This window comes from Pinus tabuliformis, chromosome 6 (genome assembly GCF_031772625.1).
Source record: "Pinus tabuliformis cultivar Carrire ecotype Pingquan chromosome 6, CPIR1, whole genome shotgun sequence".
NCBI classification, from domain to species: Eukaryota; Viridiplantae; Streptophyta; class Pinopsida; order Pinales; family Pinaceae; genus Pinus; species Pinus tabuliformis.
Window position 1 is genome coordinate 1605160902 of NC_142292.1, and position 72089 is coordinate 1605232990.

Consider the following 72089-nt stretch of genomic DNA (forward strand, 5'->3'; position numbering starts at 1 on the left):
TGTTTCTAACTTATTTTATAATGATTTTAGAATCACCAAAGAATTGAAGATATCAACACCAATATTTATCACTTTATACAAACCTTGTACTAATGTTTCATATTCTGCAATATTATTAGTACATTCAAATTCTAGCCTACATGTTAGCATTGTTTTTTCACCAGTAGGGCTTATTAATATACATCCAACTCCTGCACCTTCACTAGATTTAGAACCATCAAAATAAAGCGTCCAAAATAAAGATTCATGTTTATTTACAACAATATCTACAACATTAATACATCGAGTCAAATCTGTTTGTGAATAATTTTCAATTTGAGAAGAAACAAAGTTTGCTAAAAAAGGAGATTCTTGAGTTGTAAAACTTCCAAAGAAAGATTATGAAGAATAATTTCCAATTATGTTATTCATAAAAACTACATTCATTCTCTTCATCCAAATCAATAACCGAGTGTTTCATATTATTTTCTTTGTCTACCTGAATCTAATTTGGTTTTCCATTATAAGGAAGCCAGATATGCAACCAATCTGTGGCGAAATAACAATGCAATTTCTTAGAACAATCCCTTATTAAGATGGGACCATAGAATTCAAGAATATCAACAATCAATATATCAATAATCTGACAAACACTTCAATTTGAAGACAATCTTATTAAAACATAATTTAATTCTCCTAAGACCTTGAATTTGGTTCTATCTAATTGCACAATTTTCTCAACATTTTTTCAGGTGTTATGTTCAGTTTGAGACAAACTAAATATGGCATTATATTTGAAGAAGAACTTGAGTCTATAAGGAAATTGTGAACATTTTTATTGAAAATCTCAAAGGTCAATAAGAAAGGAGGGGTATGAGAATTGGACCAATCTCAAATTAGAATTACATTTGAGGCATCAATCTTGTTAGGAGTACCATCTGGAGGATGTCCTTTTCTTAGTGAGGCTTTTGTGATTGGTAAAGGAGATGTAAGGACAAAATTTAATTCTTTGAACAAAAACTTTTGCTGCTTAAGTTTACTTACCTCATACATGGAAATATTGGCTTTCACTTTTTTCATATATTCCACAATATTATACTCTATATCATTATCAGAAACAATAAGATTTTTTGATATGGAAGGAGAATTGGAAGGCGATGGAATGGATTCAATAGATTTGGGAGGAGAATTCTTTGTGGTGTTTTTATCCTTATTGACAGAAGTGACTGGTCTTTGTTTTACACTTGAAGAAGGTGAATCATTGGGTTTTTTGCTTCTAGTCTCTACAGGTAAGGCTTCTTCTTCTTCCTCTTTTTCTGATGTTGTGAGGATGAATTCACATAATCCATGTGCTTCAACTAGCTCTTCTTCTTCTTGGAATTCATCAAAAGATAATGTTGTTCCTTCCTCTTCCTCCTCTTGATTAGATTCAACATTTGATATGATATTAGGAGGTTGAGGGTTTGTTGTCTGGGATCTTCTAAAATATCAGAAAGGTCTTTTAGAAGACTCAACTACCTAATTTTTGATATCTACCATGTCATTTGATATAGATTTAAGGAATTTTTGTAATCCTTCAAGATCAAAAGGATATTTAGGAGTTTTCTTCTTTGGTTCCTCTTTAAAATTCACTTTATTATATTTCCTCTCTTCTTGAGTATTTTTCTTATCTAAGGAAAGATTCCTTTTTTTACAGTTATTGACCCTTTGATATTATCAACTAAAGTGGCTCTATTAGCCCTGACTACAATAATTGCAATATTAGAAGGAAGAGCAGAAATATACCACTCAATTTGAACATCAACACCAAGTTTAGAGGTATTTGGAATTTTATTTAATAATTTATTAAACTTGGAATTGAAATCATTGATTTTCTCATTGAGGTTGGCTTTAAGATTGGATAGATCATTGATTAGAGTAGCAGTTGTGCGATCATCACCAAAATTGGTCAAAATTTGTTCTTCAAATATATCCCAACTAGTGATAGATACTGGTGGTAATGAAAAGTACCACGAACCTGCAGATCCTTCAAAGGTGTATGGGAATAATCTCACTACACAATCTTCTTCTACTACTCCATTAATATTAGTGACAAGCATAAGATTATGGAGATGTTCTTAAGAAAGAAGTCCATCGTCAAGATTGAACTTTGGTAACCATCTTTCAAGATGCTTAGGTAGAGGATGGATATGTGCTGCCATCTGAATAGCTCCCAGACTAGTCCATGGTCTAGCTGTTGGTGGGTTTTTTTGCCTATCTGCCATTATGGGAATTTGAAAAGAAAAAATTGTAGTGGTAGAAGAGGCTGACTATAGAACTGCTTGAACTAGCACATGTTGATTGGGAATGAGTGATAGGAATGAATGGATCGGTTGGATGAGAAGAAGATAATGAAGTGGGATGAAACAAAGGTGTTTTTGGTGGAGATGAAGATAAGATATTACTAATAAATGATTGAAATTTATAATTTTGGGTTCTTCTTCAGTGGAAAGGTAAGGGAAACTCAAATGGAGTTATCCCAAATTTCTCACTTTGAGAACGATTCAAAATACATGAAGTGGGAAAATATGAGATACGCTACCTTCAGATATCTCAAAATGTTGAGTCTTTTCTTGGGAAATAGAGATTCCCTCTAATTTCTCAATTAAAGTTTGAACTTCAGATAACTCTTGTAAAGGAGGGTGATTTGTTGTCTTAGGACATGTACTTGGAGATTTGGTTACAACTTTGAATGAGATCTGGAAGCTGGGGGAGATTTTGAGAACATTTGACTCTTCAGAAGAACTTTTGATTTGGGATTAGACCTTATTCCCATTCATAGTCAGGGGCCCTCCTTCTAGAGCCAAAAATCTTGAAGTCTAGAACTTGACTACCTCAACATCAGGGAACATCACTTGGTCAGGAGCTTAAAGCAACTCTATTTTCGTTGAAATTGGTGTGTCCGACTGGATATAAAGGGACCGATTTACCATTTTAAGGAGATTTAATATAGTAACATAATGAAATATGACAAAATGATTTTATAGCTAATGGTAAAATTACCAAATAAACTTATTATGCTTATTTCCCGTCATAGTACCTCTTTACATGTGATCCAAAGAAAGATTTCACAAAGTAACTGACGATATAGACCATTCAATAATTCAATGAAAATAAAGTATATATGATAAATTAACTTAATTAAATAGTTAATTACTTTACTTAATTAAAACTCAATCACATAAAAAGATCTCATTATCTCATACATAATCACAAATCATCTAATCCTGCACATCAATAGTGATAATGACTGATTTTTTTCGAAGCATTTATGTAATGAAATAACGCATAAAATATTCACTATCTAATTCAATAATACATAATGATATCACAAAGATAATAGTACCCAATCCATTAGTGCTCTTCTTATGAAAAAGATATCTTTCAGGATCAGCATCTCAATTATATAACTTTGGATCAATCAATAGTGCAAGTTCAAAGTTGTCTTCTCAAAATCCTGGACCCCTTCTAAATGCATGAAAAGGGTTTAAATAACCTATTAATATTACAAAAATAGTAAACTTAAAATAAAATTCTTCAAAAAGATTTAACAAACTAAGCTAGGATAAAGGACAACTAAATTTGTGATCTTTTGCAACAAGAACTCATGACAGTGCTCTAGATTGATTCTTCATCTACTCTTTGAGATTGTATATGTCTATGAGTGGATTTAGTGGGGGGGTGTATCAGCTTCATGTGCATTGTCCCGTAAACACTGCATCATTAAGTGCTGGAAGAAATTTTACTATTGCATTTGAGAGGCACCTCAACACAAGCCACTAACTATGAGGCTTCACTAGAAAATGCCAATAACTTTCAAGGTTCACTTGTGATAAACTCTAAATGTCTTGAACCTTATTTTTTGATGTTTCTTGCCAATATTATTTTAGATCTTTGACATCTGGCAAGGTGTCCTTTGGGAATTCGCGAATTAGATTGGCTTGCAATAAGATATTTGTGATGTATTTGAGGAAATTTGAGACAATATTTCTAGCTGTGATGTTATGAAACCAGCTTAAGAAAAGATAGAAAAGATAGATCAACGCCTTAGAATTCAGCCTCTTCAAGGGGCAACCTCCTTTACATTACATAAATGAACAATTTTTGGATGATACAAATGACAAAACCTCCTTTCTATATATAGGAGTCTAAGGAGTCACAATATAATCCAGCCGACCTAACAATAATAATATAAAGCCACAAAAATAACAATAGAGGGATTCTATGGGGCACAATAATAACAATATGGGGGCAATATGGGCACAACAATATTAATAAGGGGTATAACTACAATAGTAATGGGGTAATCACTAGTATTATAGGGACCAAACATGCCCCTCTCCTTCAAAAAAGTGTTGTCCTCAACGCTTGAGTAGTTCTGGATACTTCTGCATAAAATTATCATCCTCCAATGTGGAATCTTCAGCAGATAAGTTCTTCCACTTGATAAGATACTCTGAAATTGATCGATTTCGTAGTTGTCGAGTTCTTGTTTCTGTGACTGCTTCCGGTTCCAATATAATTTTTCCTTCCTCTTCAAGTTCTGGAAATATTGTTTGAACTGGGAGCTTGTCACCTATAACCTTCTTTAAACATGAAACATGGAAAATTGGGTGCAATCAAGAAGTTGCAGGAAGCTCTAATTTGTATGCCATAGTACCAATCTTTTGCAACACCTTGTACGGACCATAATACTTTGGTGATAATTTATTATTCTTCTTAGCTTGCTTGAGGGACATTTGCTTATATGGTTGTAGCCGTAGGAATACCCAATCACCTACATCAAAACTTCTTTCACTGCGATGTTGATCTGCCTGTTGTTTCATTCTATTCTGTGCCAACACGAGGTTATCCTTTAAGAGTTGGAGGAGTTGTTTTTGATGTTCGATGTGATGTTACACTGCCTGAACCTTAGAATTTTCTCTTAAATATGATGTGACGGATGGTGGTTGATACCCATAAAGTTCCATAAATGGGGTCATTTTTGTTGCTGTATGGAAGGAAGTGTTATACCACCATTCAGCCAGAGGCAACCATTTGACCCATTGTGTCTGTTTATCAGATACAAAGCAACGAATATATCCTTCCAAACATTTGTTTACTATCTCAGTTTGCCCATCAGATTGAGGATGATAAGATGAGCTATGAGCTAACTGAGTACCAAGACAAGAAAATAATTCTGTCCAAAAATTTCCAGTGAAAATGGGATCTATGTCACTTACAATAATCTTTGGGTTTCCATGTAGCTTTTGAATTGTTTCCATAAATGTAGTAGAAACTGTACTGGCTTTAAATGGATGTGATAATGCACAAAAGTGTGCATACTTGATAAGTTTGTCAACTATTGCCATGATGACACTCTTTCCCTCAGACTTGGGTAAACCTGTGATAAAATCCATTGAAACCTCCTCCCAACGTTGGCTTGGAATGGATAAAGGTTGTAATAGACCCGGTGTCTTAATTGTTTCAACTTTATTTTGTTGGCAAACCAAACATTCCGCCTCAAAATTTTGAATATCTGATTTAAGGCCATCCTAAAAAAATTCCTTCTTAACCCTGTGGTAAGTTTTTAAAAATCCAGAGTGCCCTCCTAAGGGAGAAGTGTGCAATTCCATAACAATCTTTTGTTTTAGCTGGGAATTCTTACATATGTATAAGCGATCTTTGTACCATAATGAATCATTTTGCCAGCTAAATGTATCAGACGTACTGGAATCTTGTTGTAACTTTCGAATAAGTGCCCACACTTCTTCGTCATTCTTCCATTCCTCCCTTGCTTTGTTTATCCAATCTAGTTGGATAATAGAAATGGCGCACAACAATGCTTCCACATCCTCATCCTTTCTTGAGAGTGCATCTGCCACCACATTTTGCTTCCCTTTTTTGTAGATTATTTCAAAGTCATAACCCAACATCTTTGTGACCCACTTTTGTTGCTCTTCAAAGGATAATCTTTGTTCAAAAAGTATTTAAGGCTATCATGATCCGTTTTTACCTTGAAGTGTCTTCCCATTAGGTAGGGTCGCCATTTCTTAAGTGCATGGAGTATTGCCAACATTTCCTTCTCATAAATAGCTTTGCTTAAAAACTTTCCCTTGATTGGACGACTTTTAAAAGCAATGGGTCTTTCATCTTGCATTAGAACAACACCAATTCCATTTCCTAAAGCATCACATTCCACAATAAAGGTTTTTGTGAAGTCCGATGTAGCTAAGACCGGTGCTTGGCACATTGCCTCTTTAAGATTTTCAAAGCCCTTTGTTGCTTCCAGAGTCCATGAAAATGCATCTTTCTTCAATAATGTTGTTAGAGGTGCTGCTATTCTCCCATAATTCTTAACAAACTTGTGATAATACCCTGTCAACCCGAGAAATCCTCGCAGATGATTTATGGATGTGGGGATTTTCCATTCCTTAATGGCTTTAATTTTTCTAGGGTCTACCTTAACTCCTTCATGAGATACAACATGACCCAAATATTCCACCTCCTGGACTCCAAAGAAACATTTGGATCTTTTTGCATATAATTGTTTCTCCTCCAATAGTTGTAGCACCCTGTCAACATGTTCAACATGATCCTTCCAAGACTTGTTGTAGATTAGTATATCATCAAAAAATACTAACACAAATTTTCTAAGGAATGGTTTGAAAATTGAATTCATCAAACCTTGAAATGTTGAAGGTGCATTGGTAAGGCCAAAAGGCATGACCAAAAATTCATAATGACCCTCATGAGTTCTAAATGCTGTTTTCGGAATGTCTTCAGTATTCATTCTAATTTGATGATATCCTGAACGAAGATCAAACTTGGTGAAGTAAATTGATCCATGCAATTCATCCAGTAATTCATCAATGACAGGAATGGGGAACTTATCTTTAATAGTGAGCTTGTTGAGCTCCCTATAATCTGGACACATGCACCATGATCCATCCTTCTTGTGCACCAATACTCTTGGAGCAGAGAAAGAACTTTGACTTGGTTGAATTATACCAGCCTCTAGCATTTCTGAAACCATACGTTCAATTTCACTCTTTTGGACATAGGGATATCTGTACGGCCTGATATTTGGAGGAACACTTCCTGGAATCAGATGAATAGCATGATCATGATCACGCATAGGTGGGAGACCTTTGGGAGTCTCAAATACCTTGGAATGCTTGTCCAGGACTTTTTGGAGATCTTGATAAATAGATGATTCCGATGTGGAAACATCTAGCGAGCATAATTGTGCAATTACACCTCTTTGCTCCTTTTTTAGAAGCTTTGTCATACCATTAGAGCTAATTATCTTTCCTCGTTTCCCTAAAATACCCCTTAATTCAACTTCCTTTCCTTCCGTAGAAAATTTGATGAAAAGTTCTTGAAAATTAAAAGCTATTGTACCCAAGGATTGTAGCCATTGGACTCCTAGTACAACATCAACACCTCCCATTGGAATGGAAAGCATTGGGCTAGTCAATACATATTCTCCCATGGATAGCTTGATATTATGGCACTTTCCAGAGCAATTTATTGTTCCTCCATTTGCAATCATCACTTGACACTCTGGTGCTGGATATAAGAAGCAATTCAATTCTTTTGCTACCTTACAATGAATAAAATTGTGGGTGCTTCCTGAATCAATCAACACTATTACCTTTTTCTTCTTGATTTGTCCTTCTATCTTGATGGTTTGAGGAGTGGTAATTCCCGCCAATGCATTACAAGATATGGTCGGATTTATTTTTTCTTCATCTAGGCTTTGTTCCTGGAGTATATCCTCTTCTTTTGACCTTTCTTGCTCCTTTTCTTCTTCCTCTTCACAATCTATGTAGAATAATTTCTTCTCAGCACACTTATGACCTTTAGTGTATTTTCTATCACAACTGTAACGAAGCCCTTTTGCTCTTTTTTCTTCCAATTGTTGTGGTGTCAACCTTATAGGTTGTGGAAGACTAGGGGCAACAACACTTCCGTCTTTATAGTTGTGAGTGGTATGCTTCCTGGTTGCCATAATTTTGCTTTCCATTTTTCTTGCTAACCTGAATGCCTTCTCTAATGAATTAGGTTCCCAAAGGCGAACATCATGTTGGATATTATCCTTTAAAGACCCTATGAACACATCAATCCTATGCTCCTCTGGAATATCTTTTACCCTTATGTTCAATTTTTGGAACTCCTCAATGTGCTCCATTATTGAACCCTTTTGTTTGAGACTTATCAATTGGCTAAAAAAAGCGTTGCTTTTTGTATCCTCATAATGTGCTACCAATTCTTCCGTAAAAATTGCCCAAGTGATAAATTTTTTACGAGAGCAAAGCCATTGATACCATACAAACTGATTTGGTTCCAAATATAAAGTTTCCATACGTACCTTTTATGTGTTTTGCACATTATTGAGATCGAAGAATTGCTCCATCTGTAATATCCATGTGGCGGGATCCTTGGCATCAAACTTCCTCATATCGATTTTTGGAATATGGTGAGTCTTCGATCCAACATTAGCGTCTATGGAATCATGATTAACATTTCTTTTGTTCTCATCATGAGTTTCCTTTACTACCTTTTCACCATTAGTAAGTATTTCTTGTAGAAAATTTGTCAAATCTGTCTTCAAATCTGCCATGCCTGTCTTCAAATTTGTGTTCAAATCTATCTTCAAATTGTCCATCTTAGCTTCCATGCCATTCATCTTAGTTTCCATGCCATTTATCTTAGCTTCTGTTAACTTTTGTGAGCATGACATTTGTTGCACTTGTTCTTGTAATTTTGATATATCATGTAGCATTTCTTCCTCTTCTTCATGAGTCATGCTAGAGCTTTCAGGTTCCTTACTAGGTGTTTGCATTTTCTTTCCTCAGGGCATCAGTTACCGATAATAATGCTCTACTATGCCCTTTGAATTCCTTCAAAATAAATTTTCAAACCAAGCTTAAGCAAAAATTAAAAAAAATCTACACACCTTTTTTCACTTTGTAGGAGCTCGATATTGCCTCTGATGTATCTCTGTACTTTCCAATCATCTAGTTCTGAATTTGTGATCTGTAGTATCTCTCTGTGTCCTCTTTCCAATTCCACAAGTCTGACCCAAATTGGATTCTCCAAGGAAGAGTTATGTGAAATCTCCCATAGTGACTTGATTATATACTAGTTCAGTAGAGAAAAATTGTACGACGTGCCATACCTTCTTACAAAATTTCAATCCGATCCCCAGAGAGAAAGTTATGATGATTTTCCCTAGGTCACCTATTTGGAATGTAATTCATGAGTCTGCAAAAAGACCAACTTCCTCAGATCATATCTCCGTAAATATAGCGCAAAAAGCTCTGAAATTCAGACCCGAGGTTTAGAGCTATTTCTTCTAAAATGGGTTTTTTTTGAAACTTCTGAAACGTTGAAGAAAAAAGGTTGTAGCGAAAATGCCACGATGACCAGTCTGGAGCAGTGAAACCCTAGAATCCAAAGCTCTGATACCAAATGTTATGAATCCAGCTCAAGAAAAGATAGAAAAGATAGATCAACGCCTTAGAATTTAGCCTCTTTGAGGGGGAAACCTCCTTTACATTACATAAATGAACAATTCTTGGATGATACAAATGACAAAACCTCCTTTCTATATATAGGAGTCTAAGGAGTCATAATATAATCCAGCCGACCTAACAATAATAATATAATGCCACAAAAATAACAATAGAGGGATTTTATGGGGCACAATAATAACAATATGGGAGAAATACGGGCACAACAATATTAATAAGGGGTATAATTGCAATAGTAATGGGGTAATCACTAGTATTATAGGGACCCAACATCTCATAATAACCATTTCTACCTGTTTCATTTTGATGTCCTAGTCACTAAACATGATATCCTTACGTTATTATTCAATTCATCTTCCCTAAGCACTATCTTGCCAATCTATATACTCATAGATTTTCTCGTTGATATCTTCATAAAATGTCCTCAAATCGGATAGTTGATTTACTAAAGGATCACTAGTATTTGACAAGTCATGAATTAAGGCTAATTTATGACAGAAAATGGCATTCTTCTTTGTTAAAAGTATGTCTAGTTCTGATGCTTCCTTGCAAACTTTATTTATATATGGATTTTCTCTCAATTGGTTTATCATTTGTTTCAACTGCAGTATCTGTTCATCCTTTTCCTTCACTTCAGATTCAATTTGTATTTTTAAATCATTAAAGTTTTTCTGCAACTCGGTAAGATTTCCTTGCCATTGTTGCTCAATCAATTTCTTTTCTATTTGGAAAGTTTGTTCCAATTAAGGAATATTTTGATCCTAATAGTTTATTTGAAATTGTATTTCTGCAACTTTGTCAATTGTAGCACTAGCATAAGCTCCTGAGGTGATCTGTTCAATTCCTCATCAGGGGTTGTTTGAGTTCCTTTCCAAATAACTTGAAAAGGAATCTCATTGTAACTAGCGCTTGCGATTGTTATAGATTTATTTTCTTCCTTGACCTTTTCATTATTGATTTATGCTTTGGACTATAAAACACGTCCTATCTCGGCAGTAGGAAAGGTAGGAATTATCTCCATATCGTCGGCAAGAGTTGATTGATTGAAAATCTCAACATTGATATTATTCTTAGGAGTTTTAGGAATACTATCCCCTTGGGAAGCCTCATAAGTAAACAAGGTTGTCCCTATAGTCTATGGAACCTACTTTGTCTCTCTATTGACTGTAACTTGCTCTGCTTGTGTATCAGTCAAGACTCCTTTAACCCAAGCTTCTTATGTTTTCAAAACACAGTTGAAGTCCTTCCATACTTCATCCAATTTGTTCTCCTCTTTAATTTCACTTGTTTTCTCAACAACTATAGTAGTTGTTTCAGAGACTTGGGAAATAATTGGAGCTTTTGAGGAGGAATCTAATGCATTTGAAGTTTTTGAATTCTATCGAAATTTCTTTAACAGGGATTCTGGAAAATGAGATATTCTTCTCTAATGATATTGATTGAATCTAATCAATTTGATAGGACTTAGACAATCTCCTGATAATTTCTCTACCATATAATATTATGGAACCATCTCAAACAAATCCTCAAATTTGTCAGGCTTGTTTGAAATTGGCTTAAGCTTAGCATATTTGGTAACATATTTGGCTACATCTTGCGGGTCATATGGTATGTTTAATATGGTTGGAAAATTAAAGGATTTTAATTGTTCAATTTCAATTGAGGAATTCCTGAAATTTTCTAAGGCATAGGTACCACAGGAGATGGGAAAACATGGCCAAGCAAATTTCTTGGCATCTTTAAGTAATTTAGTTAAGCCTTTACCAACTATTTGATAATCAAATTCCTTGGTCAACAACTTATCTGGGAAAAAAGGCTACAAAAAACCTGAATGTAGGTAAATGACTCTTCCCCAAACACTTTCCTATAGGCTTTAGGTATTTATTGGCTTCTATAGTAAGTCTAGGGGATTTTTTCCAAAGACTTCTTGGTGGATAGGGAGCATGATCTCATGGAAAATTTTGTAGATGTGAGCATGGTCTTTGGATTCCCAACGAATATCAAGATAAATAGATATAGGGCTCGGAAATTGGTCTGTCCATTTCCGTCTAAGAGATGGAAAATCATAACAAAAACAAATTGTGTCCATGTCATAGGCACTCATAAAGAAAGGAGGGGTCATTCTCTCAAGAACATTATGATTTTGTCTATAATTTTGGATTTGGGTGGTCAAATTGTTGGATAATATAGTTGCCCAATTCATGATATAGCCATCAACAGAGCCTTCTATCAATGTCACCCATTATTCAGATAATTTCTACGTATTTGGATAACCATAGAGGCGACATAATATAACATCAATATGAGAGAAAGGGACAACAATGGAGGCTAATGAATACATACCCCTATCCTCTTGCTTGTGTCTTTTTTAGTCCCTTCTCCATTCTCTGATGAGGCCCGCAAGGTTCAAATTCTCTTGCATCAATTTTTAGATGAATTGTGTATCATACCTCTTTTGAGGTAGAGGTAGATGATACCTTTTCCATAAATCCTCAGCTTTAAAAGACCCAATAAATTTCTTCTTCAGAGTTATAAATGTTCTGTCTGTAATGTCCTGGTCGATAACCCATCTCACCATATATGTATATGGTAGAATTTTAGGGCAAGCAACAATTCTATGAAATAATGAATTGGCCACATCATTCCACGTGGCATCATTACTTGGAGAATCATCATCAACAACAGTCTATTTCATAATTTCCCTTGGATTTTCTCCTCGAATAGTTTGTATATTACCTCCTAGGAGGTGGAACCTACATCCAAAGTGCATTTCGTATATGTAAACAATGGAGACATCTCAGACACGTCTCTAGGTGGAAAGACTAGTTCTTGTTGTATTACGGACTTCCTCCTTGCCTTGATTATTCTTGACATGTCATTTAACTGCTCTTTATTAGAATTTACCAATAAAGAAACAAACCAAGATAAGAAACAAGAGCTTCGAAGGATGAAAATGGTCATATCAATTTAATGTGAGTTCTATGCAAATCTTTTCACATTAACTATAAATTATTACAAATCAACAAAAACCTCGAAACTAGAACTACGTGGAGTGGTCATTCAATTTCCAAACATTTATTCACGTGATACTAAAACTTATCATTATATCGGAAAATCTTTTCTCGGCATGTGATATCGGATGACATTACATAGCTAAGCGATATTTGATTTATGAAAAGTATATAGGTGCGTGATCAATATTAGTGAAATATTGGAGGTTAATAGAATGTGATATCGACATCCATCAATTCACAGAATGCAATATCGGCTCTTGATAGATTGTGATATCAACTCGACATTTCATATTTTGCAATTTCCACTTGTCGACTTTTCGGCTTTTCGCAATCAGCTCATCGATTCCATAATTGACATTTCACGTTTCAGCTTATCAACTTTTCGCATTTCGGCTTATATCGATTTCGCAATTGGTTTTTCGCAATTCACAATTGGATTTTTGCATTTCTCATTTCGCATTCCCTTTGAAATTACCAACATCATGCGAACCTTTTAGTAGGACCAACTCTTTTGTAGTTTTTTCATTTATTTGTTTTGGTTTCGGGATTCATTTAGAGATATGATTCATCTTCTAAAAATTAGAAAAGGATTGCTATAAAAGGTTTTATGACCTTATTCATAGACTTTCTTGTTTTATTCAAAAATCAAAGAGTAAAAATAAAACTTATCCTATTTTATCTAAACAAAGAACGATTGTATCCTAAACATTTTAAAGGGTCCCCATTATTCTTTCTCCTAAGTCGAAAGATAATGGGGGGGTTGTTGAGTACCACAACAAGTTCCTACGGAATTGAGTATCAAGCCTTCGAAGGGTGTTATCCATAAGTATACTTTCAGTCCTCATTCGAGAGCTGCTCAAAATTACAACGTAGTTGAAGATTTGGCTCAGTTCCCTTCGGCTATATCAACTTTTGAGGTGTTGCAAAATTTCCCCACCGAAAAGAAGGCCTTATTATTAGACATCAAATGTGTGGAGCCATCAGATTCCAACCTAGTGATTTTCCAGGTCATTGTCGCTGGTAAGAACATTCATCATTCTATTGTAGATGAGGTAGCCTCAACCTGCATAATGTCATTGTCTTACTGGAAGGTGATCGGTTCACCCCAACTGAGTCAATTGACCACCACATTAAAAGCCTTTTATGGAAGGAAATACAAACCTTATGGGATTCTGAACTCCCTCTAAGTGGAATTAGGGGGAAAATCCATCTCCGTTGATGTAGAAGTTGTTGATGGACCTTTGGATTATAATATTCTACTGGGATGTACATGAGTTTATGCTATGGCTGCTATTATATCAACTTATTTCTGCATGATTGCCTTTCCTCATAAAGGAAGGATCATGGCCATATACCAACTCAACTTTTTCGCCTCCAATTCCAATGTTACTGGAAGTGACCCTCTTGTAGGGGAAGCCCTACATTCCTATCAACATGTTGGAGTTTGTTTATTGAAGGATTCATCACTTATGGGAATTTTTTCGCTCCCTCCCCCTCTTCCTAGCTCCATTTTGATTGCTTATATCAACATGATATCATCATCTATGATCCTAGTCAATCTATGGATTGTCCTTGATGAAACTATAATCAAAAGTTTTGGCGATCGGATACTGATTAGCCTCGTTGAGCAATATTACGAAGCCAGATTTTGGCTTGTGCGACCCATACTTTTTCTTTGATTAATTGGGTAGATCAATCACTGGATTATGGCATGCCCTCCAATCCTTTCTCGTGTACATTCTCTACCAACGAAAGAATCATGGAGATCATGATGTCAGACGATGCACTGTTGGACGAACATCACCATCGTTACTCTTTCTCAGATACCATTGAAGATAATCTCAGTGGTGTGTACCTACCTAATTTTTTCAAACCCTTTACGGATTATGTTTCCATTCATGAGATCGAATATAAAAATAACATTTCAAATATCGAAGAAGCCATTCCTCTCGATATTTTGATTAACCAGGAATAACTAAAAATTTATACATTAGAGCCCTTTTTCAGGAGTTTAAAGACGTATTTTCCTGGACATATGAGGAAATTCTAGGTATCGACCAAAAATATTGTAGTGCATGAAATCAAGACGTATCTTGATGTCAAACCCATCCATCAACACCCTCATCCAGTCCATCCCAAGAAGGTTGCTAGCATAAAAGATAAAATCGGAAAGTTTCTTGGGGTTGGTTTCATATACCCCATTCCTTTAATTGATTGGGTATCAAACATTGTCTTTGTCATGAAGAAACAGGGCATGATCTGAGTATGTGTCAATTATCAGGATGTAAATCAAGCTTGTCCAAAGGACAACTACCAAACGTCATTTATTGACCAGATTGTTGATGACTATGCTAGATGTGAGATTTAGTCATTTATGGATGAATTATTAGGCTATAATCAAATCAACGTTCTCATGACAGACAAACCTAAAATCACATATATTTTTCCCTGGGTAATTTTTCTTATAAAAAGCTCCCTTTCGGTTTAAATAATGTAGGGGGCCACACTTCAACATGAGATGGACTATGCTTTCCATGATATCAATCACATCGTGCAACCCTATTTGGACGATCTCCTTGCTCACTCTAAGCATCGGGATGATCACCCCACGCATTTACGAGCCATCTTCCTCTGTTGTAAACATTATAACATTTAACTCAACCCGCACAAATGTGTATTCTATTTCGGTTCTGGTTGAATCCTTGGTTTCTTAGTTTTGAAATAAGGAATTCATATTGATCCTTCAAAATTCCAGGCAATTATTGACTTGCCTACGCCTTCCACTGTTATTCAGTTACAAAGACTTTAAGGGAAAGCCAATTTCCTGAGGAGGTTCATCCCTAACTACGTTGAACTGACCAAAGGATTTAGTCGCTTACTGAAGAAAGGGATTCCTTTCTGTTGGGATGACGTTGCATAGAAAGCATTTGATGCCTTGAAAGGTGTTTTCATTCAGGCATATCTTTTATATCCTCCCGACTATCAACGCGATTATTTCCTATACCTTGCTTTCGCCATCTCTACTATAGCTATGGTGTTGGTCCAAGAAGATGATATGGCGACTGAACATCCCATTAATTATCTGAGTTAGAACCTCAATGAGATTGAGATCCGATGTACTCATGTGGAAAATTTAGGTTTGGCAGCCATACAAGTTGTCGAGAGATTTCACCATTACATCTTGCTTTGCAAAACTACAGTCATTTCAGATTGAAACCCTATGACATACATATTGTCATGTCAATTTTCTTTTGGGGGGAGGGGGTGAAATACTCTAAGTGGATCACTATTCTCCAAGAGTTCGACCTAGAATTCATCAAATCCAAGTCAAAGAAATCCTTAGTTTTTGTCGAGCTAATGTGTGATCTCCCTTCCCTTGATGCTGAATCTACATCTAAATATTCCATCCCGAGTCATTTTTCTTGATCTCATCATTTGACCCATGGTATGGATATTTTCTCATTTATCTCCAAACCCGGACTTTCCATTATAATACATCTCCCTAAGAGAAATAATGTATCCGGTACCAATCCCAAAACTATGTGATTATTGGAGACACCCCTTACCATCATGGTATAGATACAATATTATAAAAACGCCTCACTCTTGAGGAGGCCGAAAAAGAATTAAATGAGTACCACTAAGGGAATCGAGTGGAAATTTATTTGGTTACACTACTGCATAAAAAATATTACGTGTCGGTTACTTTTGGCCCACCATTATCGAGATCGTATCCTTGTAATCTAGAAATGCCATGCATCCCAGATCTATGATCGAAAATTCTGTGTTGTGTCTACTCCTTTGCATCCCACTATTGTCATTGGTCCCTTTGTGAAATGGGGCATCGATTTTACGACATATAGCACTCACTCAGCCAGTGGGCATGGCTACATTATTGTTGTTGTTGTCTACTTTATTAAGTGGGCCGAAGCGATGCCTACATTTAATAATACCAACAAAATGGTTGCATACTTTTTATTCAACCACGTGATTGCTAGGTTTAGTGTTCTACAAGCAATAGTAATGAATCATGGGAAGCACTTTTAGAATCATATGATGACTGAAAATGCTGCCAAATTGGGACTTTCACTTGAAAATCCCACTCCCTATTATCCTCAGGTTAACAAACAAGTTGAGGTAATTAACAAAGTTCTTAAGGTTGCACTTCAACCTATGATAGGGGTCTGCAAATCAGACTAGCTCTTGCTTCTATTTTCTTCCTTGTGAGAATATCGAACCTTAGTTAGGAACATTATTACATTCACACCTTTCTAGTTGGTGTATGGTCTGGAAGCAATCCTCCCCATCGAATGTGAAATTTTGTCATTGAAACTAGCTATTGAACTTCTTCCAGCTACTTCTGTAGAGGAGGAGCATGTTTTACATCTAACTCGTTTGGGTGAAACTTGAAATGATGGCATGTTAGCCAATGAAGCCCATAAAATATGCATAAAAGCACAATATGACAAAAGTGCCAAACCTAGAATATTCTCGAAAGGAGATCTAGCTCTCTTATATGACTAGGAGGCCAACAAGTTGGGTCAAGGAATGTTATAGCCTATGTGGTTAGACCCATACATTGTCAAGCGATTCCTTGCAAAAGGGGCTTATAAGTTAGTATATCTCAATGGATTTCCATTGGTGCAACCTAAAAATGGGTTGTACCTAAAAAAATACTATGCTTAATCCCATGCATGGTACACTGTGTAAATCCTATCTGTAGGTGTGTTGAGTGTGTTTGCAATGTATTTTTCAGAGTTTCCCATGGTTTATGTTGATTTTGTTTGATTTTGGATTGCATATATAAACCTCTCTCGAACTGTATATTGGTTATGTCGATGGTGCTAGCCATAGTACTCAGAACCTATCCTCTATTACATGGGCTATCTTTGCTCGAAATGGAGAGCTAGTGAGTATGCAAGGGATTTTCATTGGTTGCTTGACTAACAACATTGTTGTGTATAGCACAGTTGTTGAGCTACTTTCTGATGTTATTTCACATGGTATCCGTTGCGTAGTCATCATTCTTGACTCACAACTCATTTTACTATAACTCATGAACATCTATTTAGTGAGAAATCTTGCCATTCTTTGGATGGTTTTGAGAGTGAGTCTTTTGGAAAGACATTTCGATTTCATATGATATGAACATATTTATACAATCAGAACACATTAGCAGTATGCCCTTGCTAATTTTGTTTTAGATCGACATTTGCAAATAATGAAAATAACTTTCAATTCACATCACATCATATTGAAATCAGAATAAGAACTAGGAAACACTGAAAACTTTATATATATATATATATATATATATATATATATATATATATATATATATATATATATATATATATATAGTTAGATAGATAGATAGATAGATAGATAGATATGTCTATTAAGTTTATTTTTACAAAATGTGTGCCCCGAGACACATATGGCTACATCATCCATATGAAAACTACATGAAAAACATCTAAGTAGACAAATCAATGGTGCTCATGATAAAATGACACCATACGATCTATCTTGCACAGTAATCAAACAGTATAACCAGGCACTTCGATTATGTGTCACTAAAGTCACAATGGAAGTTTATTGACCACAGTCTCATCAATCCCATGTGCAATCCTTCCATGCGGCACTCCACCTCTAGTATGATATCTGATACATCTGGATCTCGTAGTGCATCCCATCCTACCGCAATGACCTATACTGGTCCCACTACTTCCTTCCATGGTTGTTGCTTTATGCGACAAGAGGTATGTAGAACCCAATGGTCGAATATGTCCAATGTTTGCATGAGAACATCAAATAGTTTAGTCTCGGGAACATAAAAAACAAAAAAAAATACAAAAATTTCAAAGACTTAAGGGTCAAAGTATCTTACCTAAAGCATCCCATTTCTCTCCCTCAGGGAACTCAAGCTCGAGATCATCATAGAAATCCATCTCTGCATAAGGATAATCATCAATGATGGTGAACTACCTGTATAGACACCCAAAGAAGGTTGGTGAAATGTTGATCATTGATGGTCATGCATGTCGGCTCATATGTTCTATCCATCTCCTCATCCATGGGGTCCTTAGATCGATGGGATCAGGTAAAATATATTGAGGCTGTAGTAGTGGAACCTATTCTAGAAAAAAATAGTAATATTGCACCAAAAACCAAAGTTCTTCAAATTCCCCTCCTTTTCTTTAGTAAGTTATTCCTTTAAATTGACCAAGACACCCTCACTCCAGTTAAATATTGCTGACTCTAAACATTCTATCCCATACTGTATGTAATATTTTCTCGCTACAACTTGTGTTGAGCTACCTACCAATATTTCAATAATGAACAAGATAATTCTCAGAGGTAATTGGGTTACATCCTTTATGCTAATATTCCCATCCCTAGTAGGAAGGGCTCGAGGCCTGCAATAGGTAGTGATATAGTCTTTCACCATCCGACCACCACTTCTTCCAGCTAGAAGAGAGATGGGGGCACCTTGTTGGGTGTGCATTATGTTAGCGCTTGAAATTCGCTTGAAATTTCACCTCAGGCTGAGAAAGGTAAACTTCAAGGCAACATCAAACCACTTAGCCTCGTAGCTAGCCCTACGGGGCAGGAGAGGGCTCTCTCCGGTCTATCTCAGTAAATATCTTCAATGGGCGAGATGACTAATAGGAAAACACTGATTTTAGGCTAGTAAACTGATCAAGAAGTTTAAATTTGGGATTTTTAAAGTTTTGGTGGAAAATTGGGGAATGGCAATTTCGGGTGCGGGGATTGGACACAGTTTTCGCAGGGAGTTCTTTGGGGCGAGGTAGGAAATAGTATTGATGCCTTTGATAGAGATGGATGGATGAGAATAACTGGTGAGGAGTTAAGGAGAGCAAGCAATAACCTTGAATTCCCCTTAAACAGTTGAAAACATTGATATTAAGCAAACTTAAAAGCAGAGCATGACAGTCATGAATTCTACTTTAACACTTCATTTGCCTAATTTTCAGAAGGAAAAGTAAGGAAATGATTCACATAACACACTTACAAGTATAAAGAGAAACACACCATCAATACATGTTACCACAAGAATCCCAAAAAGGACTGCAAAACCCTGGTCTTCTTTTGCCAAAAATTGCAGATATACAGTGAATAATACAATAAGAGCTTCTCCCTCAAGAGTCCAACCATGAAAATGAGCAAGAGAGTACATAATATAGATCATATAACATCTTTCCCTGCCTCTAAGGGTCTAGCTCATTATCCTAGGAGCTGTTTCAACCAATTCTAAACTAAGCACTGAAAACTAGGCAGTCAAAACAACTTGCCTCTATAAGCTAGGAAACCAGTTCATTCATTTAATTTTCACTTATCTCATGAATGAATCTTCTAGAAGAGATACATAAGTGTAAAAGTGTCATAAAATTACATCATTTACAAGAAAGAGGATAAAAATCAACTCCAAAAAGTCAAACATAGTCAAAACTACGTTTTGCTGAGCTGTAGGCTGAAATCCTGAGCAATTTGCCTGATGGGTCGCGCGCCATTCCTGAACAGGTCGCGCGTCTTTGAGAGCACTTATGGGGCACTTCCAGGTGTCCAAATTGAGAAAGAGTAAGCTGGTTGGAAAGGTCTGGATGTCTACTTTCCAACCCAAGTGGAATTTCTGTATTTGGTGGTCATTTACCCCTCCAAAATTTCAATCTCCCAAGACTGCTTTCTATGTGTCAAAAATGTGGCAGAAAGTCATTTTTTGCTTGTTTTTTTGACTTTTTGGAGGCCCAAAACTTCATAAAATCTCTTGGCAATGGGTGAGAATGTGTAATTTTTCATGAAAAATCCAGAAATGCTGAGTTTTTTTGGAACGGAGTAGCCAAATGAAAGGGTCACGCGGGGGGTGAGACCCGTTGAGGGGACAAAACCTGTTTTTTGCCTGAAAAAACCAAAATGACCCAAAATGCTCAAAATTTCTTGGAATTTGCGCTGGGGCTGAGCTATTTAGTGCCATGCTCCTTCAAGAAAGCCTTGGCCAAGATGTGGAGGGCGTCAGACCTTTTTCTTCATTTTTGTGCTTTGGCCAACCGCCTTTGGAGCACTTTCATCTTCGCCTTGCACACGTGCATCCGTGCCCAATAATGATTCTTCATGTTCCTGAGCAAGTTCTTATCTTGGTTGGCCTTAGCCAGCAACCTCTCCAAATGAGCATTGACCCGGAGAAGCATAGCCTCTCGCTCAAAAATCTGTTGTTTCAACTGTTCGAGATGTTGTTTCAAGGGGACAAATAGCACAAGGGAAATGTTAGGGAAGGGAGACTTTGAAGGGAAATTGGGAAAAACATATGAAATAGGGAGTAAAGGGAAGGAATCATGATATATACCCCATCACATATTTATGATTTGCAAAGGTTTTATGAGAGGTAGGGTTTAGGTTTAGTTTCTTGATTTTTAGGGATAGGGGTAAGGTTTAGGGCTTTTGGTATTTTTTGGTAGGGAGAATGAGTAAAATGATGAGGGAGGTGGGAATAGGATGTAGGGAAAAAGCGGGGGTGAAAAGGATAACCTTGAAAACAACAAGACAAACCCTAGCTCAACCAACACTTTGACCTTCTTGAGCAAATATGCATTGGATTCATTATTTCAAAATAATGGCTTTAAACAACATTCTCATGCTTTTCAAGCTTTGGCAAACAATGTATTTTCATAAGGAGAGGCCTACCTGCAACCTTGAAGCAATCCGGGGTTATTTAGCAGCTTACTAGTGAAATTTGGCGGAGGAATTCCCAACAGGTCGCACGCACTTCCCAACGGGTCGCGCGCCTTCAACGGGTCGCGCCCGTGTAAAGTTTACACTGCTGGAGGTGCCCTGACGGGTCGCGCGCCTTCAACGGGTTGCGCACCGGTCTTGACAGGTCGCACACTTTTGCAGGAGTATTTTAGAGGTCTTCTCGGTGTTAGAATCGGGCGCAGGATAGCTCATTGGAAAGGTCTTTGAGTCTACTTTCCAACCCAACTGGAATTTTTCAATTTGGAGTTCATTTGACCTGTCAAAAATCAAATCTCCCAAGACTGATCAAAAAGTGCCAAATGAGGCTGCCTCAAGGAAGAGTGCTGTCACAGTCAACTTTTGAATGCCTTCCTCAACCCAAAATTGAGCTCATGATAGCTCATTGGAAATTTATTTGTGTCTAATTATCCTTTTACCCATCAAGCAAATCATTTGGCCAATCAAGCTAGGAGAAAACCTGATTTTTCCAAGGTCACTTCAGAGGTGTCTTTGATTCTCCTGAGGCAACGATATTCTTGACATTTCTCTCAAACCATGACACATGTGCAAAAAGTGAAAAAGGGTTTTCTTCCTTGGAATGTTTTAGACAGAAACCTCTCTCAGTGTCCCAAAATTCATCTTTTATTTCTCTAAAACATCTTTTGAGTGAAACTTATCCCGATGTGTGGAACAGGGGATTTTGCCGAAATGAAGCAGAATGAAGGGGATAAGAGGCTTCTAAATTGTTGGGGAAATTTTTGGAAGTAGGGCGGGATGTTAGGAAGTAGGGGAAAGTGGAATCTCAGATATTGAGCGAGGGGAAGGGGTCCAAAAGGGAAAAACACAGGCCAAACCTAGAAAATTGTCAGGTTGTAGCTAGAAACTAGGGTTTGTGCGAAAATGAGGAATTTGGGGGATCTAAGGGATGGGAAGCATTTGATAGGGTATTTTAAGGATAGGGGAAGGTGTATGAACATCTGGATACAAGTTTTGCTGATGACTTGACCGTCCAAGAGAAATTAGCTTTCAAAACCCTAGGAGAGGGAAATGACCTTGCCAAGGCACAACTGAAGCATGAACAAGGTGTAACATGACCCAATGGAACCTAATATGATGATGAAAACCCTCTGAATGATGATACAATCAGCTGAATGATGACATGGACTGACATTTGGGCAACTTTAGAAGGAGTGAAAGCAAACCCTAGACCTAATGCCTAGTGACCAAATTTTGCTTGAAAACTCTTTGAAATGACAAAATTTGACCTTGACACTTCAAAATCACTTTGTAAGAGCACATTTGATCACTGGAGGAAGGCTGGGAAGACTGACACTAACACATTATATTCTTTCCATGACTAGTCCCATGTGCAAGGGCATCACGGGGGTGCGGCAACTCCCTTTGTTTGTTGCGCCGAGCGTAGCAAGGGGGCGGAAGTCCCCCCTGTCAGGGGTTTTGAGGGGGGTGGTAGCCCCTCTCTACGGGTTTTGAGGCAATGTCTCGAGGAATTTTTTTTGGAGCCTATATTAGGTTGGAAAACCTACTTATGGTTTTTTGCGTGGTTTTCACACATGGTTTTAGGCATGATGGTATTCTACCCATGGTATTTTGTAGATCAGGTCAAGAGAATTACGTTTATGTTCTAATCCAGGGTTAATGGATTTGGGATTAGGGATTCTTTGACATGTATATATATGCATTGTAACATTGAAAGGAATATAATGAAAAATCAATCTGTTAGTCCCAATTTTTGGATCTAGGGGAAATATCTATGTATGTAAGTTTTATGTTTTATGCTCTCGCCATTGTTTATTTTCTGTTTTTTAGAATTCATATGCCGGTAATTTTTTTACGGGGTTAAAACCTTCACACCTTGCTTCGATAATCCTATTAGATGCCTACCTATATCTCAAGTATATTCTCCCCAAACTTGAATGTCCCATGAAAAGACAAGGTATTTTAACAACAACATTTGTTGCCTCATACCAAGAAGCCATAATAATTTCAATAACCCATAATTTTTAAATGACTGGATGGTAGCAGGGTCATTTGTCGCATTTAAATATTGTTCCTCATGTTCTCTTTCTCACCAAATGAATTCCATTTTGTGCTAATGGGTACCTGAAACATCAACAAGCGATCCATTAGACTCTTTCTCATGAAAAAAAATTGACAAGATTTGAGCCAAAACTTAGAAACAACTTAGGAAAATGCACCCAACACACCCCAACAGTGTTTATTAGAGTGTTTCACCTCTACTTGTAGTGTTTCCCTACCTAGGTGCAACACAATTTTTGACATGGGGGGTGCGTTGGTCCAAGGGAATTTTTTATAAAACCTGGGGGCCTCAAAACCTTAAAATTTTTGCATGTATTCACAAAAATGGGCCATAGAAAGATAGAGAAAGGTATTAGTTCCTCCCTGGAAGCGAAGACACTTGAATTGGTTCCCTTGATTGGCCAAAATCAACTGCAGAAGATCGATGGAAAAATAACTCCAAATACTCACCATCGAAGGTAAAATGTGAAATTGTAAAAATGTCAAGTCATTTTGAATATTGATGGTCTTTTTCCTCATTATTTTGTTCATTTGTAGTGATTTTACCTAGATATGCTTCATTTTTACTATGAAAGAGGTATGTTTAATCCTCCTTGTGGTGTTTTGAGCTTGTTTTGAACACAACTGTTAGCAGGTTTTCATTATGTTTGAATATGTTACTTTGACCATAGATTACACTTTTATCTCTTTTTCGGGCTCTTGAAACCTACGAAAAAGTAACCCCCCTAGATTCCTATTTCAACTATTTTTAGACTCCCAAAATATGAAAATATTACCAAGCACTTGTCTTTTCGAACTTGTAAAACTAAATGAAAAGAAATCTACTCAATATAAGTTTAACCCTTTTCTGGACTGAGATAAACTAGCTACGAAAAAGGAATACCTTCGTCAAACATGGCTAAGAGGTTCTCTTGGGTATTTTTTTCTACCTTTTCGTACCTAAGGGACTACTTACAAAAAGGGACATCTAGAGTTTTCTTTTCCCCTTTTTTTCAAACTCTCTAAACATGAAATATATTTTGAGTCTTACCTTCACTGGACTCGTTAAAACATCAAATAGTGATGGAATTGTTGAACATGATGAGGTTGAACCACTCCTTCTCAGGGTTCATTAAATATACTTGGAGGTATTCATCTGAAGGATGAACTTACAGATCAAGCATATGTTATTCTCCTCAAGATTGTTAAAAAGAAAGAGGTATTGACCAGTATGGTTGGGGAAATTGGGGAAACAAGGGATTGCATTTTGCTAATGGCAGTGATTCACTCTTGAACATGAAACTCTTCCACTTCATCTTTGTGGCTGTTGGATTGGGTAATCTTCTTGTCTTTTGGTTATCATCCATTTTTAGAGCCTCCATTTTAGTTTTGGTTCAATGTTTCCAGCTTCATTTAGTGTCGTTGGTGTGTTCAAGAGAAGTCATTCAATTGATCTCTTCTATAATACTCTTTAGCCTTCATTTCATGTATGCCTTTCCCGATCCAGTTCCATGTTAGGATCATTCTGATAATTTTGTCTCAATCATGATACTTGTTTCATGTCATTGATGGGGGATACATGAAGGCCCTCCTACGATGGGTCACTTCCTGTCGACATCTACACATCATCCAAGAATTTTACTTAGAAACACACCTTTGGTACCTTGGTGCTTGCATACATTAATGGAAAGTTTCCTTGCTCTTGGAGATAAGTTTACATCAATGGCCTTTGATTGAAATATTCTGTGTGGTGTTCGATATCAACTCATTTATTCACACCATATGGATTGTACTATAGTACCTTGAGAGCCATTAACATCATTGGTGGTTTCTCTCATGTCTGTTAACGAATTACATGATTGTCCAGTAACCAAATGGTGTTTACCATGTTCAACTCCAGCTCATCAATTCACATGGTTGGACTCGTACATTGGTTGGTTGTGTGAATGAGATAGAAGACCCAAAATCTAGTTTCATCCATCTGAGCTGCAATTTAAGGAGTTATACAAAGATAAAAATGTATGATGGCCATGATCATATAGACAATCATCCCGTCATGGGTCCATAAGTTACATTTGTTGATGCATGATTTGATCACTGTACATGTTCTATTAGCTTATGAGTTGAGTATGGGTATGGGTCGTTTGAGGGCGCCCGCGTGAACTCCTTCGTGCGGGTCGTTCGGGCGAGGGCGCGCCCGGGCGGACGAGCCCGTATCAAAAATGCTAAGTTGTGACCCGAGGTTGGCTTTGTGCACGCTCGTGCACAAAGCCAACCTCGGGTCACAACTTAGCATTTTTGATACGGGCTCGTCCGCCCGGGCGCGCCCTCGCCCGAACGACCCGCCCGAACGAGTTCACGCGGGCGCCCTCAAACGACCCGCCCGAACGACCGAAACGAAGCGACAAGGGAGAGCCGGGCTGGTGGTTTCTCTCATGTCTGTTAACGAATTACATGATTGTCCAGTAACCAAATGGTGTTTACCATGTTCAACTCCAACTCATCGATTCACATGGTTGGACTCGTACATTGGTTGGTTGTGTGAATGAGATAGAAGACCCAAAATCTAGTTTCATCCATCTGAGCTGCAATTTAAGGAGTTATACAAAGATAAAAATGTACGATGGCCATGATCATATAGACAATCATCCCGTCATGGGTCCATAAGTTACATTTGTTAATGCATGCTTTGATCACTGTACATGTTCTATTAGCTTATGAGTTGAGTATGGGTATACCTCACAACAAACAAAGATGTCATGTTGTAAATGTATTGTAATTGATGAAGCTCGCCAATTGTCCTTGATCCTGACTTGTCACAAGGTAAAGAACTTCAGTCATTAGTCATCACCTCTAACTTTGCACTTTAGGGGATCAATCAACATCCTATTCCCCCTTGTCACCATCTTGAACAAATCCCTAAGCATGTTCCCTTCATCCCACACAATTTTAGCCTTAAACTGCATCATCTGAGGCAGTTTAAGAACCAATGCTCCCTGTAAGCCTACTAGAGTGTGTTGACATATAGGTTGCTCCAATGTCACTTGTGTTGGTCACTAATAGGTTGCTCCCCTTTGCACCTGTGTTGGTTCTTCAAATCTAGGAGAATGATCAAGATTCCAAAAGCTTCCCCTTCTAGGAGTTTCCAGAATCTGTTACAACTACTTACCTTGGATAAAACATTCATATCTTATCCTTCCCTACTTTGGAGTTTTCACCACTTATTCTTTGATCCTATACCTCCATCAAAGGTGGATATCTTACCCTAGATTGGTAATTGGATAAGAACTCCCAAATTACCCTATTTCTCTATATATTAGCGGCCTTTTATGTGGTTGGGGGTTGGATTTTGGAGAGTGATTTCTTATGCTAATGTAGTGAGTGGCCATCATTCCATGCATTGAGGGTGATTGAAGGTGCATATTGTGACAGGGAAAGGACAAGTCAACAACTTGAAGGAGATCTTCTACAAGATCAACTATTACTTATGGTTGTGATCTCTGTTCATTTATAGTTTTGCAAAGAATTCATTGTTTTCCTATATGTGATGTTGTTATTTCACTTATTTCAATACCATGTTGATCTATTGAATGAAGTACTTAGATGATACTGCATAGATCCCATAGTTTTTTGGTTTGTGTTATCTGACTGTGCAGGTTCTAATTTTTGAAATCAGAGCTAGAATTGGAGATTCTAAGATAAATAAGTGGCGAAGTGTGCGAAGGATTCCAGGCAGGCTTCACTCCATCATCTAGTTACTTTAAGAAAAATCATTGTGTTCATTATCTCTCTGTTGTTCTAGGTTAACCACTACCTTAGGGGAGATTCTTTTCATTAGGGGAGTTTTGAGGTCTAAAATGGGCCTCCTAAGGAATTATAAAATAATAGTGAAAATAATAAAATAAGATTAGATTACATCATCAAATTTTAGAGGGAAAAAGGGAAAAACTGTTTTTCAACTTGTATTTTTAACTTATCTCCCTATGGGTTTACTCAAAGATCGAGCGGAAACACTCGTTGGATGCAAAATTTGATTCCTCATCCAAGAAGTACCCATGTTACATACTTTCGATGCGCCCTACCACATGAAAAATGAGAAATACATTAAAAACATGATTGTAATAATGTTTTTTAATGTATTTGTCATTTTTCATGTAGCAGGGTCCATTGAAAGTATGTAACATGGGTACTCCTTGGATGAGGAATTAAAATTTTTAAGTACTCCTTCCCAAATTTGAGAAAAACATTATGGAGATAAGTTGAAAATATGAGTTGAAAATGTAGTTTTATTATTTTTTAATATTTTTAATTTTTTACTCCAAAAATGGTGAATCATCCCCCATTGTTGAAATCATCATCTTGAATCTTATTAGTTGTTATAAAGTTTATTTTGGTTGTACATTTTTTTTAGGAGGTCCATTTTAGACCTCAAAATTCCCCTAATGGCCTGCAATCGTAAATCCCGTATAACACTGATGACTATTGCATAAGCTTCTTTCTTTCAGTTCTCCCCATGTTAATGAAATTTTCAAAACTCGTTGAGCTGGTTCTCTGAAAATACCAAATACAAAGTTAGAGTGATTCTTTACAAGGCGATAATGTAAATATTAGGTAATACAATGCAATAACTTTTATTCACTACCAACTAGTGAACTTACACATGCATAGTTTAAATGCATCAAAATAAAAAATACAATAAATTAAACATTAGGGTGTGTTTATCGATTTGCGAAGTTGTTTAAATGTCCTTGTGAAACTCACAGGTGTCAATCGTCGGTAGGATGGTTTTGACGACCTATAATCTAACATGGTTTCTACATCACCTCAGAAATAAAATCAATGAAGAAATGAATTGAATGCTTTAAGAAATCACCAAGGTAAGGTTTCCAAGCCGATGTGGAAAGAAAAGGCACATAGGCATTTTTGTGGGCCAATTGGGAGAGGCATGCAGTAAAGCGAAATAACACATATGAGCCTAAATCACCCTAGAAATAAAATCTAGAGAATAATCAAAGGAAATCTTGTTGAAACCTCCAAATACATTCTTTTGGAGTTACCTAGAATGGTAAGGTAAATGAGCAACATTACATGTAAGCATTTACAGAGAGAATATTCACATAAAAGAGGGCCAACTAGTTCACATCGCCCCAACAATAAAATCTTGGATGAAACAAGAGGCTCTTCTATCGAAGTCATTTAGGAAATTGCTTCAGGGTGATGTGCTATGTGGGTTATGCATGCAATCATTTGGTTTATATTGTATATGTGTTAAGTTCTAGCCACGATGTTTATTAAATAAAACCAAACTTTATAAAAATATGGAAAATGCTTGAGACTTACTCATTCTGATTTTTTTTGGGTTTTTTTTAGTTATATTTTATTTATTTATTTTAAAGGTGGTTGTTTTTAAAAATGAAAAGGGTCCCCCATTTTTTATTATGATTTTAATAAAAAATGGGGGATGATTATTTTACCACAATAAGACCTTGAGTGCATAAATGTATCTTCCTTTCTTTTCTTCATTTCCTATCGTCATAGAGCTTGAACATTGGTCTAGACTTGCCATTAAATGGTTTTTGGTTGTTGAAGATTTCATCTATTATTTTGGTACTATCGTCAATGTTTTCTTTATATCCTTATTTTGTGGTTCCTTCCTCAAGGATGTTGTCTCAACTTCTAGATTCTTGGTTATTCTCTCCTTCTCTTCATGTTGTCTCTTGAATGTTTCTACCATCACTCTCGCTTCTTCTAATTGTACTTTTAGATTTATGGTAGTCTACTTGATCTCTTTAGAGTTCCCACTAGGACCTTGTAAACATTCTTTTAGTTTCTTTACCTCTTCCTTAAGCATGGTATTTTTCTTCCTCGTTATTCTAATATCACTTAAGGCACTAATCAATTTTTCCTTAAGATCTATGTGAAATTTCTAGCTACATAGAAGGTGATATTAACCCAGTTAGCTCATGGAAAATTAATTATTCTATTGGAAGTAATGAATAACAATATGAACAAGACCATTAAAAAAATAAAATTGTAGTGAAATATATGAGAAACCAATCACACAATTGACACAAATATTTTTGGACAAACATCCCTGTAAACACCCCAATGTGGGGAAATCAATCTTCATATTAAGGGTTTTATTATTATCTTTAACTAATGTATTATTGAGAAATTACATAAACTACTTTGGTGAAAATGTGATAAATTGACCTTCACCAATGTTGAAGAAATCAAACTAGGAAAACCCCACAACTTCCATTCTACAAATTGCACTACCTCTTCAGAAATTCAAACAACTGTCGGGAAAGGGTCATGTGTGGTCGATTTTGTTATCTTTGTAAAGTCTCCACATTTAGAGGAAGTGGAGCACAAAGGTTGTAGGAGTTAAAGGGGATTTAGGAAGGTCAAAGCCCCTTAGCTTGTTAAAATTTAAGATGTTTTGTGACCTACCCATGGTTCGTGAACCATGGTATTGTAAAGAAATATGCTATAAAAATGAGTCATAGTGAATCATAGGAAGTAGTTAATAATTGATGATCTATGTATGGGAAAGTAACCTAAGTCAGAAGAGTCTATTTTCTGTACTTAGGCGAAGGTGAAGGATCCTACAATTGTGTACGTGGAGACCTTGGTAAGTCCATAGCTGAGTGTGCGGGCCCTGCTGTGTGCATAGGGAAGAAAGAGTCTGTAACAGAAGGATTGAACATAATAAAGACTATTTTGGAGAAATACCTGTGTATCTGTGCCTTTATGATTACTTATGAATTTTTTGTGTATTTGCTCTATTTTCTGCAATTATCTTAAGAAACACTTAATTGATGTGTGAAAGTAGTAGATCTGTTTATTTACTTGATGTTATGAATGTTTAAAGTAGTCAGCACAAAGTTAGGTTTTGTTTCTTTAAGTTACTGCAATTTCCACATTTCAAGGGTTAGGGTTCGCGAAGGTTGGAATAGAACCCTATCAATCACAGAAACCCATCAAACAGACCTTTGGATGCAGAAACCTAGTTCTGTCACCCCCCAATACTGTCTCGGGTGAGACTGCAGGCTGCGCTACATAGGTTGTTGCCGAAAGGGCCTACAGTGTAGGGTTTTGTTAGTTGGCACAGCTAACTTTGAACCTGGGTCTAGACCCCATCAAGCAAACAAATGGTTCCATTGCTGGGACTGGGATATATATAAGGAATGTGTGATGTCGAATAAATGGCTTCCAACTAAGGAGATTGACAAGTGGATAGATCAGAAGCTGCATGAATTTTCGGCCCAGGAAAACAGAAATCCATAGCTATCAAAGGAAGAGTGGCTAAGTAGATACCTAGACACAGACGAAATTGAAATTTCTTCAGCTCCTTTTTGTGTGAATACACGAGTGGTTGTCTAAATCGGTGGACAATCAAGGTACGTGTAAGTTGGATAATCCTATTGTGTGGACTCCAAAAATGATGAAGCACCTGGAAGCTTCAGAAAACAAGGTCACAAGGGCTGTTAATTACTGGATTGATAGTATTCTAGGAGGATTCATTGCTGAGTTCGTGATCGATACATCTCTCAGCTATAGTGAAGCTCAACTCCAGTTTTTCAAAGGACCTAGAGGTAAGTATTTGAAGTCCTTGAAGACTTGGATTAAAATGTTATTGTGTGAAAAATGGGTTACGCCATTAAATTAATGTTTTGGACTATGAAGTGGAAAACCATTGAGAAGTCTAGATTTAGGTGTTGAATACAGTCCTCCATTGGGAGCGTCTGATAGTGATGAAGAAAGTAGTATTCTAAAAGCACTGCTTGCAATGCAGTCTGTAAGTCAGAGTATCATAGGAATACCACATCCACTCCACCTCGCCTCCACCTCTCCCTCACACATTTACACCTCCTCCACTACCTCCACCTCCACTGTTTAACATGGTGAACACAATGAAGATGCTCGTAGTTAAGGGTTTGGGGACTGAAGAGCATGAAAATTTTTGGTTTGTAGCAGATGTTGTCTAGAAGTCACAACAGATCATAGACGATGACCTAAAGAAGGTGCAACTAGTTACAACACTATAAGATAGAGTGACGAGCTGGTGTATTAAGTGTTTTTTGACTCATCCAACTGCAACTTTGAAGGAAACACATGAAGCACTAAAAAACGAATTTAATTAGCCTAAGTTGCAAGCCCATTCAGTAATAGAGGTCAAGGAGATCCAGTAGAAAGTGAATGAGTTTGCATGGGACTTTGATTAGAGGTTGAAGTGTCTGCTCTAATAAGCTAATATGCAGATCACAAATGATCAACATAGGGATTGGTATATTTATTCACTATTACCTCATCTGATATTTCCGCTATCACAACAAAAAATTAGGATGAAAGCTGAGGCATTAGAGATTGATATGAGGTTGCAAATCTCGCCCATTCATGATACAAATATGGGGTTGCAATAGATTCAGTTGCAATTGGCTAGCTTGCATATGGAATTACAGAGCCTCAAAAAGGGAAAGTAATTCCAGAATGAGGTTTAGGCAGAAGTTTGGTGCTTGAAGTGTAAAGGCCATGGTCACGATAAGGATCATTGCCCGATATATCAAAATTATCTCATTGGGGGAGGTCCTGTCCCCCTGAAGCTAGAAAATACCACGGGACCAAGCACATGAATAGTACCATGGTGCATTATTTGTTAGGTTATAGGGAAACTTGTGACAAATAGTTGTCATCTACTACAGAAGTTTGTACAAAATCCCCTTGTTTTGAAATTTTTGAAAATTTGTAGGTCATGATGAGCACCATTGTCGAAGTTATGAATTAATAATGGACATAACCCCTATGTATAGAATGCAGAAAAAGGCTCGTCCTCAACAATACGCAACTATAGCACGTGGAATATTCCAAGGACGAGAAAGAGGAGGAGGACGAGATGGAAGGGGTCATGGCTATATCATTGGTTACAATTGTGGAGAACTGGGTCACTTTGCATGAGATTGTTAGAATCCAACACACCCTTCTTGTCAATATTGTCGATAGTTTGACCATGTCATAGAAGATTTCTTGGTGCTTATCCTGAAGATGCAAGCAAAGAAAAACCAGACTAAATATCCTATGTAGAACATTCAGATGATGAGATTAGAGCCTTGTAAAGATGGACCCAGTGTCAATATTTTTATGTGAATCGGTATAGCTACTGCAAAGGATATGGGGAAATGACTAGAAGTAGATGAAGGAGGGCCGCGAGTCTACTGATAAACATGTTGGGTTCAATTTAGGTAGAGAAAAGGAGAATTTTATGGAGGAAAATAAGAGCTTCATGAGAGCTTCTACATCAGGAACCCAAGGTACACACATGGAGAAGTCTAAAGGACTCAGTGTTGTGCAAGAGACAAACCCCTCATTGTTAGCACCGTTTTTAAAAACCTGCATGAAGCTCTAAAGTGACAATGAGGTAGTAGAAGGGTTGTAGGAACTGATAGATAACTGTACTGCAAAGAATAAATCCCTGTCTGAACAACACATAGTACACAAGGTGGGAAAAAGTAAGAAGAGAATGAGTCATGAGATGAGGCTAACTATGCAAATCAGAGAATTTAGGATGGAGTAGGTAATCCTTGATTTGGTGTTTGATGCGAATGTTCTACCACAAAAAACATGGGAGAGAATGGGGAAGCCCGCATTGTAATGGTCCCTGATATAGCTAAAAAGGGTGAATCAGCAAAAGATTATTCCTCTGGGGTGCTTACACGGGGTGATAGTGGATATTGAAGGGGTGTGTGCCATAACTAATTTTGAAGTGATTGAAATAATGGATGATAGTAACCCATACCTAGCCCTGCTTGGCATTGATTGGGCATTTGATATTGACATGGTCATAAACCCTCAACAAGTGTAGCATGACATTCAAAAATAAGGAACTAAGGTTTATTTCTCCATTGGAACCGACTAAGGGAGTGCGATATACTGAACCAGTCTGAGATTATGAGGAAGAGGACAAAATTAATCAAATTTACAAGCTCATTATGTGGGATGAGGATTGGATTAATCCTACTATGGATGGAAGGATTGGTTAGGAAAGGGAAAACTCCTACAATTCAGACTTTGATGAGGAGCTCGAACATTGGTATAACCAATTGCATGAAGTATCATCTCTGCGCGGTAACATGATTACCAAGTCGCTCCGATGTATATCTATTGTGGTACACGACTTACCATATTATGATGGTTTAGATGATGTCAATTTATTTTTGGTATGCTAATACCCGCATTATGGAGAAATATATAGGGAAGGACGAACCGCGCAAGCATCTAGCTCGATGGAAGAAAGCATGGGGAGAAGAACCACAGGCAGAGTGGGTTCATATATTCTGCCACACTATGGATACAATCCTGATGACCTAGTATCCAAAAACGGAGCTGTGACATGGGACTGTAGAATGGGATATTCTGTAGGAAAGTTTCCTACTAAATTTCAGTTTTGAGGGTGGGTTTGAGTGTATTGATGAGGCACTACAGGATATCAAAGCTGCAATATTCAAAATGCCTGAAGAATCAGTTGAGTGCGTACAACTAGGTTAGAGTACACAACTACGCCATGTGCTCGAATGCTACAATGTGACCACTCAGGATGGCGAAGAAGATCTTAGGAAAATCCATATTCCTAAGTCTAAAGGACAATGTGAAGTCAAGGGGACTAAGGCAGAAGTCCCTAATATTTGAGAACCCTTAAAGACCAAGTAGGTGAATATTGGATCGGAAGCGCAACCGAATTTCACGAACATAGGTGACTATTGGGATGAAGACAGAGTAAACAAAGTTGTGAAGCTATTGTGAGAGTATCAGGACTTGTTTCCCACCAAGATCTCTGATCTAAAAGGGATAGTAGGGGACCTGGGTGTCATGAAAATCACTTTGAAGCCATATGTGAAGCAAGTGGAGTAGTGCCCCTACCAATCAAATCCTAAGTGTAAGGAAAAAGTGCGCAATGAATTGGATAAAATGATTACAAAGACGAAGGGAGAGATTCAGATATGCATAGACTTAAGGAATTCAAATGACACTTGTGTCCACAATCCATTCCCTATGCCATTCATGGATGAGGTACTGGGGAATGTTGGAGGGTAGTAAGCCTATTCATTCACGTATAGGTTCTTAGGGTAACACCAGATCAAGATCATGCCGGAGGATTGGAGTAAAACCACCTTTGAAACTAAATGGGGTTGTTTTCATTATACAGTGATGCCTTTCGAGCTGAAGAATGCCCCTGCAATCTTCTCTAGGGTGGTAAGCATGACCTTCAAAAAATTTATCCACAAATTTTTGAAGGTTTACTTTAATGACTGGACAATGTTCGAGTTAGTAAAGTGACATGTTGTTAGTCTGTGCCTCATGTTGGATACTTGTCAGAAATATCAGATAGCCCTTAATTTGAAGAAATGCATATTATGCATACCTTATGGGATACTCTTGGGCCATGTTGTTTGCAAGTAGAGATTAGTGGTAGACCCTACCAAAATTGTCGTAATCATAAATTTGGAGGCCCCAAAGAATGTTTAACAATTACGTGTGACGTTGGGACATACATAATATTATAGGAAGTTCATTAAAGCATATGCGCAAATCACAACACTTACGGAAAAATTACTGAAGAAGGATGTGAATTTTTGCTAGGATGAGGATTTCCAAAAGATTTTCGATGTCTTAAAGAAAAAAATGGTCACTGCACCCATTCTAGTGTTCCCATACTGGAAGAAGGAGTTCCACGTTTATGTAGATGCTTCCTGCATAGCACTAGGAGTTTTATTGACCCGACCAGGCGAAGGCGATATCGACCTTACAATAGCATTTGCAAGTAGAAAGTTTTCAAAGGTGGAAAATAATTATTCAACCATAGAGCACGAAGGATTAGTAATGATGTATGAGCTGCAAAAATTTAGGGACTATCTATTGGTTGCACACTTTAAGATGTATATAGACCATTCTGCTCTAAAATACCTGGTCAGCAAGGCTATGTTTGGGGGGGGGGATTTATATATGGTTACTTCTCTTCCAAGAATATGAATTTGAAGTAATTGTGAAGCCAGGATGCCTAGTTGTTGGATGATGCAGGAGCATCCTCCTCAAGAAAATCATTGTATATTTGGTTGACTTAGGGGATCTGATGTTTGATAATGAATTTGGTTTCTTAATAGGAAATTTTGCATATTTTTAATAATTTGAGTGAGAAATATGTGTGTGAGGTTTTAAATGTAAATATTCTCAATTATGTGAGAATATGAGAGATGTAAGACCTTTGAAGATCTCATAAAAATCTTGGATATTAGGAGATCCTAGAATAGGAAATCAATTGAGTTAAAAGTGGATTGAGAGATTTGGTATAATTTGCTCATAAAGGTAGAATTTATATATAGAACTATTGTTGAGATCCTTAAGGGATCATTAAGGGATTTTAGGAACTAATTGAGATATTTAAGTTGAGAGATCTATGGAGAAGAACTAGGAACCAAAATGATCCATAGCTATGTAATTATTCCTGTAATTTTAAGCAAGGGGGCATGTAGAGAAGAGGTGAGCATGGAAAATGAAAAAAAGGTTAGGGTTGCATGCCCGTTGGAAATCAGGCCAAGTATTGTATATATTTGAAACTGGTTAATGAAATGAGATTTTATGTGTGTTGGAACTTTGAATATTTCTATCAATGTGAAGTAAATATTTCTGTTCCTATATAGAGGATGAATGGTGCTGTTATGGCTGGATATTTCTGTGTGGATCTCAAAGTTACAAAGCCACAGTTAAAGTGAAGGAAGTGTTATTTTTTTATAGAATCGAAGCATGTGAGCCATCCTTTCATTGAGCCTACATAGGGAACATTATAATAGTTCCTTGTTTGGATGCATTTTATATTCAGATCAATTTAGGAGCAAACCATTGGATTGTTGGTGCTACTGCAATTTTGACAATAACAAATTTTGAATGCGTGGAAGTGGAAAGGATTAACCATTGAAGGTATATGGTGGAGAAACTCTAAAAAAAAAAGAGACTGAACCAATCTATGAGTCATTGTTATGTGGGGAAGACTAGTAGCATTAAGCTCCTATTTAGAAGATCGTTGAATAGCTTGGAGGTCGACCATTTATAGCCACAACGTTGATTAATTTAGTAGCTATGTTGAGGAGCTACTTTGCAAGATGATTTCATTGAAAATCCCTTCATTAAGTTTTTGTAACAAAAAAAAACCAGCAGTCATAGAAGGGTCGCTCCTAAGAAAGAAAGGTTGCGCCTGAGATAGAAGGGTCACACCAACTTATAGAAGCATCACGCAGGTTGAGGGTTTTTTTTAACCAACTTTTAGGATTCCATTTTGAATTCTAGAAACTAGGTCAAGTAGCCCCACGTGTATACTTCCCAATGAGCCATCAAACTCGACAAAATACCCAGGAGAAGGCCTCCAAAACTTGAGTTTGCCATCCTCACTCAAAAGCACCGCGCTTGGTCAAATTTTTTTGGGATGGAAGTTAGAGAAATAGGGGATCGACATACTCATGTGTTCTCTTAATCATGCTCAGGTATTCCATATATCACAAAAATCTAAAAACAAATCCTTCCGTGTTTATGTATAACTAATATGAGCACAATTTTAATCAGAGATTGAGGGATAGGAAGGGTTGAAGTCTCTTTGTTAAGACTTGTAGTGTAGTCTGAGTGTTTTAAGGCTACTGACTGTGAAGTATAGACCTATTAGCTCATCATTTTGGTATCAGAGCAAGTAAAATCTCTTTAGTGAAAACCAAAATAAGTTATGCTCTTGAAGTTGTATATGAAGATACAATTGTGATTGCAGAAAGAGGAGACCAGTAAACACTGACAGAACAAAGTAGGAAAACAAAGCTAGTGTACTTTGTGTGAATTTGTTAAAGATATTGCATAGGAAGAAAGGATTAGATTTTAAATTTGATAGGTAACAGGCACACAAAGATAAAGTGTGGTAGAATATTGGGAAGTAATTGATACTCTTAAGGAGAATTTATAGAAGAGGTTACTCTTATCAGTTAAGTTTGCTCACTCATGGAAGAATTACTACATAATGAATTTGTGCAGGGGAAACTCATATTTGTAGAATCTGAATCAAAGAGAAGGTGAACCATTCAAATACTAAAGAAGGGAGAGACAAGATCATGAAAAGATCTTGCAGGTATATTTTTGTGATAACTCTAGTTTTAAAGATGTGTTTGCAGGTTAAAGGTAGTAGACTGAAGGTTGATAGAAAAAGAAAAGAAAGAGTAGCTTTCAAATGAAGAACCAATTATGTTCTTGAAGACATAATAAGTGGATACTCTAAAGGAAAGTGGTGAAGAACCTAAACGTTCCAGCCGAAGGTTGGACAAAGAGGACAAGAGTGTTCTCAAGAAAAGTGGATTTAAGTTGCAGAAGAAAAGAGGAGCGAGAGAGCTACTCAGAAGATGGTTCCAAGATAGAGAACCAAAATATATCAAGAGGTCAAGCGTAGAGAGAAAGCTTGCATTGTTAGATGGCAAGTATGAACACTTGCTAAAAAAGGGATTGAATGAAGTCCACAAGTGAACAGATGGAGTTCACAGAGGAGGAGATGGTGACTATTGATAGTCATTGCAAAGGTTTAGGGAGAAGCCACAGAAAGGTGAAGGAAAATTCCAAGGCAATTGGCATGAGAAAGAGTCAGGAAGAGATTGATAGAGAGAAAACTGAGATAAAATTTTGTCTTGAGTTATTGATGGAGATGTTACAGAGGAATAAAGAAAACCAGAGTTATGGTTGGATTATGAAAATAAAATTCAAATGGCATAGATTGCAAGTGAAGTGGGAGCATAGATTGAATTCTTAACTGATGGAAGAGTTACTCAGAGTAAATGAGTATGAGGAGGAAGCTTTGGCATGTGAACCAGAACATGACCCATTGCTTTTTGAAAGTAGTGAAAATACAAAGGAGAAATTTAAAGAGGATCTTCTAAATCATATGAAGGATTCATAGCAGCAAGAAGACCTGGTGGCTGAAGCATCGAGTGAGACCGCAAGGTCTTATGTTTTTAAAACTGACAATTTGTGTATGATTGCAGGTATTGCAGTAGATAGGAATACTTTTGAATATGTCTTCAGGATGGACGAAGATCTTGAAGTAAAATATGATGAAGAAAACCTCTTAGATGAGGAAGGCTCTGAATGGTTGCAGCAAAAGGAGTTTATTGATGAGTTACTTAATGGGAGAAGACAATCATATGAAGCTATTATGAAAATGGAAGATCATGATCTTATTTTAATGAAGAATGAAGGAACACCGTCTCAAAGAGGTAAGCCAATGAATTTGACTAATGTTATTGTTGAAGAAAAATTGCAGGAGAATGCTAATGCAGAATACGAGGAAATGATAGCTCTTGAAGAGGGCTTAGGAAAAGTCAGTAATGCAAAATGTAGTAAGGAAAATTTGTCTTAGGACAAAAAGAATATAGTTATAGGACTAAATGATGAGGAAGGATAACTATTGAAAGATGTTAAGAAAGAAGAACCTATTGAAGATTATAAACAACATCATGATGAAGTACTTGTGAGGTATTGAAGAGAAATTGATTTGTTGGAGTATTTGCTGAAAGAATGATAGTATGAGAGTGTGACTATAGTCAAAAATGAGGGAGTGTCTCAAGCTTTGATTGGGGCAGAGATATGTGTTATTTGCCAAGTTTATGATGTATTGGCTAAAAGAGAAGAAGAGGTGGATGAGTATGCAGTCAGAAAGATCACAAACAATTTACTTCTTGAAAGTAAATTTCAAGATAAGAAGCAACGAATGGAAATTGCAGAGGAAGATGTTTTCAAAGACATTAAGGATGTATGGATGGAAAAAAAAGTTGAAAAGAGAAGCCAACAGATTAAAAATGAATGTGCAAAATTGCAACAGAGAAAGGATTTCAAACAAGTTGGTGAGACAAAACGATTCCATGAGAAAGTAGAAATTGATTCTGTCATTGAAGAACTGTGGATATTGATGATGAGATAGTCCAGATGGAGACAACTAACAGTAGAAGGGATGATCAATCAGAATTTGAAACCGATTGAAGAAATTAACCAGAAGATATAGGACATGCAACAACGACAAAGGTGCAGAGCATTTGGACAATTACAAATTAAGGTTTGGGATCTTGGAGGTAGCAAGTCATTAAGACTTGTAGCTATCACATTACTACAGAAAAGTGACAGACCTCATAGACAAGAGTCTATGAATTTATTTTTTCTACTGTGGGAGTCTGATGCAGGAGCATCCTGCTCAAGAAAATCATTGTATATTTGGTTGACTTAGGGGATCTGATGTTTGATAATGAATTTGATTTCTTAATAGGAAATTTTGTATATTTTTAATAATTTGAGTGAGAAATATGTGTGTGAGGTTTTAAATGTAAATATTCTCAATTATGTGAGAATATGAGAGATGTTAGACTTGTGAAGATCTCATAAAAATATTGGAGATTAGGAGATCCTAGAATAGGAAATTAGTTGAGTTAAAAGTGGATTGAGAGATTTGGTATAATATGCTCATAAAGGTAGAATTTAGATATAGAATTGTTGTTGAGATCCTCAAGGGATCATTAAGAGATTTTAGGAACTAATTGAGAGATTTAAGCTGAGAGATCTATGGAGAAGAAATAGGAACCATAATGATCCATAACTATGTAATTATTCTTGTAACTTTAAGCGAGGGGGCATGTAGAGAAGAGGCGAGTATGGAATATGGAAAAAAAGGCCAAGGTTGCATGCCCATGTTGGAAACCAGGCCAAGTATTGTATATATTTGAAACTGGTTAATGAAATGAACTTTTATGTGCGTTTGAACTATGAATATCTCTCTCAATGCGAAGTAAATATTTCTGTTCCTATATAGAGGACGAATGGTGCTATTATGGATGGATATTTATGTGTGGATATCAGAGTTACAGAGCCACAACTAAAGTGAAGGAAGTGTTATTTATTTATAGAATCAAATCCTATGAGCCATCCTTTCATTGAGCCTACATAGAAAACATTATAACAGTTCCCTATTTGGATGAATTTTATATTCATATCAGTTTAGGCACAAACCACTGGATAGTTGTAGTTCTCGTGCTACTGTAGAGTTTGAAAATAACAAATTTTGAATGTGTGGATGTGGAAAGAATTGACCATTGAAGGTATATGGTGGAGAAACTTCAAAAAAAGAAAGACTCGACCAATATATGAGTCGTTTTTATGTGGGGAAGACCTGCAGCGTTAATCTCCTATTTAGAAAATCATTGAATAACTTGGAGGTCGGTTAGCTATAGCCACAACATCGATTGATTCACTAGCTATATTGAGGATCTAATTTGCGAGAATATTGCGTTGAAAATCCCTCCATTAAGTTTCTGTAACAAAAAAAAAAACCATTAGTCATAGAAGGGGTGCGCCTAAGATAGAAAGGTCACACTGTGGGTCGCGCTTGAGACAGAAGGGTCACACCAGCCTGGAGAAGTGTCATGCAGGTTCAGGATTCTTTTTTTAACCAAATTTTAGGAGTCCATTTTGAATTCTGGGAACTAGGTCATGTAGCCCCATGTGTTTACTTCCAAATGAGCCGTCAAAATTGACAAAATACCCAGGAAAAGACCTCCAAAACTTTATTTTTCCATCCTCACTTAGAAATGTTGCGCTTGGTCAAAATTTTTTTGAGATAGAAGTTTGAGCAATAGAGGGTCAACATACTCATGTGTTCTCTTAATCACACTCAGGTATACCATATATCGCAAAACTGTAAAACCCAATCCTTCCTTGTTTATGTATAATTAATATGAGCATAATTTTAATCAGAGAGTGAGGGATAGGAAGGGTTGAAGTCTCTTTGTTTAGACTTTTAGTGTATCCTGAGTGTTTTAAGGCTACTGATTGTGAATTATAGACCTGATAGGTCATCACTGGACCAGATCATCTCTTGCGGATTGAGAATGGTGACGAGCCTACAAATCTAGTGGAAGGGTTGCTTGATGCGTAGCTCTTTCCTATTTGTACTGCAGATGATCATTTCACATACATAATCCAATTCTTGTCTATAGGTGAAACTCCCAAAGGGTATTCGATGCAACAAAAGAAGCAATTGGTGGTTCGGGCTACATATTTCTCTGTTATTTCTGGACACTTATGCAAAATGGGCTCTGATGAAATACTACGTAGGTATGTTACAAAGTACGAATGAAAAATTATCCTTGTTGAAGCGCATGGAGGAGTAGTAGGAGGACATTATGTAGGAAAAGAAACTGCGCAGAAAATCCTTCACGTAGGACTTTGGTGGCTGATTGTGCATAAGGACTCCAAGACCTATTACAGGTCCTGTGATGTCTATTAGAGGATGGGGAGACCGTCACAAAGAGATGAATTTCCTCTGAATCCACAAGTGTCATTATAGGTGTTTGATAAGTGGGCAATAGACTTTGTGGGACCAATACAACTACTTGGGAAGAAGACAAGGGCCAGATACATCATTACAACAACTGAATATTTAACCAGGTGGGTTGAGGCATAGCCTGTAAAATATTGTAGCGTAGCTACATCGCAAATTTTATTTTTGAATTTATCTTTTCTCGGTTTGGCCGCCAAAAGATTTTAATGAATGATATGGCTCACACTCCTTGAATGAAACAACTGCTACATTGCTTGAGGAATTCCATATATATCATCAGAAGAGTATGTCTTATCACCCTCAAGAGAATGGCACAGTGGAAGCCTTCAACAAAATTCTGGAAAGCGCTTTGATAAAGATTTGCAATACGAAGAGAAATGGCTAGGATGTGCACATACCGGCAATCCTCTTGGCATACAAAACTACCTGCAAAAAGTTGACAGGGAAAACACCATTCATATTGGTATATGGGCAAGAGGTTGTAATGCTAATGGAATACATCATGACAAGTTTACATATTGCAGCAGTTACACACATGGCTGATCGCGATACCATGGAGGAACGACTCGTGAAGCTAGTTGAGTTGGAGGAGGATCGCTTCTTGGCAGGATTTCCTTAGGAGGTGGAGAAGGAACGCAAAAAGGCATGGCATGTTTCCATATCAAACAACACACCTTCAAAAATGAGGATTTAGTGTTGCTATATGTCAGCAAGTCCACAAAGTTCCCAAGGAAATTCCAAATGCATTGGTCGGGGCCATATGTTGTTAAGGAAATTACAGATGGAGGTGTAGTTAAGCTCCTGAAGCAAAATGGGGAACTACTTCCAGGGAAGGTCAACGGGAGTCATTTAAATTTGTACATGGGTGATCCTGCCCCTGTGTAATGACTATATGGATGTGGGATATCCTTAATACTCTAGGAAACTCCAAGGAAGTACGAGACTATAAACTACACTTCCCAAAAGTTAGAAAGGTGAAGTGAATAGGTCGTGCGATGGGTTGCAGGAAGGCGCAGAGGGGAGCTATGATGAAGGAGATGGGTTAGAAGGATGGGTCCCATGCAGCTTGGCAAAAAAGTGACCATTGGAATCACTTTAGCTGATTGGATGGCAATTTTTCCATTGAAGTGAGTGGGTGAAAAGCATTTATGGAGCATATATTTGGAAATCTACCACCAAAAGTGCATTAATGACTAGGCATTGGAGGGAACGGTTGGATTTGAATTCAAATTGATCTATAAATATGGAATTCCCCTCCACATTTGAACACTTTTCTTCCTGAGAGTTTTCCTTAAGATTTTTCACCTTAGTTTGCGTGAATAAAAGTTTTGTATGTTTGATAAGGATTGGGAGAGAATTCTTTCACAACCGGAATTTACAAAATTGCCTGATTGGCAGCGTGAGATAATATTCAAGAGAATGACCACAACGAAACCTGAGATAGAGCTAACCCAACCTATTTCTACAAGATTACCTACTACAGCACCTAGGTCACCTAGACCTAAGCCTTCTGATTCTATGACGGGAGATAAGAAGCAAAAGAAGCCTCATCAAGAACTAATGCAGAAATCGTCATGCAAGATTCCAATAGAGATCCATCAGAAAGGAAAGATAGATAGGTCCAAATAGTTGACAGAGCCCCTGGACCTGCATGAGGAAGACTTGCATGAAGGAATAAAGTAGATTGATGTAGAGGAGTTTGGGTCAATAACTCAGCTACCGCCATATATCCTACCTAGAAAATCCATAGCTAAAGTTCCCAAATACCCAAATTCCATGAATTTTATGGTCTCCACACCTTTGTTGCCACAAACTATGGTATTTGAGGGAAATTTTATAACCTATATACCAAACTTGAAAATGGAGGATTGGGACCTAGGGGACCATGAGAGGTTTCCACAGTTGCGTCAAGAAAGTACCTAACAAAGTTTTATTATGAAGAGTCAGACGTCATGCAGCTTGAACCAATGAAATGGGTGGCTAGCATGGGGCCTACGAACCTCCGAAACATGTTATGGGTGCCGCACTTGAGTCGCACCACAATTAATACAATCTATGTGCGCTAACTATTGACACTGGTACACGATGGGTGCCTCTGGTTGGGAGAACCCATCCTGATCACTAACATGTTGATCCATAGAATAACATTGCTACCATACCAAGGAGTGGACCCTATGAAGGAATTTGTAGGAAAATCATAGGAGAAGAAGTTGGCGGACCAAATGAAGAGTGATTTTATAATGGTAAAGAAGTTGCGTAGGTATTCCATTCAGTCATTCTTAGATGTCGCGGTGCAATTTGCTGCAAAAATCTTGGCTCGTAAGATCATGAGGAAGTGCCTCGCAGATGAAGTGCCAGTACTAGTTGTCTCTTTGGCTGTGCAGTGTGCCAAAGGAGTCTAGTATAACTGGGCTCAATATTTATGTCATGAACTTTTGGAGGACTGTAGAGAAGCCTAGGATGAGCGCAAGGCATTCCACTATGCTTAGTTTTTGTTATTGATCATGCTGGTGGCCTAGAGGACGTCCTAAGAAAGCCAATTCCCTCAACAGGACTCATACCTACTTGAGGCCAAGAAGTTCACTTCGTTATGAGTTACCAAAGGCCCTGCACGAGTGATGGAGACAAAGATATTTTGGGTCTTGTTTGAGTCAGAACTAAGGATGGTGATCAATTAGTGGCCAATTTTATCACCAAGTTTGCATGAGCAATATGTCACTGTTGTAGATTTCAAGGTAGATTTCCACAATCTGCACATCTACATAAAGAAATATTCCAAAGGCATCTACTACAAGTTGCCATATCTAGTCGCTGAGGATGATATTTTAGGGGTTGTCAATAAATGGCCAAGTGACTGGATCACCCCATCTGATGCTGACACAAGTACCATTAAGGCTGCTGAAGGTGTAGCAACACAGACTGCCGCATAGACCACAACCACCATGATAGAAAAAAGGAATAAGGAAGCACAAAAGGCTTCCGCTAAAGAAAATGTTATGGATAGAGAAAAGGACGTGCAATAGAAAGAAGTTGCTTAAAGGAGAAAGAAAAGACTTCCAAGGAAAAAGAAGAAACAAAGTAAAAGACTACGTCACAAGTCACCATTGACCTCAGTGAGTTAGACATCGAGTGTACAAACGTGGAAGGAGAGACAAAGGAGGAAGAAGAAGGGGGCACATGCTTAGAGTCCCCTTTCTTTGTCAAGAATAGAAAGAAAAGGACTTCCACAGGGCCGCACAAGAAGAAAAAGTTAGACAAATCAGTGGGTGCGATGCCTTTGGTCCTCAAGGAGGGGGACCTAGATGAAATTGGGGATGTGGTCCATGATGCAACGATGAACCTTTTTGGCCACTTTGAAGAACAATACCAACAAACACTAGGTAAGGTACAACACAACGTGCAGGAATTGTAGGTCCAAATAGATCTCCTTCAAACAAGTGTGGGACAGGCGAGCATGAAGCAAGTGAGCCTGAAACAAGTGAGTTAGTCGGCTTTGGAAGCAGAATTCACCCTCGATCTCCACACAGTACAACTACCTGAGGGGTCCCTACGTGTTGAGTCAGTAGAAGGCATGGAGAACCTACTACACATGAAGGATATGAGTTTAACTTTGGTCGTGCTACCCATTGAGAATCTGCATGAGCTACACCAAGCAGTGTCAGATGAGCTTAGAATTTGGGATTAATGTGGTCATCAATGAGGTAAAAACCAATAATCAACAAATCTTTGAGGAAAAGGCACAAGCCCTCAAGGAAAGGGATGATGTAATGGTGCAAAGCTGGAAGAAACTATTGCACAGGCCTATAGTGAGCTTCCAGAGCTCTAGATTTCGGCTGAAGCGACTTCTGCAGAAGATATTCAGGAGATAGTTGCTATATTTAAGAAGTCACATGTATAAATCGACAAAGTCAGGTTTGAGCTATAGCTACAAATCTCAGAGTTACAACTTAATCTACAACCCACTACCCCTCTAAAAGTTCAAGAGTAGCGAGAAGATGTTATTAAATAAGATATGACCACCTTGGAATCTGTAGTCAATGGCTACACTCAATTGTTCAAACAGGCCATGGAATTATGGACCTTGTTGCAGGAGGATCCAAGTCTGCAGAAGATCGAAGTAGACATTAGAGATAAGGAAATATAGTTCGATGAAATTAGGTCGACAACGCTAACCTTAGCACCAATGCAAAGGTTCACCAGATTACAGGAAGGAAATCTCATCCACTTGTCACACCTATTTTCCATGTACATAATTTTTTTTTAAAATATATACATATACATGACAAACCTTTAAACTTAAGGCTCACCATAATGATAGTTCCGCCTTACATACGCACCTTACATTTTATCACTATAAATTTATACCTATAAACTTCAAGTACATCATACATCGAAGTATTCTTGTTCATATTGATCAACCAGGCTTCCGCAGCTTCCTCCTGTTCACCATCGAAATGTGGAGGTTTAATCTTTCGAAATTCTCCCTGCAGTTCCATTTTCTGACGTTTTGAAGTTTGCTGTTGAGGTGCATTATCAGAGTGATCCTCCTTATCTTCGGAATTTTCAGGTTCCATTTGATAGTCTTGCTCTTCTGTCGCCCTCTGCTGTTCTGCACTGGGGTTAGACAGGGGTGGGTTCTGCCTGTCCGACAGGCTCTTCAGAATCTTTTCCTGTTCGACTGTTAAACGTGCGTTGTCCTCTCGCAACCGTGCCATCTCATTCTTCAACTCTTGGACAGTTTCCAGGATTGAAAGGTTGGTACTCCGTGATTCTGCACCCAATTGCACCCACAACTCTGCATTCTCTTGAGGGTTACTGCCGGGTCCTTGCATTTTGTCTCTTTTCTGGTTTAGCTACTAGCTGTTGCAATTCTGATTCATTCCAAATAAACAGAACACAGTTAAGCACATTGTTAGCTTGCATATGTTTGCTTGGTGTACCCTTCTGCATACTGAAATATGTTCTTCCTAAGGCCACAGTGTCGAAACCTGGCTCTGATACCACTCATATTTCCCCCAACCACTGCCCCTCTGCCCGTGGGACTAAGGTATCTTTTTCTTGCGCATACCCATCCCAATGCGGTTACAGATTTCGTTACTAACGGTTCCAGCGATTTGGTAATGGAGAATTAACCAGCTGTCCAGTAAAGCTTTCCCCTATTCGATCTCATCAAGAATCAGTTCCGGAGTTTTGTAATGGAGCATTAACTAGATGTGAAGTAATGCCTCCCATATCAAGAAACAATTCCGCAGTTTAAGGATCAGTTCCGAAACTGACTAACCATTCAAAACTGTTAGTTATGATGAGTTACGCGAGGGATATGACATACTCCCCCCCTTAACAAGAACACCGTCCTCGGTGTTCATCTTTCATTGGAACTTAGACTTTACTCATGGTATTACCATCTAAACCACACAAAATGTGATCCTTTCTCTTTGAAATCAACGATTTCATTCCAAGAAAAGACGACAAACAAAATACCACTTGTCACACCTATTTTCCATGTACATAATTTTTTTTTAAATTATATACATATACATGACAAACCTTTAAACTTAAGGCTCACCATAATGATAGTTCCGCCTTACATACGCACCTTACATTTTATCACTATAAATTTATACCTATAAACTTCAAGTACATCATACATCGAAGTATTCTTGGCATGCGTTAGATGGAATATACATAAAACATTATACAGTTGGCATGCATTAGTATGAATTATATAAACCCATGTCCATGTATTTCGTTGGTTGTGTGCTAACTATGGGTCTCGGTTGTATTTCACCACGCGGCATCACTCCTGTCAGCATTATGGTTTGATTTATGCACTGTTTATATTCTACAGTTACCATAGATATTTCAACGTCTTTGTATTAATGGGCATGGGCTTTTATGGTCCCGCCGCAGTACTCATTCGGTGACAGATCATCCATGCCTTTACGACGGTCCGTCCTTCCGGGGCAGGTGGCATGGTCTAGTTTCTCCAGCCATGTGACATCTTGGAAAAGCCAACTTTGATCTCCCCGCCAGCGACTCCCGCCATACTTCAACGGCCCAGATCTCTTCTGGAGATCGGAGGGCTGGAGATCTCTCAGGGTTTTTCGGTGATATTTATGCGTCCATACACCATGTTAATTCATTTGATGTCTGCGGCCATTGCGGCTGGTTAACTCTTCCTCCTCGAGCTCGCCTCCAACAACTCATTACTGCAACCTGCTATGCTCCGGGGCTGTATTCCGCTCGCAACGAACCTTGCAGGTAATAAGGGTGTTTCTCTCAGTTTTGTATTTGCTTTATGGTTTGGTTATCACTGAGTTATTACTTATAGCTGTTTCGTTTCCCTTGTCAAGTTTTATACGGCCATTTTGGCTATGCTCCGGGCGACTTCCATGGTGGCTTGCTCTGCGACAACCCTCTAACAACACCAGGTATGATTCTCGGCAGTTTAGAGTCTATTTGTTTGGTATGGTTCAGGGTTACAGTTATGTATACCCTGTATGGTCTTATGCAGATCTCTGATTCAATGTGGTCTTCTCATCCGCTTCCGGGTGTTCTCGGTGAAGAACCTTTACAGTTAGCCGCTTCATAGCTAGGTTATGACTGTGCTTGTCCGGTTACAAGTTATTGACTGCAGAGGGTTCAGATCTGGCCTACACGTGAAGATATGGTCGTGAATATTTTGGGCTTGTTCCCTTACACAATGTATTGATATATTTGTGTGATTAATTCGCCGTTTCGATGTTGTCATGAACTCTTCAGCCCCCAGGCAATTTCGCTAATGTTTTGGGTTGTTTTTCGTTTTAAATGTCCATTACTCATGAACAGAGACTTAGGGTTTATATGCTGTACCGGTTTTGACTATCATCGAACGGCATATGCCTCGGCTTTGCCAAGTTATAATGATCATCTTTGCTATTATCTCTGTATTTTAAATGCTATTATTTCACCGGTCGTTTTGATATAACTTTGGTGAATGATTGATGTTAAATAGATAATCCCCTTTCCCTGTGAAAAGGGCTACTCTCTATGCATGACTTCTGTTCTTTCGCACAGTCCTTCAGATTATTATAAATATATGTTGTTACAGTTTGCATGCATAGGCTCACTGTTTTTCAATAGAGTTACGTTTCTTTTTACTCGCATGCACAGGTCTTCTTCTCAGAATTAGTAAGGTTATGAATTATTACCAGTTACATGCTCCCGTTTCGGGTTTAACATAAATGTCTTTCATTCTGTCTGCATGCATTAAATCTGGATATGTACCTCCACAGTTATCATTTGTTGTTATAATATGTTGGACCTTGGTTATTCTTATCTGTTATTGTTCTGGTCACCGTAATGCGCAGAATGTAGAATTATATTTGTTCTGTACATAGAAATGGTTCTATATCACAGATTCATTTTCGGGTTTATACCACAAGCACTGAGACTCGATGGCAACTCTTAACACAAGGTAAGGTTCTTTGATCCACCGTCCAACGCTCTCTGCGCAGAGCTTTTCGCTGAACATACATGGTTTTCGTAATAATCTAGGTTATCTACCAGCTTATCATTTCTCTGTCATGAGATTTCTCCCGTCTACAGTCGACGTCCTCTTTTTGTTTTCAGAGATATAAACCCTCATTCGATTGCCACTCCACGACATTCACGCCAGTCTACAGGTTATAAAGTTTACTATTGTTTAACTGTTCAATGTCTAACATCTTGGATTAATAACCCTTTACTATTAATATAAGGTCGTGACTGCTACCCAGTAGCCAGTCCTTGAGTAGGGTTTCTCTATACCCGTAAATAACTTTGATTCTATATTTATGCATTGTTATTTCTGTCTGGGTACTAACTCAGACCGGTCCATTAACGGATAGTTTTCCTTTTAGTTTTCCAAATGCACAGTATGCTATCTTTCACAACAGTATTTAGGACTCAAACAGTCTTTCCTAATTAAATTACTGTAATTTTCTATACACATTATTTTTTCATATCAGGGACTACTAGTTTGGAACCGTACCTGATTACCTCTGTCAGGAATGGTTTTGTTCAAACAAAAAGTCACCTGAGCTTTAATTCTGCTCTCCTCCCAGCCATGAGATCCATCCCTCAGACGGAATTCTCCCCCGAGCCATCCTGCAGTCCTCCAGCCCTCAACAGGATTAGTGCACTCCTTGTGCCAGGTTATCTGGTCCTAACCAGACTTAACCTTTCTTTTTCCTCCTTTCTTTCCTCCTCTTGGAGCAAGATTAATTTTTCCTCTGTCTGTCCTCACAACACAGAATCCCCTCAGTCAGGACTTTTCCTCTTTTGGAGGGTAGTTCCATCAGTTATCTCAACTGATCATTTTCTTTAAGATTCACCTCTTAGAGGCTGCCAGCAATTCCAAAGAAAATATTTAAATTATTAAATCAAAATTAGTTTGCCACAGTTTTGTTTAAAACATAACAACAACTGTATTAGTCTTTTACCACAGTAACTTTCAAATTTACATAAATCTGGGGTCATTACATCTCCCCCTCCTGAGATTGGACATCGTCCCGATGTCTATCTCCTTTAAACAGGTTTGGGTAAGCTTCCCTAAGGAGTTCCTCATCCTCCCAAGTGGCCTCCTCTGGTCCATAGTGCTGCCACTGCACTTTAGCTTGGGAAATAACTCGTTTCCGCAGCTGCACTTCTCTCCAGTCGAGAATGGTCAGTGGTTCGACCAGAACCTCGCCTTCCGGCTCGACGTGCAAACAACAACAGATTTTAGTTATTTCTCAGTTTAGAAACAACGCTTATCTATAATGACGAGATTACTTCTTACCCGAACATTCTGCCATTGAATCACATGTTTAGGATCGTAAACGTATTGCTTTAATACGGATACGTGAAACACATTGTGAATCCTAATATGGCTTGGTAGGGCAAGCTGATAAGCTACCGGCCCCACTTTGGCCAAGATCTGGAAAGGTCCAAAGTAGCGAGGTGCTAGTTTGGCACATCCGCTCCACGGCAAGGTACTCCTTCTTGGTTGGATCCTTACAAATACATGATCCCCAATTTGGAATTCCTTAAATCTTCTCTTTCGATTAGCGAAACTTTTCTGTCTGTCCTGAGCGGCTTTTAAGTTGGTACGCACCCTTTTTACTGTATCCTCCATTTCCTGTAACATATCAGGACCAATTCGCAACCTGTCCTCCGGTCCACCCCAGCTTGCGGGTGTGCGGCACTTCTGCCCATACATAACCTCAAAAGGACTCATCTGAGTTGAGGAATGGTATCCATTGTTATATGCGAATTCGACCAAGTGGAGATAATCTTCCCATTGGGTTGGCTTCATCATAACGCATGCTCTCAGCATGTCTTCCACAACTTGATTTACTCGTTCCATTTGGCCGTCTGTTTGGGGATGATAAGTTGTACTAAAGTTCAGCTGTGTTCCCAGTTCAGCAAACAATGTCCTCCAAAAGGTTGATGTAAACTTGACATCCCGATCGGAGATAATCACCTTCGGAAGTCCATGCAATTTGAACACATTTTGCATGAAAATATGGGCAATTTGCACAGCCTTATATGTCGACTGCACAGGTATGAAGTGTGCTGCCTTACTCAGCTTATCCACTACCACCATAATGGAATCATTATTTTTCTTGGTTTTAGGCAGTCCCGTTATAAAATCCATGGAGATAGTCTCCCATTTCCATTCCGGAATGGGTAAAGGTTGTAACAGCCCTGCTGGGTGCATGTGTTCCGCCTTAATTTGCTGACATTCTAGACAGCGTGCTAGATACTCAGCTATCTCCTTCTTCATTTTTGGCCAGTAATATTCTTTTCGGAGTGCGGTAACCATTTTCTGGTAGCCCGGATGTCCAGTATAATACCACTTGTCACACCTATTTTCCATGTACATAATTTTTTTTTAAAATATATACATATACATGACAAACCTTTAAACTTAAGGCTCACCATAATGATAGTTCCGCCTTACATACACACCTTACATTTTATCACTATAAATATACCTATAAACTTCAAGTACATCATACATCGAAGTATTCTTGGCATGCGTTAGAGGAATATACATAAAACATTATACAGTTGGCATGCATTAGTATGAATTATATAAACCCATGTCCATGTATGTCGTTGGTTGTGTGCTAACTATGGGTCTCGGTTGTAACTCACCACGCGGCATCACACCTGTCAGCATTGGGATTTGATTTATACACTGTTTATAACTCACAGCTACCATAGATATTTCAAACGTCTTTGTATTAATGGGCGTGGGCTTTTATGGTCCCGCCGCAGTACTCGTTTGGTGACAGATCATCCATGCCTTTACGACGGTCCGTCCTTCCGGGGCAGGTGGCATGGTCTGGTTTCTCCAGCCATGTGACACCTTGGGAAAGCCAACTTTGATCTCCCCGCCAGCGACTCCCGCCATACTTCAACGGCCCAGATCTCTTCTGGAGATCGGAGGGCTGGAGATCTCTCAGGGTTTTTCGGTGATATTTATGCGTCCATACACCATGTTAATTCATTTGATGTCTGCGGCCATTGCGGCTGGTTCACTGCTCCTCCTCGAGCTCGCCTCCAACAACTCATTACTGCAACCTGTTATACTCCGGAGCTGTATTCCGCTCTCCATGAACCTTGCAGGTAACAATGGTGTTTCTCTCAGTTTGCATTTGCTTTATGGTTTGGTTATCACTAAGTTATTACTTATAGCTGTTTCATTTTCCCTTGTCAAGTTTTATACGGCCATTTTGGCTATGCTCCAGGCGACTTCCATGGTGGCTTGCTCTGCGACAACCCTCTAACAACACCAGGTATGATTCTCAGCAGTTTAGAGTCTATTTGTTTGGTATGGTTCAGGGTTACAGTTATGTATACCCTGTATGGTCTTATGCAGATCTCTGATTCAATGTGGTCTTCTCATCCGCTTCAGGGTGTTCTCGGTGAAGAACCTTTACAGTTAGCCGCTTCATAGCTAGGTTATGACTGTGCTTGTCCGGTTACAAGTTATTGACTGTAGAGGGTTCAGATCTAGCCTACACGCGTAGATATGGTCGTGAATATTTTGGGCTTGTTCCCTTACACAATGTATTGATATATTTGTGTGATTAATTCGCCGTTTCGATGCTGTCATGAACTCTTCAGCCCCCAGGCAATTTCGCTAATGTTTTGGGTTGTTTTTCGTTTTAAATGTCCATTACTCATGAACAGAGACTTAGGGTTTATATGCTGTACCGGTTTTGACTATCATCGAACGGCATATGCCTCGGCTTTGCCAAGTTATAATGATCATCTTTGCTATTATCTCTGTATTTTAAATGCTATTATTTCACCGGTCGTTTTGATATAACTTTGGTGAATGATTGATGTTAAATAGATAATCCCCTTTCCCTGTGAAAAGGGCTACTCTCTATGCACGACTTCTGTTCTTTCGCACAGTCCTTCAGATTATTATAAATATATGTTGTTACAGTTTGCATGCACAGGCTCGCTGTTTTTCAATAGAGTTACGTTTCTTTTTACTCGCATGCACAGGTCTTCTTCTCAGAATTTGTAAGGTTATGAATTATTACCAGTTACATGCTCCCGTTTCGGGTTTAACATAAATGTCTTTCATTCTGTCTGCATGCATTAAATCTGGATATGTACCTTCACAGTTATCATTTGTTGTTATAATACGTTGGACCTTGGTTATTCTTATCTGTTATTGTTCTGGTCACCGTAATGCACAAAATGTAGAATTATATTTGTTCTGTACACAGAAATGGTTCTATATCACAGATTCATTTTCGGGTTTATACCACAAGCACTGAGACTCGATGGCAACTCTTAACACAAGGTAAGGTTCTTTGATCCACCGTCCAACGCTCTCTGCGCAGAGCTTTCCGCTGGACATACATGGTTTTCGTAATAACCTAGGTTATCTACCGGCTTATCATTTCTCTGTCACGAGATTTCTCCCGTCTACAGTCGGCGTCCTCTTTTTGTTTTCAGAGATATAAACCCTCATTCGATTGCCGCTCCACGACATTCATGCCAGTCTACAGGTTATAAAGTTTACTATTGTTTAACTGTTCAATGTCTAACAGCTTGGATTAATAACCCTTTACTATTAATATAAGGTCGTGACTACTACCCAATAGCCAGTCCTTGAGTAGGGTTTCTCTATACCCGTAAATAACTTTGATTCTATATTTATGCATTGTTATTTCTGTCTGGGTACTAACTCAGACCGGTCCATTAACGGACAGTTTTCCTTTTAGTTTTCCAAATGCACAATATGCTATCTTTCACAACAGTATTTAGGAATCAAACAGTCTTTCCTAATTAAATTACTGTAATTTTCTATACACATTACTTTTTCATATCAGGGACTACTAGTTTGGAACCGTACCTGATTACCTCTGTCAGGAATGGTTTTGTTCAAACAAAAAGTCACCTGAGCTTTAATTCTGCTCTCCTCCCAGCCATGAGATCCATCCCTCAGACGGAATTCTCCCCCCGAGCCATCCTGCAGGCCTCCAGCCCTCAACAGGATTAGTGCACTCCTTGTGCCAGGTTATCTGGTCCTAACCAGACTTAACCTTTCTTTTTCCTCCTTTCTTTCCTCCTCTTGGAGCAAGATTAATTTTTCCTCTGTCTGTCCTCACAGCACAGAATCCCCTCAGTCAGGACTTTTCCTCTTTTGGAGGGTAGTTCCATCAGTTATCTCAACTAATCATTTTCTTTAAGATTCACCTCTTAGAGGCTGCCAGCAATTCCAAAGAAAATATTTAAATTATTAAATCAAAATCAGTTTGCCACAGTTTTGTTTAAAACATAACAACAAACTATTAGTCTTTTACCACAGTAACTTTCAAATTTACATAAATCTGGGGTCATTACATCTCCCCCTCCTGAGATTGGACATCGTCCCGATGTCTATCTCCTTTAAACAGGTTTGGGTAAGCTTCCCTAAGGAGTTCCTCATCCTCCCAAGTGGCCTCCTCTGGTCCATAGTGCTGCCACTGCACTTTATCTTGGGAAATAACTCGTTTCCGCAGCTGCACTTCTCTCCGGTCGAGAATGGTCAGTGGTTCGACCAGAACCTCGCCTTCCGGCTCGACCTGCAAACAGCAACAGATTTTAGTTATTTCTCAGTTTAGAAACAACGCTTATCTATAATGACCAGATTACTTCTTACCCGAACATTCTGCCATTGAATCACATGTTTAGGATCGTAAACGTATTGCTTTAATACGGATACGTGAAACACATTGTGAATCCTAATATGGCTTGGTAGGGCAAGCTGATAAGCTACCGGCCCCACTTTGGCCAAGATCTGGAAAGGTCCAAAGTAGCGAGGTGCTAGTTTGGCACATCCGCTCCACTGCAAGGTACTCCTTCTTGGTTGGATCCTTACAAATACATGATCCCCAATCTGGAATTCCTTAAATCTTCTCTTTCGATCAGCGAAACTTTTCTGTCTGTCCTGAGCGGCTTTTAAGTTGGTACGCACCCTTTTTACTGTATCCTCCATTTCCTGTAACATATCAGGACCAATTCGCAACCTGTCCTCCGGTCCACCCCAGCTTGCGGGTGTGCGGCACTTCCGCCCATACATAACCTCGAAAGGACTCATCTGAGTTGAGGAATGGTATCCATTGTTATATGCGAATTCGACCAAGTGGAGATAATCTTCCCATTGGGTTGGCTTCATCATAACGCATGCTCTCAACATGTCTTCCACAACTTGATTTACTCGTTCCGTTTGGCTGTCTGTTTGGGGATGATAAGCTGTACTAAAGTTCAGCTGTGTTCCCAGTTCAGCAAACAATGTCCTCCAAAAGGTTGATGTAAACTTGACATCCCGATAGGAGATAATCACCTTCGGAAGTCCATGCAATTTGAACACATTTTGCATGAAAATATGGGCAATTTGCATAGCCTTATATGTCGACTGCACAGGTATGAAGTGTGCTACCTTACTCAGCTTATCCACTACCACCATAATGGAATCATTATTTTTCTTGGTTTTAGGCAGTCCCGTTATAAAATCCATGGAGATAGTCTCCCATTTCCATTCCGGAATGGGTAAAGGTTGTAACAGCCCTGCTGGGTGCATGTGTTCCACCTTAATTTGCTGACATTATAGACAGCGTGCTAGATACTCAGTTATCTCCTTCTTCATTTTTGGCCAGTAATATTCTTTTCGGAGTGCGATAACCATTTTCTAGTAGCCCGGATGTCTAGTATAATGGCTGGTATGAAATTCATCTAGAGTCAGCTTCTTAACACTGTCTTCATTGGGCACATACAACTTTTTATTAAAGCACAACATTTCAGCATCATCTAGTTTATACCCTTGTTGTATTTCCTTACCAGATTGTTGCTGTATTTGCTGTTTAATGTGTTGATAAACAGCATCTTGTTCAGCTGCTATTTTTATCTTTTCCAATAGGGTACTTTGCCACTTACTGACTGAATTTTTGCACACGCACTGCACCTTCCGACTTAATACATCTGCTACTCGGTTCTCCTTCCCCTTTAGGTGCTTAATTTCAAAGTTGAACCCGCTTAAGAAGTCAGCCCAGCGAGCTTGTCTTGTATTTAAGGTGGGTTGACTGAAATAGTTCGTTAAGCTGTGGTGGTCTGTTAATAACAGAAATTTTCTGCCCAAAAGGTAGTGTCGCCACATTTTCAGGGCATGAATGACAGCAGCCAGTTCCAAGTCGTAGGCAGAGTATTTCTGCTCATGTTCTTTCAGCTTTCTAGATTCATAAGCAATGACTCTTCCTTCTTGCATCAGCACCCCTCCCACACCTTCCTTACTTGCATCCGTGCAAACTACATAATCCTTATTAGGATCAGCTATACTTAATACAGGTGCGGTGGTAAGTAAGTGCTTGAGCTGTTCAAAGCTCTTCTGGCATTCTGAGGTCCACTTGAATACTTTTCCCTTCTTTTGCAAAGAGGTGATAGGGTATGCTACCCTCGAAAAGCCTTCAACAAATCTTCTATAATAACCCGCTAACCCCATAAAGGACCGAATATCCGCCACGTCCTTTGGTATAGGCCACTCCATTATGGTTCTGATCTTCTCGGGGTCCACTGCGATTCCTTCCTTGGTGATCACATGGCCCAAATATTGTATCTCCTCCTTGTAAAAATCACATTTACTAAACTTTGCATATAATTGATGTTCCCGCAAGGTTTGCAACACCAATCTAAGGTGTTCCTCGTGCTCTTTTCTCGATCTGCTGTAAATCAGAATATCATCTATGAATATCAGCACAAATTTGTCTAAAAACCGATGAAACACACTGTTCATCAAACACATGAAGGTAGCAGGTGCATTGGTCAGTCCAAAAGGTAGCACCACGAATTCATAATGCCCATACCGCGTTCTGAAGGCGGTCTTAGCGATATCTTCCTCTTTTATTCTGATCTGATGATAACCAGATCGCAGGTCAATTTTAGAGAACACCGTTGCTCCCTTCACCTGATCAAAAAGTTCGTCAATCCTAGGCAAAGGATATTTATTTTTGATCGTGAGCTTATTCAGCTGACGATAATCAATGCACATCCGAAAGGTTCCATCTTTCTTTTTGACGAACAGCACTGGGGCTCCCCAGGGTGATACGCTGGGACGGATGTAATTTTTATCCAACAGCTCCTGCAATTGCATCTTCAATTCTGTTAGTTCTGGCACACTCATACGGTAGGGTGCCCGTGACACCGGTGCTGCCCCTGGAATCAGTTCAATAGTAAAATCTACATCCCTTTTTGGTGGTAATCCCGGCACTTCCTCGGGAAAAACATCTGCAAACTCCTGTACTATCGGAATGCTACCCAGCATAGCAGTTTTATCCTTTTGATTTGCGTACCCCACCTGAATAGCGTAGATTTGACATTTCTTTTTGATGCACTTAGCTAGCTGAGTTGCTGTAATAGGTCGAATCTGCACAGGGTGTCTGATTCCTTGTAACTCTCGCTGTTCTCCAAGGTCATCCTTGTAATAGATGGTCTTGGTTTTGCAGTTCACTAAGGACCAGTGTTTCTCCAGCCAGTCCATCCCAATCAAAATATCATAGGAACCCAATGGCAATACATTCAGATCCGCCACTATTGACTGTCCAGCTATGGCTAAGGAGCAGTTATTTACTTTGGACAAGACTCGTCTCTTGGCTCCTGTAGCTAGTTGGACCAACCACGGATTCTTGAACTTTTCAGCTTGCAGTTTACACTGTTCTACTATTTTCGGGCTAATATAACTTAAAGTAGCCCCTGGGTCTATAAGAACAGCTATGGAAAAGTTAGAGATTTTACCTTCGAATTCAATCATAGATGGCTGGTACTCCGCTTGCCTGTCCTCCAGTGCCGCGTTGATTCTGGGTACACTACGTGCCACGTCCCCAACAGTCGATGCCTCATGAATCTGGGATATCTGGTCTGTCCCCTTCCTTTGTGGGCAGTTCTTAACATAGTGAGGTCCTCCACAACCCCAGCATTGCACTGGCGGTCTGGTCATCCCCTCACCTTCTGGTCTAACAGACTGCTCGTTTGCCTTGGATTCGCTCATTGGTCTGGACCGGGGCGCATTCCTTGCAACAGGTCTGCTGTTTAGTCCTTTACCAGCACCCTTGTTCCCACTGCTGCGACTTCCTTTGCTGCTCCCAACCATCCGACCACTTCTTTTCTCATTCCACCTTTTGCTTAAGGTGTCCCCCTTCTGTTTGCTCTGCTGGTAGCAGATTCTCGCCTTACGGATGGCCTCATCCATGGTTCTAGGATTGTCAAATTCAATCCTTTCCCTTATATATGAAGGTAAACTGCTCACAAACCTTTGGACCTTGGCTTTCTCCTCCTTGATGTAAGGTACATAACGTAGCAGTGAGGTAAACCGGTTAATGAACTCGTCCATGGTCTGCTGTCCCAGTCTTAAGTCGTGAAATTCCCTTGCCTTTTCATCATAGAAGCGCTCAGTCAGGTACCTTTCTTTAAAATATTTCTGGAACTTTTCCCAGGTGATGGTTCGTTCGCTGACCCCCTTGACAATCTTGATTTCCTCCCACCACAAGGTTGCCTTACCTTGTAACTGGAAGATTGCCAATCTTGCTTTCAGATTGTGGTCGTACTCATACAACTGAAAATACTTGTTCATATTGATCAACCAGGCTTCCGCAGCTTCCTCCTGTTCACCATCGAAATGTGGAGGTTTAATCTTTCGAAATTCTCCCTGCAGTTCCATTTTCTGACGTTTTGAAGTTTGCTGTTGAGGTGCATTATCAGAGTGATCCTCCTTATCTTCGGAATTTTCAGGTTCCATTTGATAGTCTTGCTCTTCTGTCGCCCTCTGCTGTTCTGCACTGGGGTTAGACAGGGGTGGGTTCTGCCTGTCCGACAGGCTCTTCAGAATCTTTTCCTGTTCGACTGTTAAACGTGCGTTGTCCTCTCGCAACCGCGCCATCTCATTCTTCAACTCCTGGACAGTTTCCAGGATTGCAAGGTTGGTACTCCGTGATTCTGCACCCAATTGCACCCACAGCTCTGCATTCTCTTGAGGGTTACTGCCGGGTCCCTGCATTTTGTCTCTTTTCTGGTTTAGCTGCTAGCTGTTGCAATTCTGATTCATTCCAAATAAACAGAACACAGTTAAGCACATTGTTAGCTTGCATATGTTTGCTTGGTGTACCCTTCTGCATACTGAAATATGTTCTTCCTAAGGCCACAGTGTCGAAAAATTGATGAGTTGCGTCACAAGGAAAAAATCATATCTTCAAGGACACAACCTTGGGTGGATGAGGCTAGTCAGTTGACCCTGTCATTGTAGAGAAAATTGGAGGAGATGCAATAGACAAAAAGGACCATGGGTCTTGTAGTTGAAGGTCCAAACACTGAAAAATTGGTTGAGGAAGTGTGTCAAGTTGCTGCACAGGGAACAACGAACCTATAGGTTTTGAAGATTGAGTTCAGTGAGCTACAGGTGAAGATCGATGCACCACCAATTATTATCTTTGTAAAGTCTCCACATTTTTAGGAAGCAGAGCACGAAGTTTGTAGGAGTCAAAGAGCATTTAGGAAGGTAAAAGCCCCTTAGTTTGTTAGAAGTTAAGATGTTTTGTGACCCACCCATGGTTCGCGAACCATGGTATTGTAAAGAAATGTGCTATAAAAAGGAGTCATAGCAATTCATAGGAAATAGCTAATAATTGAAGATCTATGTATGCGAAAGTAACCTAAGTCTGAAGAGTCTGTTTAATGTACTTAGGCGAAGGGGAAGGCTCCTACAGTTGTGTCTGCAGAGACCTTGATAAGTATGAAACTGAGTCCGTGGGCCGCTATAGTTGTGTGCACAAGGAAGAAAGAGTTTGTAACAAAAGAATTGAACATAATAAATAATATTTTAGAGCAATACATATGCATATGTGCCTTTATTATTACTTATTCATTTTCCGTGTATTCTCTCTATTTTCTGCAATTATCTTAAGAAACACTTAATTGATGCACGAAAGTGGTAGATATGTTTATTTACGTGATGTTTTGAATGCTTAAAGTAATAGGAGTTAGGTTTTGTTTATGTAAGTTACTGTAATTTCCACATTTCAAGGGTTAGGGTTTGCAAAGGTCGGAATAGAGCCCCAGGAATCACAAAAACCCATCACACAAACCTCTGGATGCAAAAATCTGGTTTGGTCATCCCCCAATGCTACCTTAGGTGAGACTGCAACTTGCGCTATGCGGGTTGTTACCTAAAGGGTCAATTGTGTAGGGTTTTGATGGTTGGCACAACTAACTTTGAACCTGGGTCCAAACCCCCTCAAGCCAACAAGAACATCCCCAACAATTTTCACTGCTTATTGGCTAATTTGCACAACATCCCAAAAAACTCACGCTATCTTTGGGACACTTGCATTGCCCCCACATATTTATTATGGAAACTCGTACTACCTTTAACAACTCACACTAGATAATCTGACAATTCACACTGCCTATGGGAAATTCACACTATCTCCAAAAAATATCTCGACCCTTTCTACCAATAACAATCTATCTAGAAAAATTCCCTCTGAAACTTAGAAGCTTTAAGTATTCTTGAATGAAGAATAAATCCTGCAAAACATTTCGCAATCACTGTTGTTCAAACCCTCTTGTTGTCTTAATAAAATATCACTCATCTCGAATGATCTCCAATTTTTCTCGTCAACCTCCCTTGTTAATATCTCCTTCACAAATAAACGACCATGATTAGAAGTTCACTTAATCTAATGAACGACTAATATCATCTTAGAAACTTTCCACATGATTCTAGAGGTAAATTGATATTATCCTAACTAATGTTAATTAATTATCCACTTTACCTACATTTAAACTTAGGAAATATTTTAAAAATCGCTTACTAACATAATTAAGATATTTTCCAATTGGAGATGAAAGTTAGGAAAAATTACATGGGCTTGAAGATAATTAAATCCTCTATGTTCCCAGCATCACTAAAACCTCTTAAGGCTATAAGACCTATCTGACCTACAATATTTCACACTCCCTCTTTGTGAGGAATGTGTTCTCCACAAAACCCAACTTATCAAGGCCTTTGTTAAAATGTCTACAACGTGTTGATTTGTAGGCAGATAATGTAGTTGAACTGATCCACATTTTACATAGTCCTTGATAAAATGGTATATGATGTTGGTGTGTTTTGATCAAACATGAAATATTGGATTCTCATTTAGGTTGATGCAACTTTAATTATCAAAGTGGATATTGTTCGAATCCATCCTCTAACCAAATAGTTCCACTAGCAGATTCCAAAGTCATATGGCCTCACATGTAGCCATGCTTGCTGCAATATACTCTACTTCTGTAGACCTTAACATGATTGAATTCTTCCTCTTGTTGTACCAAGAGACAACCCCTTGTCTAGTGCTGAAACAACACCCTGAGGTACCTTTCCAATCCACTACATTACCTGCCAAGTCTGCATGAGTAAATCCAACCAACCTAACACCATCACCCTAAGTATATCTCAACCCATACTCAAATATACCTCTTAGATATCAAAACACATGCTTCACTGTTGTCCAATGTATTTTATTTGGTTCCACCATGGATTGACTAAAATCATTGACTTCAAAGAAAATTTCCAGCCTTGTGTTGACCAGATACATGAGAGATCCAATAAGTTATCTATATAAGGTGGGGTCCACTGCTTCTTTCTTCGATGCATCAATATTCCTCCATTGGTTACCATAGGTGTAGAAATGGGTATATAGTCCAACATCCTGAATTTATTCAAGATCTCCAATGCATATCTCCCTTGACTAAGGAATATTTCCCCATTTGTTTAGAACACCTCGAGTCCTAGAAAATAGTGCATCAATCCCAATTCCTTCATCTAAAACTATTTTGTTAAGTCCCTCACATTCTTCTATGAGCCTTGGCAACCCTGTCAAAAATATATCATCCAGATACAAAACAAGAATGAGTGGTTCACATTGAACCATAATAGAGTATAGATTTGAATCTACCTCACTCTTCATGAATCAAATCTCCTACAAGTAGCTAAGAATACAACCATACCATGCTCTAGGAGATTTATTTAGTCTGTATCATGCTCTCTTTAGATTGCATACATGGGTTTCCTCCCATGTGTCTCAAAACCCTCTAGATGCTCGATGTACACCTCCTCTTCTATGACTCCATTTAGGAATTCCATGTTGACATTCATCTGATGAATTGTCAATTCCATTTGTGTTTCAAGTGATGTTACGACCCTGATGGAAATATACCTAGCCATGGGATAAAACCTCTCATAATTTATTCCCTCTTTCTGAGAGAAAACCTTGTCGATGGAACTTTCCTAGAACTTTTCTACACTACCATCTATAACGCGCTTAATATTATAGATCAATTAGGAACCAACGGCTTCCCTATCTAATGGTCTAGGAACCACCTCCCAAACATTATTAAGCATGATGGAGTTTTATTCCTCCACCATCGCATCATGCCACACCTAATTTTATGCAATCTCATAATATTTGGAATGCTCACTATCAGTAATCTCACTCATCAATTCCCTGTGCCTGGAATATCTCTTTGGTGGTTTCCTATCCCCGACGATTGATCTAGGATCTCCCACAAACTCTTTTGTATCTATTAGCATCTAAAACACCTCATGATTCATTCTCCCACTTATAGTAGATGTAGCTTCAATCTCCTCATCTTGCTATTACTCCACATGTTGTGAACTCTCCTCAACACCTATACCTGCAGTTGCACTAGTCACTATACTAATACCTATGCCCCAAGCCTGAGATTGTCACTCAACCCTTTGAGCTTATGCTTGTTGACTTTGATCAACTACTGGAAACTTGCGAGATCTCCTGAAGGATTTCTCCTCCTATAAGTTTATGTCCCATCTCATGATGATATTCCCAATCCCTAGAATATTGATCTTGTATGTTTGGACATTTTGTTGTAACCAACGTAATACCCCTTCTCTGCAGTCAAATCTAGCTTGGTGAGCTTCTCATATGGAATGTGACAATATGTGATACTACCAAAAATATTGAAATGTATGAATTTTGGTTTCTTCCATGTAAATTCCTCCTCAGGTGTCATATTTTTCATCACCTTGTCCAAGACCCTACTCTGAATGTAAATAGTTTTTCTACATGCTTTTGCCCACATATATTTAGGCATGTCCTAATCATATAACATGGCACTCATTGCTCCAATTATTGTTCTATTATTTCACTATATAACCTCATTCTCCTTCGGGTTGTATGGAATTTTCTGTTATCTCTTGATTCCCTCCTTTATGAAGAAGCTTTCTTGATTTAGTCATCCCCATTATTTGTATGAAAAAACTTAATCTTCTTGTATGTCGAGTTCTCCCCAAGAAACTTAAAATCTTGGAAGCGACTGAAGATATCATATTGTGTCTTCGAGAAGTAAATCAAGGTCTCCCTAGAGAACTCATCAATAAATGTCACAAAGGACTCATAATCCCTTAGAGACTTAGTGGAACCCTTTAATAATAAACTCTTATAAATATACAAAGATATGTCTGTGTGAAAACTATTGGTTTCTCTTTGAAACCCTTGCACTTAGATAATGAATAGCCTATTGTAGCTACTACAACACCACCCATAATTTTGGCCTAACACCAATTTTTGGGTCCCACCTCACTTTTTCAAGGTCTTAAGGGTTATGCCTATGATTTAGATTAGTCAAATTCTCCAGTGAGATAGATGTCATAAAATCCTATTAATTCTCATGCTTACATATTGCTTATATACTTGTATTAGGGTTTGATTATCATCCACTTTAATCGAGATCATCCCATACATTTTCAAGCCTTATGTTTTCATGGGATGAATTCTAAATGATTAATAAGTGCCTTGTATGGATGGTCATACTCCACCTTGGCCCTCATGCATTCAAGTGCATCTCACTTTTTTAAGCCTTATATTATCATGATTGCATGCCATATTACTATAATTAGTCATGCATGTAGATTCTAAATCGATGAAGGATTGTCACTTGCACATGTTAGATTGGTCCTTATAACCTGCATTGACATAAGTGACATAAAATTATCTCACTAAATCTGTTATGTATTTAAAAAGTAAAGTTGATGTAAACTCATTCTACTCCCTATGATCTTACCAATTCATTTTTGTTATGATATGTAGAGAACTATTTCATGCTATGTCTTTTAACAATGTTCTCGACAATATTTCAAGTCATGATGATCATTCGAAAACTGCATCAGAGGGGCCATTGAAAATTTATGGTAAGTGTTTCCATGCATATGCAACACGTTGAAGGTGATGATGAGTGTTGGTCATAACCATGCATGTGTGGGTGTTACTTTCTAAGGAAATTAGTTTCCCATATCCCTTGGGCTTGAGGCTAATGCACATGTATTTCCATTGGAGCAATGTTTTCCATGGCTCTGTGGCTCAAAAATAAAGCTTACTTTTATATTTATGTGGCATTTGCACAAATTTTGAAAGCCATCATGACTGTAGTCTTTTTCTTTCTAGGAGTATCAGTAGATTTTGAGGTAATTTGTTCCAAAATATTTATATTATGTCAGCGATCAACTTTGGATTCCTTGTAGAATCGCATGGAAATAAATGTCAACTGGGTAGGGGTGGTTTATCAAATAGGTGGTGTTATTGAAGAAGCTTTTAGACTTAGCTTTATGAAGATTTTGGTTAAAAGATATGGTTTGGAGTTGAATTCAACAACTTTGATGTACTATGTGAACCCATACAGTACATTATTCCTTTTTATTCCATTGATATTTTTAGAAAATCCATGATGGACTCAACATTGAATTGGAAATTTGATCAAGTTATCATGTCATTAAATTCTCTCTGCACATTAGTTTTGAATTTTACAATATTTCTAGTTATTTCACACACTAGTGCATTGACAAATCATGTGGCTAGTGTTGTAAAGGACTTTGTGGTTGTGTTACTTTCTATGTTATTTGGCTATGGTATTGCTATAGCTAATGTAGAAACATATAATAATTACAAGATAAATCCTCTTTCTTATAGTGAAATCAAAACATAAGTTGTCATAGATAAATGTTTTTTTAGGTATGATGGGTGCCTTGACAATCATCAAGACCATTCATCTGTTGACAATCATTAGGAGACTTTTGAGGTCTAAAATGGGCCTCCTAAGGAAATTATAAAATAATAGTGGAAATAATAAAATAATATTATATTACATCATCAAATTTTAGGGGGAAAAGACTAATTTTCAATTCGTATTTTCAACTTATCTCCATATGGGTTTACTCAAATGTCAAGAGGAAACACTCGTTGGATGAAAAATTTGATTCCTCGTCCAAGGAGTACCCATGTTGCATACTTTTGATGGACCATACTACATGAAAAATGAGGAATACATGGAAAACATGATTGAAATCATGTGTTTTGTGTTGCAGGGTCCATCAAAACTATGTAATATGGATATTCCTTGGATGAGGAATTAAAATTTTCATCCAACTCCTGCTTGAAATTTTAGTAAATCCTTAGGGAGATAAGTTGAAAATACGAGTTGAAAAGTAGTTTTATTATTTTATTTTATTTTTATTGTTTTTACTTTTTTACTCCAAAAATGGTGAATCATCCCCCATGGTTGACATCATCATCTTGAATTCTATTGGTCCTTATAAATTTTATTTTGGTTGTACATTTTTCTTAGGAGGCCCATTTTAGACCTCAAAATTCCCCTAATGAGATACTCCGATGGACATATTGAAAGTGAACTAAGTCACTTGGAAAGATAAAGGATGGTGATGTTTATGTTTATTACTAATTACTCATGGTTATATGGAAAACATGGCTTGAAATTGGTGATCCTTTACCAGAAAATATGATTTGGCAAAAATTTATCCTATCCAAGCATTATAAAATGAAAGAGATATTACTATTGCTGACACTCTTTATGCCTCAGACATGGAATTTGTGGAATTAAATCTTTTTGCCGAATTACTTAGGAATATGTATACTAAGATGGGATTTCAAAGGCCAAGCAAGATCCAGCAATGATGCTTCCAATCCAACCTTATTTGAATTTCGCCACTCAGGTTCACAATGGTTCCAGGAATTTTTTTTTTTTACTCTTAATATATTGGGTCATATATATTCAAAGTGAGTTACACTGTAGGCTCTGTGTTTACCCAACAAGGGAATATTTAGTCAAAATTTGTATATGGGAAGCGTAGAGTTCCTGAAAAAGAGCTAACATTATTAATTGCGACCCCTCTAGGTCAAAAATCACACCTACAACTTGCAGTAGAGTTTTCAAAATACATTGTATATGTAACTTGAACCCAATCTGGATTTGTCACATGTGATAAGAAAATCGTGCAAATCATACATGTCACCTCCCTCACATGTAATTATCATCTCTTGTCTTATTTCTAGCCATGAAATCATTTCATGTACCATGGCCTTGTGCTCATATAAATCTCCAACGCCCATCCTCCTATGCCCTATAACTTCTATATCAATTGACCAAATGAAAGCCTAACCTTGTGTGAATTCCTTTCTAGGGGGCTATGCAATTTGTTTGGGGTGGACTGAACATGTTTTGGGCTTAAATTATTTGACATGTTTCTATAATTGTTGTGGAGCCATACCAAATCCTTTCATTAGAAATTCTGAATATCATGTTGGTGTTTTGGTTCATAGCTTGTAATCCTTTCTCCACAAATATTAGTCACACATATTTGACGATGAGTCCTGAACCCTATGAGCTCCTTGCAATCTGACTTCAACTAATCACAAATCAACATTTTCTTTGATAATTAGAGTCACTAAGATTGCGGAATGTGACTTACAAGGTATATATTTGATGGCAAGGTAACAAGTTGTAAATTTTAAGTGGCAATGTACTTTTGATCTAAGTTTCTAGACACATACCCAATAAATGCCAAAATTGGAACCTCCATTTGTGAATTGCACTAGCAGTGTAAGTTGTGATTAGACCATGTTTGCGACTTGTTAATTTTATCCATCCCTCTAGGTTGCAAGTGCACCTCTAGAACACAATGGTACTATGGTAAAAGAATGTGACCTACATTACCATTTTGTGACCTGCAAGGGGATACCAACCTACAACATGCCATTTAAATTAAAAAAAATGTTCGACCTGTGATGTTATTTGAAATTGTGACATACCTAGAGGCTTCATATGATAATTTTTGTTTATTTATATATGATGACTTTGGGGTCATTTGTTAGATATGAATCCCAACTTTATAAGTTGACATGCTCTAGAATTGCTAGAATGATCGACTACTCCAGAAATCAGTTTGCAGGACAAAATAATGCATCTAGTAGAAAACATTATAGGAGTCATCTAGTGAGAAAAAGATTTTTGTTAATAAATTTGTGATAAATACTGTTGCATTGGTACTTTGGAAAGTCTCTTAATGTAACAACCCAAGGCCAATTGGATGAATTCGATAGTGTCATCATCATTGTAGTACAAAGAGACAAGGTCTCATTTGTCCCAATTGCTAAAGATATAGAAATGGTGAAGGGAAAAAATAAATGAAGTTTTAGGGGAAGATCAATAAACAGATGAGACTTGATTTGATGAGTTTTTTTAGAAAAGGAACAAGTATTTATGTATTTATATTAGAAAAAGAAAATTAGAGAGGGCCATCACCCTTACATAGAAACTCAGATACATCATATGCATATTTTTCCAAGTAAACTAAGAGTTTACTTTAGGGAAGAGATGGAGTACACTAGTTTACAAAAAAAATTACAATTGTACATCTTATAAAAATTCCCCAATAGTCTTATACATTTATGAAAATTCATTAAAAACTAATGAAGGGTGAAAAACCAATCTTGCCGCAAAAATCATATGAAGTTCATTGGAAACCAGGATACTACTAAGAGGGAGGGTGAATCAGTAGCATAGGAATTTTACCAAATTAATTTTTATTTTTATATTTTGTACACCATTAAATACTTCAACGATAACTTAAATAACCATAAAATATATTAATGTCAACTATCACAATGGAACACACAAGAAAAAGTAACTTTTAGAACTACTCTTCAATTCATTCATAGAGCAATCTACAACTTATTGTTACAATTCTTTGGATACAACCAACATGAAGCTACAACTCCCTAATTTATTAGCTACAACTAGATGGAGATACAACCCAATTGTTCTCCAAAATCCACTGGAAGGAGCTCCAACCCCTAATTAACAAGCTACAATATACTTTAGACACTAATTGTTATATCTTTCATCCATTTCCACATTAGGATCAATGATTTCCTTCTCTCCTTTATAAACAAATAATTTATCTCAGTCACCACTCAAAACACTTACAAAAATCTCAGATTACTGATAACACCATATTAACACCTCGCTACACCAGAAAATCTATCTCAAAAAAAAATTGTGTGCATTCTGCTTGATAAAGCCTACTTATAAAGAATTTAGCTTGATATTTTTGACTTCTCTTTATTTTCTTTGATTGCTACATGCTTCCTTATTTTTTCCTTTTTCCCATTCATCTAAGTCTTCTAGACATGTTTTCCAAGTTATCTGACTTCAACATCCATTCTCTACAAGTGAAACTAAGTTCTTTTCTGCTTTTCAATCAATTTGCCTTTTAGCTGAGCTTCTCCTATTTTTGTCTATAGTTAGCTTTGTCTTAACTTCCAAATTTATTTCCAAACAGATAGTTTCATCAAATTTTAGATTTTAGCAACTTTCACTTGGCTCCCTTACTTATTTTTCCACCATAGAACCGGTCTTTGTGACCATAGATTAATTCTTTGGGTGCTAAGCCATTTTAAACTCTATGCAGGCCAAATCCTTTGTTAACGAGTCAACGCAGTTGGTCATGTTTCTATGAGAAGTGATGAAAAGTTTTTGCTTATTCGATCCAAGAGCCTTCATGTCTCTTTATATACCATGCTCCCAGTTATTACCCCAAAATCCTAGTGCATTCATTTGTGTGCACCATAGTTCAACTACTAGGGTCATACCTTTGAGTTGAGGTGTCCCCTCGGGACCACCCAACATTTCTCTGATTGGTTGTTGTTGTGCCATTCAGGCTTGGTGCCTGCTTCCCGACGCTTTTCACGAATCTCATTTAGCAATTCTGTTAGGGTAAATCCTATAGGATGAGATGTCCTGTGGGTCCTCACGATGCCGTTTTAATTGGTTGTCACTACGGTCATTACAAACCTGTCAACTTCCAATGTGTACCGACACCCACTTCCTGAAAACACCTCTCACATACCTCTTTAAATCTTTTGGTTTGTATCCACTGGGATGAGTTCATAATGGCATCACCCATGTTACATGTTGGCCTATGATAGGTGATATGTGTCACATAGAAACAACCACTTCAGGTAATTTAAAATGCCAAAAATGACCACCAAGTTTCCTACTCTAATTGAGCCACATCATGATGACATCATCAGCCCATGTTTTCTCGTATGATCCAATAATATGCTGCCACCTGTCCCTACTATTGAGGAGATAGAAAGGGTCCTCAAGGCCTTGTTTTGCATTGAATTCCTTCATTAAATTAAAAAGCCACCATGTTCAATGACTCTTCCCTCGACTTATCTCCTATGCATTTTGTGGTTTTGGGTGGAGTGACCATCGGGTGGTTATCCACCATTGATTTATGTGATCAGTGGTATGGGAAACCACCCTCCATGACCACCAATACCTTTGTCCCTGGTGTTGTCAGAAATCTGCCACATGGCCCCGTGCTTTCCTCTCGACGCTTATATGTTTATGCCCTACACAATATTCCAGGAAATCCCTTGGTAGGCTACGTTATCAGAGTGGGGTCCTCTACCCTTTTCCTATTGGTAGTCTTGTTGTTGTTATTTCCTGGTGCTCATCTCCGAGAACTTCCCTTTGTGTGCCAAAATGGTTGTGCTAGGGTGAACCCTTGAGCCTACCACGGGTGGGCTCCACGTATGGCCAATAAAGTGCATTCTCATTGCTTCCATGTCTTCTTAGAGCTTTGAGTAGAGGCTTTGCCATCCCTTCCACTGAGTTTGGAATATAATCCAACTTTGGCTATGCACCAAAGGCTCACCCATACAATTTTTAACTTGGCAAACTTGACTTGGAGTCATAAAGATTTGACTGACTCTATCTTTCAAACCAGGAGGTCATTTTTGGACTTCTGCATACCACTGGAAATATTTTTCAAATATCTTTCAATATCAGTGGGTTACACTTGCATCTGAGATCTACTATACTAAAACTGGCTCCAAACCCTCTACACCATTTGTTTCCATGCTGCTCCTTAAGTATGCTCCCTGAGAGCTTCTTTGACACCTGTTCCACCTATTGCCTATACTAAACACTTTTTTTCCATCACTCTATTGCCATCAATGACATCATATTTAAAAAATACCCCCTTTGGCATTGATGGCAACACTAAAATCAAACAAAACACCTTTTTTTCTTTTAAAAACACCCTTAGAAAAGCGTGAGTGCTACTCCCCTTGAGATAAAATTATTTCGTTGTAGTACCTCTACTGGTATTACTTTTGTTCTTGAACACCATTATTTCTCCTTTTATCTTATAGATTTATTCCCATTTAGATCTCCCCTTCCATAGATCTCTCCCCTAGTTTTTAAGTTTTCTTGATTTCACTAGATCTTTCCCCCTTTTGCATCAATGCAAAAGCCACCAACATACTCCCCCTGTCACTATGATTCTCCTATATACAATCCTTCTCTTTCAACTACCTTTCTTCCTCTTAAACGAAGAGCTAGTGGAGGGAGGCAAGAGGCACAAATCCCAATATTTGCCTCAAATATTCAAAGTGTTCTCTAGGAAGTGGCTTGGTGAAGATATTAGCAAATGTTTCTTTCATAGGACCATACTCCAGCTTCATAATCTGGGCTGCAACTTTCCCTCTCAAGAAATGATATTTGATGGGGATATGCTTTGTCTTGGAGTGAAAGACTGTATTCTTTGACATGCTTATTGTACTTGTGTTTTCACAAATAATGGGATCGACTAATCATAAAAAACTTGTAGATATTATAAAGTTTTCTTCATCCACAAAAGTTGAGTACAACAAGAAGCTACTACAATATATTCGGTTTCAGTTATAGATAAGGAAATGGAAGCTTGCTTCTTATTTAATCGTGAGATTAGAATTTCTCCAAGAAGTAAAACACCACCACTTATGATTTTTCTATCATCCACATCACCCGCCCAATCAATATCAGTATAAATAGTAAATGAAAAATATTTACCTCTAGGGTACCATAGACCATAGTCCATTAATCCTTTGAGATATATGAGGATCGTCTTGGATGCTAATAGATGGCTTTTTCTAGGAGCTACTTGAAATTTTCCAACTATATCAATGATCTTCATGATGTCTGGTATTGAAGCTGTCAAATATAAGAGGCTGCCAATGATGGATCTATATAAAGTTTGCTTCACTACTAGAGATTCATCCATATTTCTAAGTTGTCAAATATAAGAGGCTGCCAATGATGGATATATATAAAGTTTGTTTCACTAATAAAGATTCATCCATCTTTCTAAGCTTGCAACTATCAGCATTGGAGTACTCCCAAATAACATTCTTCGATGCCAAATTTATTTATCACTTATTTAAGATAAAAATATGCATTTGGGGGCTTGTGCAATTTACAATCAGTGAAAGTAGGAAATCTCTCTAAGCATGGACATCTCGAACTTGACCTTCATATTAGCTGCAAATTCACTATTTAGCAAATCTGAATTACTGGAAAAGATGACATCATCAACATATACTACTACCATAATAAGTTTTCCATCATTTTCCTTAACATATAAGTTGTTGT

General features: G+C 38.0%; 1 long non-coding RNA gene and 1 pseudogene across 1 annotated transcript; both read left to right on the forward strand.

The window, feature by feature from the left end:
• Window positions 1-47890: 47890 nt before the first annotated feature.
• On the forward strand, window positions 47891-48722 carry LOC149265013 (uncharacterized). Its single transcript, XR_016250527.1, has 3 exons — window positions 47891-47999; window positions 48092-48169; window positions 48253-48722. It is a non-coding gene; the product is annotated as an uncharacterized LOC149265013 (long non-coding RNA).
• Window positions 48723-64565: 15843 nt separating this feature from the next.
• On the forward strand, window positions 64566-71082 carry LOC149265014 (putative sugar phosphate/phosphate translocator At3g14410 pseudogene; annotated as a pseudogene).
• The last annotated feature ends 1007 nt before the right edge of the window (window positions 71083-72089 follow it).